This window comes from Molothrus ater, chromosome 1 (assembly GCF_012460135.2).
Source record: "Molothrus ater isolate BHLD 08-10-18 breed brown headed cowbird chromosome 1, BPBGC_Mater_1.1, whole genome shotgun sequence".
Taxonomy (NCBI): domain Eukaryota; kingdom Metazoa; phylum Chordata; class Aves; order Passeriformes; family Icteridae; genus Molothrus; species Molothrus ater.
This window is the reverse complement of record NC_050478.2, coordinates 25,857,236-25,929,324: the sequence shown is the minus strand read 5'-3', so window position 1 is coordinate 25,929,324 and position 72,089 is coordinate 25,857,236. Positions and strand designations below refer to the sequence as shown.

Below are 72,089 nucleotides of genomic sequence, written 5' to 3'. Positions count from 1 at the left end.
TTAGCAGTTTGTTGCTGCCAAAGCTTGAATAGACAAGACTGAGACCTGATATTTCCTTACAAAAGAGTAAGAGAAAGCCATGTTAATGTATTGGGCAGGTAATGTTGTTGGAAATACTGATTAAGAGATTAGTGCTTGTAAAGGGTTTTGAGGTCCAGAAACTGAGATGAAACCTTATATGCACACTGCCTCTACAAGATTGTGCTGAATAACAGCTCCTGTGGACTTGCTAACAATATTTTCTGAATTTTTCCACTTTCAGTAGCTCGCATGCTTCTTCATATGTGCAGAAGGTACAATATATAAATTGGAATTTCTTCCAGAGATTTCAAGATGCCCAAGCTCAAACTAGCAAAGACAAACTTCTTTCACCCAGAACAGTGATGAATGATATCTTGTCTTGTCTCATTGACTTTGACATAGAGAAAGAAGTGCTTTACATTTGAGCTTGCTCTTTTTATAGAACTCTGGTCAGAAGAGAAGGACCTTTTCTAACACTGCGTAAAAGAAAATTACTTTAGAGGAAGAGGCATCATCTGACTGCCAACCAGGGATTTTGAGGGATAGATTTGTCTTTTGTACAGTATGAGATCGAAATGAACACCTAAAGACTCCTGAACTATGTAATTGAAAATGACCTGGATTTCAGACCTGCAGAATGTGAACACTTGGAAAAGAAATTAATGGGAGCTGCAGGAAATGTCACCTTTCTGGTTTGTGGAACTTTCAAAATTATTTAGAAACTAAATAATAGCTCTTAATAACTTAATGAAGCAACAATGCACTCTGTCTTTAAGTAACGCAATTTAGAGATTTTAGCTTGAATTGCAAATGTTCTTGCTAACCCATGTCCCAGAGACATCGCACTGTCTGTAGAGACAGACTCCATGTCCTGTGCAAGAGAAAATGGATCTATCACCATGCATTGGAACAGCTTTGGTGCACTGTAGGGAGAGCTTCCTTTCTAGTTTCAGAGATTTTTCTGGGAAGCACACACACAACTTTGTTTCACAGCTCTTCTTACCTCCTCGGAGCACAAACAGCAAGTTTTGAAGAAAACCTGTATTTTGTGCATGAATAAACACAGAAGAAGAGGCAGTGAGAGACACACCTTGATAATCCTCTTTGACAGCAGGATTTGGAAGATTTTTCTCCTGAAGTTCTCCCTGATGTTCAGGAGACAGCCCCAGATGGCAGTGTGGCTTATCAAACTGACAATAACCAGCACATGCCTTGGGAGGACTTGCCTGCAAGAGCTGTTCCTGCCTCAGCCTACTCTGCCTGGCCCTGGGCAGGCCACTGCCATTAATGTTTGTGAAACTGGTGTATTAACACATACTTTTCACTACTTGGGGTTATCTTTTCCAGCCATTAATCTCTTTGGCTTCCTAGGTTCTCAAGTCAAGGAGATCTGTGCCTCTCAAAACAACAAAAACATATAAGAAAAGGAAAAAAACCCACCAAGCCAACAACCCAAAAATAAAATTAAAATAATAATAAATAAATAAATAAATAAATAAATAAATAAATAGATTTGATGATTAAAACTGTTGCTTAGGAACAAAGCAACTTATCCCACCACATGTTACTTCAGTATGATCAAACAAAAATAAGAGCTTAAAGCCAAGCCTTTACTTATATTTTCCTCTGTCACTTTTGAGACCTCCAAATGCTGTGCATACCAGGGGGAAATGGTTTGTCCAATATGGGACAAACCTTCTTCAGACAGCATTCTTCTAGGGGACATTAATAATGGAAAAGATACAAACTCTGTCCTGTGCAGCTTTTTATTAAATACACATCTTAGAGCCAAACAAGCTGGAAACAGGTTGTGTTTGCTGGGAGCTGTGTTTAAGCCTTCAGTGCCCTGCCTTGCCATCCATGAGCAGTGCCAGCATCCAACTGCTCCAAATGGCTTAAATACAATGGCTAGGAATAAAATATGGGGGAGCTCTGAAAAAGAGATACAGACAGAAGGGTGTCATTGAAGGAATGCAGTAGTTATCAGAGAAGCACAACATGAAAAGCAGGTTAAGCAAGTTATTAAGCAGAAAAGCATTTTATTAATCCCAATCTGTGTCCTTGAATGTTGTTTAGAGATCTGCTCCTTCTGATAAAGTCTTCAGTGTACCAGGACTGAAGCTTATGAGGTGCTCAGATAAACTCAAAGATGAAATAGGATAAATGTTTCCATTTTTACATGGAAATAGTAACAGCAAACAAAATTGTTGTAACAACAGAATCTGTATATCTGTTTCAACAGATGTCCACAAACCCAGAAATGGACCTGATTCTATGCCAATCTTTACAGTGTATGATCACTAGAGAGTTTCAGTCTGTGGGCATATGTTAAAATTTCTTGAATTTTAGTGTAATTGGGAAGATGCATCCTAGTCACACTCTTTTGTGGGCTGCTCCCTATTCACTCACCTAAGGGATCTGCTGAAGTCCCAGGAAGGTTTATTAGACCAGGAGTTGGACTCAATTATCCTTGGCGGTCCCTTCCAACTCAGCATTTCTGTGATTCTGCAATTCTGTGATTTTTCCTTTTTTCCTAATGTAGCGCCCAGCCCATATTAAGAAAGAGAGAGAAGGCATTAGCACAGCTTTCATTATGCTCTTCAATGTTTTTCCTCCAACTGTCTCCTTTGCCACTTGTTCTCTGTCTGGTACACTATCTGGTGATCAGGCTGTAGTTCAGACCAAAGCCAAAAGAAGACTCACTGTACAGAACTCTTGGCTCTCTCTTTGCTCTGGAGCTCCTTTCTGAAGGGATGCCTGCAGGATAATTTCATGGCTGCATCAGTCCTGAAGTGGCTGTCCATCCTTTGATATGTGCAACTGCAAATATTGTTCTGAATGTGTGGCAGTCCCAGTTGTGGGTTTCTCTGGGTCTGGACTGAAGGCACTTGAGACAGTAATTCGTGTTTGGACTCAGGTGTTTATTATTTCTTATCAGTAAAACAGTCTCACAACTGTGAGTTTGACAGCTTTTCATTAGAAGGCACAAAATAGGCCAACAATCTCTTGTTACAAGATTAGTCTTTTAAGACTAAACTATCCAATTGAGAACTGACACCTGGATTATTTCCCTTTTAACCCAATAACTGATCCCACAGAGCCCGCAATGCAGATTTTTATGCCCAATTACAAAATGCCACCAAACCCATGAAGAAGGAGGAAGAAGAAGCACGAAGAAGAAACCCAGGATGACATCTGTGCCCTCCATCTTGCTTCCATCCACAACATACTAAAAATCCCAAAACCTAAACTTCTCACCAAGAGATACACCTACACTACTCTCTATAATCTGTTTCACACTTTAGTGGATTCTAATCTATCTTGAAGTTTAGGAAACTTTCTCCATGAATGAGGGTCCAAGTCAATGCTCCTCTGGGGGTCAGGGCATCCCAGAGCAGAGAGAGAAATATTCCCAGGGCCCTGGGTTTCCACATAAATGCCCTTTAAGTGTTTCAGTGAGAACACTGAAGTAGCACACACTTATAGCTGAAGTTTCAGGGTTTGTTATTATTTTTCTCACTGCTGATATAAATATTTTTCAGTGAAACATAACTGAATATTGAGTGAACACTGAATTTGAATGAACCTCAGGCAACCTTGGAAGCGCAAAAACTGGCACAAATGTTAGGTATACCCCCCTAGTAGCTGTGCAGAAGTGTTATTTATAGTGCTCCTTTTCTGTCCATAAAGACACAGCACGTGGCAAACATGAGCTCTTTGCAAACCCCTTCTCTAAACCACAGCTACTTTTTTCTAGAAGAGGCCCACAAAGAAGCCAGCTCTCAAAGAAGCTGGCCATACTAATCTCTGAAAAACAAAACCAATTTAAATAGCCAGGTAGAAAGAGATCTACTGATTTCACTAGCTGGGAGAAGCCAAATCTGTTTCAATATTTTATAATTTGAAAGGCATTTTTATAATGGGTCTTCTAAAAACACACTACAGTGGAATAGATTTACAGACTGAGTGTGCATTTGCCACACAATTAAGTCACAAGATGATGAAGAAAATGTTAAAATGAAATGGTGAAGAGAAGAGAATTGTAATATGACTGTGATTTCAGCTCTGTAAGAAGAAATTTACAGATGACATAATGTTGTGGTTTTGCCTTGGTTGAATGCCAGGCACCCATAAAAGCCACTTGCTCACTCCTCTGCTGCAGCTGGACAGAGGAGAGAAAATTTAATGAATGGTTCATTGGTTGAGATAGGACTGGAGAGAGATCCCTCATTAAATACCATCAAGGGCAAAACAGGCTCAACTTAGAGATACGAAGTGAATTTATTACAAAGCGAATTGATTAACAAAATCAGAGCAGGATAATGAAAAGTAAAAAAAGCCCCCAAAAACACCTTCCCCCCACCCCTCCCTCCTTCCAGCTCTACCCCCTACCCCAGAGGCACAAGGAGACAGGGGAGGGGTTATGGTCAGTTCATCACCTGTGGCTTCTCCTGCTGTTAAGGGAGAGGAGTTGTTCCCCTGCTGCTCTGTGGGGTCCCTCTCACAGAGGACAGTTCTCTGGGAACCTCTCCAGTGTGAGCTCATCTCACGAGCAGCAGCTCCCTGTGACTGCTGCAGTGTGAGTCCATCCCATGGGGAACAACCCTCCCCAGGCTGCTGCAGTGTGAGTCCATCCCATGGGAACAGCCCTCCCCAGGCTGCTGCAGTGTGAGTCCATCCCATGGGGAACAGTCCATCCCATGGGGAACAGCCCTCCCCAGGCTGCTGCAGTGTGGGTCCATCCCATGGGGAACAGTCCATCCCATGGGGAACAGCCCTCCCCAGGCTGCTGCAGTGTGGGTCGCTCCTCCACGGGGTGCATCCCTCCAAGGACAGGCTGCTCCAGCCTGGGAGCAGGGTCCCTTTCTCCACAGGTCTCCCACAGGGTCACAGCCTCCTCCCAAGCACTCACCCAGCCAGTGTGGGCTCCTCCTCCAGGGGCTGTGGGTGGATCTCTGCATCCCCCATGGCTCTCCATGGGTTGCAGGGACACATCTGCCTCACCATGGGCTGCAGAGGAATCCCAGCTCTGGCACCTGGAGCACCTCCCGCTCCTTGTTCTGCCCTGACCTTGGTGTCTGCATGTTGTTCTTCTCATATGTTCTCACCTCCTCCTCTTTGCTGGCTGGAGTTAAAACTGCACCATGACCTTTGTTTTGATTTCTTCTTAAATGTGTTACCACAGAGGCATTACCACCATTTCTAATCAGCACAGCCTTGGCCAGCAGCATGTCCTTCTTCAGAGCCACCGGGGATTGGCTCTGCCAGGTGTTTTGGAAGCTTCCAGCAGCTTCTCACAGAAGCCACCTCTGTGGCCATAAAACAGGTGGTGCAACACCAATACACATAAAAATGTGTTTAAGGTACTTCACTAACTCTGTTCCTTGAATTCAAAGGAGCAACAGAATGTCAGAAGGTATCGAGCAATCCTGCTTAATGTTCCTCACTTTTTTCCCAGACTGTTTTTTTCTCTAGACAATGTAAACAATTTTTCCAGCCACTATCCCATTGAGACTTCCTGCTGTGCTAAAAGTGTCTCACCCTGAGATTCACACTTTGGTACTACGTAGGGAAGTAATGCCACCACTCCACTAAATAAAAAGTCATCAAAAGGGTTGACACATCTTCGACAAAATGTCAAAATTAACTGCTTCACAGCAGGGAAGGTCTTAGAAATACTGAAAGTTCCTACTATCACTTAAGTATAAGCAAGATAACAGGCATTTACGACATGGAACTCTTAATACCTTTTTATGAGAATTTTCACCCATAAGAAAGGAAAAGACACAAAAATTACAGCTGGGGGAGCAAATGTTCTTCAAAAATTTTCTGCTCTTTCTTCTTAATGTGTTTAGCCTATAGTATTTCAACTGTAATGTCTCTGATATTAGGAGTTACCTCCTTCCTGCACATTGGGGTCCAGCAGGACCCACATGCCAGAGGACTGCACAGTAAAAGGTGATTGAGCTGTTACAAGCTATGGCCTCTGACCAAAGAAAGGAGCTCTTTCATGTTGTGAAAACTAGTTTGGATGTGTACATAGCCAATGAGCCAGCAACCACACTTCCACTATCTTCTGTAAAGTAAATTTAGTTTGAAAACTAAACTTTTTTCCCTGCAAAATTCAGACTTTTTTTTACGTGTGGCATCTAATGTAGTGATGTTTCGATTATGAAAGGAAATGGGACAGAAATAGAAGAGAAAATAGGAACACCTTGAACCACGGGGCATTAGGGGTTTGTTCTGCTAGGAAAAGCAACAGATACATTACTGTGGTGTTGCTAACAGTTTAAACCACTTAAACTGGCACAATTTAAACCATTCTCTGTGTTCTGTATACTCAGTGAGTGCCAAACAAAAAGGCATCTCTTCTGCAAACAGCATTGAGCAAAGTCAGCACCAGGTAACACACTCCTACTAGGATAAAATGGGTTGTTTTCAGAAATACACAGTAAAAAGGACTCTCAAGACACCAGCAAAAATCAGAAGAATATTTGGATCCCCTTTTCCATTTTCAGAACTCTTTTTTATGGTTTTGCACTGCAGAAATCTGATGTTCTCTGGATAATGACTGTTTTTGCAGGGCATGTATACTTGTGTTCTGTCATGGGCTCTGGCTGCTGCAGTGCTTTCACTGACAGAAGAGCTTCAGCTGCTTTGAAAGCCAAGCCTCTGGCCCCCATCTGAACACACTCACCTCTTCAGTTTTGTCCCAGCATTTCCACATCCCTAGCATAAAAAATACAAAAGGACAACAGTTCCAAATAGATTATTCTAGCCCTGTGTATGTATCTACATACAAAATAGAGATACACATAGATATTTACTAGATATTTATTTGGGCTACCATTTTTTAATGCTTCAGGTTCACTTACTGTATTTCTAAAAAAATTAATTTAACATGAAAGCCAAGAAGAGCAGGAGCAGCAATATAAAGCTGTTGGGTTTTTTCAAAAGATTAGTGGTGAAAAGCAGCCTGACATTTGCTCTGAGATCTTGACTGAAAAGGACAGTGGTGCCTGGACAAAGAAATCAATCTGTCAACACTGATGCTTGCCAGGAGATCTGGGGATGTTTCAGGGGAGTCACCCTAATGGTACCTGTGGGTGCTACCCATCTGTCTGCTCAGAAATTACTAACAGGTCTGAGGAGAAAAATCCAAATTTTTTGGGTGCTGATCAGTTTTTTTATATCACCCAGAAAAAACTAAATTGTGCTGTAGGCTTACTAATCAGGTAACCTTAAAGAGCAGGATGAAATAATTATATAGTCTTTTATGGTGACATAAGACACTATTCCTGTGATCAGTCAGAGGGAATCACAGGGAGAAAAATGTAAGGAGGAACCAGTCACTACCTTTGGCAGGGGGCACAGCCCACCAGTCAGATGAGATGTTTAGTACAACCATGAGAACACATTTTGCTGTTTTATGTTTTCCTATCTCTGCAAATCTGTGCTGACAACTGAGCACAGGTCTCACCTGATGAGAAACCCGTGAGCTGTGTGTGGTGTGTCTGTGTGATGCTCCCTCCCTCGGGGAGGCAAAGTCCATTCATTTACATGTGCCCCTTTGCAGTGTCTGTATCACACAGGATTTGTGTCAGGGAGACTCCTGCGAGCCTTGGCAAAGAGCAGAGGAGACAGGAGCTCCCAGGGGAGCAGCAGCAAGGTCAGTGCTGGCACTCAGCAGAGCGAGAGTTCACCCTGCATCACCCCTGAGCAGCATGGGGGATGCACATTGCCATATCCCCCTCAGTGGCACTGATTAAAAAGGCATGTTGCTTGTAATCCTGATCTGTTTACAGTTTCATGCTAGTCATTCAGGTCAGGGGTTGTAATTAAAAAATTAAGGAACAATAAACCTACCACTTTCCAGAACAAAGCTGCTCTTCTAATGCTCATTAGGCTCATTTGTGCAGCAAAACATCCCCAGGGGACAATTCTGCACTTATAAAATAAACATTTTCCACGCGTGTGATTAAGGACCCTCATAAAATATGTAGTCAAGGCATTTCTGCTCCATGTATGCCTGGCTTCCTGGCATGACAGTACTTGCAGTGGATTGAATGCAACAGTGGAAAGAGAAGAGAGTGAGATTAAAAAAAAAAATCTATGGATTAAAGACAGAGATTGGCAGGGAACACGACAACCCATTACTCTTCTATTAGTATGTATTTCCACTGGGATCCAGGTTCTGAGAAGGATACAGGTTGTTCTCTCCAATTTGTAAGTCAGAGGAGAGCAAATCTCAGCAGACCATTACTTAAATTTCTCTTTCTTTTGACTCTCTATAGAAATCAGAATAGAAACAGTTTATTATCTTTTTTAGTTTCTCCCCACAAGCACTGCCTCTCCTGCAAGTTCTGAGGAATTTTCCCTAGAGCAAAACTCCCTCAGCACACATCACTTTCCTCAGTTTTGGAATACCTTCTCCTGACCTGTTCTGTGGGTTGCATTTTGTGGGAGAACAAAGCCAAAGCAGTCAGGAGTCAGCCTGCTGGCATTTTAGAAAAATCAATGCCACCTGTCAACAGAACTGTCTTGGACTGACAGCAGGAATATCAGTGAGAAGAGCTCACAGCTCCACCAAATCTAAAGTGCTGCTTCTTCAGGACTGCAGGGAAGAACTCTCCTGATTTATCATACAGCACTTCTAATTACTCATACCCTCCTTTACAGATCTATGGAACACCAATTTCTTAGACAATTACATTTATTATGAGATCAAATGTGATGAACCTGTATTGTCCTTCAAAGAATTTGGGTTTTTCTGCACTTTTGCTGTGTGAGTAATGTGAAATTGAAACAACAGGGTGATGTTAAATAATAGATACATCATATTTAGGCTGCATGAATAATTTATTTTTATGTCTTGTAAGAGGCAGCCTCCTCCCTATCTCTATAATGCATGTCTAGATCGAAGAAACAGTTTGTTCAACCTCAGATTTTTTTTTTCAATTTTAAGGTGGAATTTTCAAACTTAGTTTAGATATCTTAGGAAGAAAAAAAAATCAAATGGCCTTATTTGAAAATGATGAAATAAATGTTCTGACTTTTATAGCACTTCTGCTCATACTTTAATGTACAGTTTGATATGAATTCAGAAACACATTTAAAACTTAAGTAGGTCTGAAATTGAAATTTTTACTGACTTGTGAAGAATATTTTTCCAAAACACTGCTCTCACTTCAGCATTACTGTTTGCCCCTTTCTGAGCCACGGCATACCTGATATAAAAGTCCTGGCCACACCAGTATTTTATCTTATGGTACAACTTAAATTTGCTCCAAACAGTGGCAAAGACTATGTGTTCCACCACAGAGTGCTGCCTGTAAGAGGCTTCCACAGCCAGGTGAAACCATTACCTTTTACAGTAAAAGAAAATGCATTGTTGACCTTATAATCTGTACCAATTTTTATTATTAACTATAGGGGAGTGTTATACAGTCCATGGCAAAATATATTACCAGCATAGAGATGGTGTCTTCCTTTATGAAAGATGCATTTTTTTTTGTTAATCAAAAAGTTCTAAAGCAACAGCAAGGTTGCAGAGGCATATTGCCACTTACAAGATTTCCAGCTGAGACATTAGCTGAAGAAGATTTTTGTTTTCCAGTGATTGCTTCCTTAAGCACATAAATAAGTAAATAACTTGGGTTTTTTGTTTGTTTTTAACATAATTCAAAACACTTTGGTTTTGCCTATCTTTTCCTACTTTTATTCTTTCTTTTGAAATGACACAACATGAGAAATACCAGCTGAATTTGCAGTTTAACCTATCTGAATTTCCATTTTTGGTTAATAGATGCTCAGTCAAAACAAATTTAAACAGTCATCCTCTTCTGTCAGAAAGGATTGTTTGGGGCCTCTTTCCTCTTTATTTTTATTTTCTTTCTAAACTGAAACACGGATGACTATTTAGCCATATCTCCTTGCTAATGCTCACATTGGAGGGGCTGATGCAATGGCCTGCTCAGAGCACTTTGAGCCAGGCTTTCTGCTCTGCTTTCTGAGACATTCCTAGAAGATCCTTTGGAACAAGGATCGATGTATTTAGATGTGTTGGGATCAATGTATTTAGATCAATACATTAGATCATTGATCTAAATTAGATCAATTAGATGAATACATTGATCTAAATACATTGATCCCAACACAGCTCTACCATTCCAGTTGTACAGCCAATCACACAGAGAACACCAGCTAAGGATGCCAATGTAACTTAAAGCCATTTGGACACATCATGATAAAACTTTTAGTTACCTGAGCACAACACACTTTCTGCAAACTCCTCTCCATCAGCTCTGCTGTGCACTGCCCATGGTGGCAGCGACTGCACTTTGTGGAAAAGCCATGTGTGCTCCCTGGCTTGCAGCCTGCACACCTCCCAACACAGGGCTCCACTGCAGCCTTGCTGCTCTGCCTCAGAGAGGGTGCAAGGACTCAAGCCACTGAAGCACAATGAAACAGAAGGGTCAGTTTGTGCACCTGCCCAAATCTTTTAGCAGAACTCTCTCCATAATACCTGAATGTCTTGTGGGCAAAATCTGGATTTGGTTATAGTGAGGATCCAAGAGTGGAAAAGATGGTGCTATTCAAAGCTATATATATATATATACATATATATATATATATATATGTATGTATATGTGTTGAAAGCATTTATGCAGTGCGTGGGTTTCTAAGTGCTTCTAAAAGCTGATATTCCTCTGTCAGTTTTTGTTTCACAAAAACCCTTTAAAGTCATTTAATAAGTAATTAAAATATGTTTTAAAGGAGGAGTTTGCTTTTGATCAAGCTGACACAAAATGCAGCACTCGCCCATGGCAGGCATTTCACCCTCTCACTTTTATTACTAACTGTCTCTGCTGCTGAGTGGAGCAGATGGAGTTCAAGATTCCAGTTCACAGAAACAATAAAGCTGTCTGAGTAAGAAAGAGATAAAGAAGGAGGAATCAGGACCATGGGACTACAACACACCTGCTGTAGCTGAACTAATATTGAGGAAAGCTGAACATATCCTTTAGTTCTTTCCTGTTGTGAATATTGCAGCTCTCATTTTGCATTGGCTTGTCTTTCTTTAGTTTCTCATTGCAGAATGCCTGTGATGCCAAGCAAAGCCTGCAGGGTTTGGCACTTTGCTGGGAAAAAAAGACAAAATAATGAGAGATGAAAAATACCTGTGTAAATGTGCTAGGTCCCTGATAGGGGCAGTGTTATGGTTGAAATAATTTCTATTCATCTAGTGCCTTGGTCTTCACTCACGTATACAACTTTCATATGCATGGACTGAAATTGCCTTAGCAGAGAAAAAGAGATAATGCAATATGTCATATCTGAATTCTTCTTATTCTGTACAGATGCAGCTTTGCCAACCCACCAAATGGAGTCCTTCAAAATGCCTGTCTTCTAGATAGATGGAACTGTTAGAATATCACCACTCTAAAATTGCTTGCTTATTAGATTCAAATAATGTTGCCAGTGCTTGGAGATCATATTCGGACAGAGGAAAACAGCACACCAATGCCAATGTCCTGCCTTTCTCAAGCTTTTACTGCAAGGAAGGCATCTCATTTGTTTACCTATGAAGGTTTAATCAATATTAGATCTGAAAAGCAAGATGAATATTAATAGGCAAGGAACAGAATAACATCCATGCAGCAGCTGCTTTGGGAAGCCCGCTGCTGTGGGAAGACCTCATTTTGCCTTTCCAATCCTAATTGCCAGAAGTGCTTTGGCTCACAGCCGGGTTTATAAACCAAAGCCAAAGTGATGTGATGTGGGCTAAAACTGGGGTGCCCCACGACATCCCAGCCTCTCCTAGTCTGCCCTGGCTTGTATTGCCAAAACCCAAGTAGCTGTGTGGGCTTGCACAGCCTCAGAAATCTGTGTACTGCTGAAGACACTCCTGAGAGGACCCTTTAAAGAGGAATCCCATGAATAAGCCAAGTCCCAGCCCCTGAGAGCCTTGCCAAGCACACTGGACAGGATGCACCACTGAGTAGCAAGACAAAAAAATTCTCCTTTGGGCTCAGGAACTGGGGACAACTCCCTGAATCCCAGCAAGGAGGGAGAAGAGAGTCCTACCATGGCATCTCTGTCCATGGGTCTGCAGGCTCCTGCCTCCATAGGTCCCTGCAAAGAGCCTGCTCCAGCATGGGATACCTGGATATCTGCTCCAACATGGGTCTCCGTGGGCTGCAGTTGCCTCACCATGGTCTTTACCACAGGATGCAGGGGAATCTCAGCTCCAGCACCTGGAGCACCTCCTTGGCCTCCTTCTCCTCTAACCTGGGTGTAAACAGGGCTGTTCCTTTCACATGCTCCTCCTCACACACTCCACTCTTCTCTGACCACAATTACATCTGTGCAATAACTTTTTTCTTTCTGAAATATGTTATCACCTATGTTATCACCAGGCATTACAACCATCACTGATGGGCTTGGCTTTGGTCAGCAGCAAGTCCGTCCTGGAGCTTCCAGGGATTGGCTCTGTTGGACATGGGGGAAGCTTCTGGGAAGTTGTCACAGAAGCCAGCCCTGCAGACCCCTCACTACAAGAACCTTGCCACATAAACCAAATACACTGGATTCAGAGCTCCTAAAGTTCCAGAAACATCATCTCAGTTGCAGCAGAGTAGTGGCTGTCTGTAGCTAATGGCTGAAAGAGCTTTAGAAATGCAGCACTTTTTTTGAATTCTTAATTTTTGGAAATGTGGGCTGGGGTGGGGGGCAAGAAAATTAAAAGAGAGAAAATTCTATTAAACAAGTGAGCAGTTTGGTGCTCCATAGTAAAAGATGTTGACATATTGGAGAAAGTCACAAAATCACAGAACATGCTGAGTTGGAAGAGCCCCATTCATTGAATCCAACTCCTGGCCCTGCACAGGACACACCAAGAATCCCACCATGTGTCTGGGAGTTATGGCCACCCAAACCATCAGGGTCCTGGGACACACACATAAACACTGAGAGATTTGAGTCTGCTTTAAAAGGGAATTCTAAATAGAGATTTTGCTGCTGTCTTCAGCTGTTTAAGGGGAAATCATACAGAAGAATAATTCATACTGCTCTCAGACCTGCACAGTAAAAAAGGAAAAAAGCTCAAATTGAAGAAAGGGAAAGGCCAACTTCATTCAAGACAAAAGGTTTCACCACAGCAGTGGTCAAGAGCAGGAAAAGGTGTCCAGATGTTGTGGAATCTTCATCCTTGGAAGCATCCAAGGACAGACTGAACACCCTCACCCTTGGTCTTGCTAGGAGCAGGGGCTTGGAGAAGATGGCATCCCATCCAACCTACATGATTCTGTGATTCTAAAAGAAAATAATAAAAGGTTCGCTTTTTGCCCAATGTATCCCCATTCCCAGCAAAATACCTCTAAAATATAAAACCAACATTAGGTAAATAGATCTTCCCAGTTTCTCTACTGCTTATTCAACAACAATAGATCTGTTAAATGCTATTTTTCTCTGGAAAACCTTGAATCAGTGTCCTTGAAATAACCTATCCATTTTGTCAACAAACCTTAGTCCATCTTGTTTATGCTAGATACACTTATTTTATTAAAGTTTAGACATGCTATCTATCCAGCAACAGAGAAAAACATTGCTGAAGACAATTGGTCCAGTCTGATCTCTCTTTGCTGTGTAAGGGCAGGCACTTCACTGAAGTCAAATAAATTTAGGTTGGCATAATAGTAGTTCCTGGGGGAGTAGAACGGATCTTGGCTGCCCAAGGCTGTTTGACAATAGAAGAGAGCAGTTCAGCAAAAGCTAATGGGTTTATAGTGCTTACTCCTATAGTCCCTGGGAAGGCAGAATACTTCTGCAATTAAAAATTTCATGCCTAGCTACATTGGGTCAACAGCACAAAATCACCTCTGGCAGAAGAAAGACCTGTTCACAGGTGCTGATGGGAATTGCTGTCATATATGGGCAAAGCATTCTGTGTGTTTGGTGTAGGGTTATGGCAGCAAACAAAGGCTCAGAAACAATCTAGAATTCATCTGTCTTTATTTTATTTTTGTTTCTATGTGTCTACTAGTGTGAATTAGCTCTACTACTATCTGAGCCCATGGAAATGGCAAAACACCACCTGCAACCACCACATTGATCTTTGAGGAGGCCAGACAGAATGAAAACTGGGGGGCTTGTTCCCTTTTGTGGATGAAGTTTAATAAAGAATCTGCATACAGTCTACTGATGAATTGCTTTGCTCAATGTGAAGAGAAGGATTGCTTGTGTTTTTTCTGGGGACCAGCAAGAGGAGATAAGAACATCAGCATGTGTCATTCTTCTGGATTGGTTTGTGTTTTCTGCAAACATTAAGTCTGATCTTAGTCTGTGCACTAGTTATAGTCATTATAAATCTAATCAGCACACTAGAATCAATGAGAGGGAAGGCAATTTAAGGAGATTAGAAGAAAATTCTGGTAAACAAGAGCTAAAGAAGTTCTCTTCCAAGATGATACAGACAAAAAAATTTAAGATGACAGCATTGGTAGTATGCATACAACCTCAAGAAAGCAGCAGAAAATGTTTTTATTGTAGCAAATAAAAGAACTTTACCATTTATTAAGATTTCACCTCAAGTTTAAAGCCTTCTATCAATTTATGTTCCAGCAATACACTGCTTTAAAATTTCTGTAAGTCTTCATAAGGAAGACATGAATAATGACTTCAGAAAATACAGATGCAAATAGCCAATCTGAAGATTTGTAAAAGCTTATTTGAAGAGGGAAGAGAGCTACAGAAGATTGCCCCCATGAAAATTAGCCTTAGAAAAAAATTTGCATTTCTTAAACTAAATCAGCTGAAGTTTTGTGTGCCTTTAAGAAAATAATCTAAGCTGAGTCTTTTTATATGCTTTTTCAAGCATATTGAGACTAATTTAAATTACAGAAAGTCCTTTCTGGTTGAGCAACAGCTTTCAGTCTGAATATCACTTTTGGTACAATAGACCTTCAATACAGTTCAAGGTGGGTTTTTGTTATGTCCAAAAATAACTCAAGTCATTACTGGGTGCTGCACATTGAATCATTACAGTATTTAGAAAATACACATAAATGTATACATATATGTTTGTTCTACTTCTGGTGGAAGTTTCTTTCTTTGTTTAAACTGAGTTTTCTGCTATTGCCTCACATCACACCTGATATTTTTTCTGAGTCTGTGGTCCTTCAACTTTCAGTCTCTGAGAAGAGATAAATCACCACCATGGGTGAGAGAGAGGCAAATGGAGGGCATCAGGCCCATGTAATTATGCCTCCTTTTTGCCCCATATCCCACAAGAGGCTGGTTTCAGGGCAAGAGCAAGGGTAGGAGGGGCTTTAGATCCCTTTCTGCATTCCAGATGTTAGTCTGTTGAGTGGATACAGACAGGGGACATGACTTATATTTCTTTGCCAATGGCACTCCATCCCTCACAACAGCATTCCGAGGCAGCTGGAGCTGGCAGGATGTGTGGCAGGGACACTGCCTCTGCTGCTGGTGGTCTGCTTGCTGCTATGCTCTTCAGATTAAATCACCTACTGTCCCCTTAAATTTTGGTTTGATCTACACACGAACAGTAGCTAAGTTATTAAAGCTCTAGCTAACCATGCTCAAAACAATCCAGCTAAAAGTAAAAGATGAATGGCAGCATTTGCATAGAACACATCAGAAATGCTGCATAGAAGACGTCAGATCTTTTTATCAATAAGATACGTTTTAGAAAAACAATAGCACCTTTGAAGTAATTCCTGAGTGCTATAACAATGCAGAGGAAAGTGCAAGAGCAATTAAAGTAGGGATTGATTTGAGACTGAGTAATGCAACAATGTGTGCTGCTGATGATGCCAGAGAGCCATGGAGAGCTCAGAAATTGTCACGTTTTCTGTCTCCATGAAAAAGGAACCAAGATAGCTCTTATTTCCAATCATACAAGGAAATTTATTGACATCAAGAGCTAATATGGGATTAGTGACCAACATGTGACCAATATACACCAAAGTTCCTCTCCATACCAAGTGATGTAGCAGGTGGGAACCTGCCTTTGAGGTTATCCAGAGCCCTCCATTGCAACAGTCTGGTATCAGCCACCAGGATCTTAGCTGGCCATTTCATCTAAAAGGTCACAAGGTTTTTACAGGCAGGAGAGCAGAAATTGTAATGAAAACTATATGGCCATTCCTGACAGCTGGTTTGCCCTTCTGAGAATGGAGACAACTTTTCCCATGGGATTTGACTAGGGACTGAACGTGGCAAGGCTATCCCTTCTCTCACCCCAAAAATTACCTGCCTGGCTTCACCAGAGCTGAGCAGCTCCAGTCAACAGAAGTTATGCCATATGAAGTGTGACATTGCAACTTAAAATTAGATATGGTGCACAACCAAATGGAGCCAATTGCAGCTGTATGGCATTCTCTAGCTGGGTGTCTGGTTCTCTGCACCTCACAGGGGGCACCTGAGGACACGGAGTGGCTGCAGCAGCTAAGGCAGCAGCTTTGCCTTCCTGCATCCTAACTTGCTGTCCCTGCCTCCCAGCACCTGTTCTGACAGACAGCCCAGAGGAAGCTGATCTCCATCCTGTGGCACAGCAGGAAAAGGCACATCCAGCTGCAGTGGGAAAGCCCTTCAGCTGCATCCATGGGGTGCAGTGCTCTGCTGTGCACCCCCTGACTCCAGCGCAGCCCAGTCACTTGAGCTCATGGTTATCAGTGTCTGGGCTGGAGCTCAGGCTTGGAGCCCAAAGTTTCCTCCATCAACTGTCCTCAATTTTCTAAAAAGCAAAGATGGCCTCCGAGCTTGCATCAGTCCAGAAAAAGTTTCTGCTTCATAGTAGGTTTTATTCTTCCCAAGTTACACAGTCCTGGGATTTGAGAGGAGCTAGCGTTTTCCATTCAGCTGATGTATTGTATTAGCCTGCTCTGTGAGTGCCATTATAATTAGAAACAAACCTATACAATTGATAAAATAAGACACCTAATTGTTGTATTTATTCCCCTGTGAAGGCACACTCTGGCACTATTAATTGTACTTAGTCACAATCTGTTCATCATCTAATTGTTTTCTACATAGCTGAAGAGAACCAAATATTTACCCACATGAATTTATAAATATCTACTCATGAATCATAGAGTTCTTCTTAAAGGCAAGAAAAAAATGCAGAAAATGATACGTACAAGACTGAACAGACTTTGGGTGTCAGGGCTCTCTGGGGACCAGGAGCTATGGAGCCTCTCTGGAAGCCCAGGGCTCATCCCACCACCCTGTCCAGGACTGGGACAGCTCCATCCCTGGGCATCCCTGTGGGTGCTGCATCCCTGTGGCCACCACAGCAGCTGTGGGGGCCTCTCAGCCTGTGGGTCCAAGAAATTCTCTGAGGATACAGTCCTGGCCTCAGCTGGCATCTCTTCCAGACCTTGCTTTGGCTTGTCTGTGCTCTCAGGGTGATATTTCTGCTGCATTTAAGTTTAAGGCAGATTAATCTTTTAACTGCTGTAGCGACAGTCTCTGAACCCAGCGTGAATTAAACACATGAGCTGGCACTGCACTGATCAACCAGTGGGACTGATTGACTTTCCCAGCATGTCATAGAAGAAATGTACCAAAAATACTTCTCTGATAATATACCAGGTATTCTCAAACTCTAAAAGCAGAGTCCTCAAGTCCCCCAGAGAATTACCTTTGCTGCAGAGGTGTGAGGTGGGCTGTTGGCTCACATTAACTCTTGGGTTTTTCCAGATAGATTCTCCCCTTTACAAGGTATATGTATTCTGATCATAGATGTGGTGAATTATTTGATCAACTTGTAGGCAGAAAAACGACAGACATTTCTTTAAATGGCAAGGGACATTTTCCTTTTGACACATTGTAAAATATGTAAAAACAATATGTGCTTGGTCAAGCACTATTTTTCAAAGGGTTGTAAGAGTCAATTTCTTATTAAGAATTACTGGGAGTTTTATAACTTTTATGTTGAAAATAATGCAACTCTCTACCTGAACAGCAGTCAAATTTAAAGACAGAAAATTGGTACAACAGGTAACTGTAGTACAAACTGAGCCTTATCAAAGCACACACAGGAACTGGGGCTCTACTGCACGTTTCATAGGAGAATATAAATGTCCTCTGTGATCTTAAATTTCGTAATTTGAGGTCTCCCTTTTCCCCTTGGAAGTTATGCAGCTGTGAAAGCTCTAGAATATATAGCATGGATAGATATGTAAATATTCTCTGCAGGAAACATCTTCCCCTTTGTTCTGGGGTTTGATAGCCAAAATTACAGATCCAAACATGCCTAGGAATATTCTTTCTGTAAGTCAAAGTGAAATTTATGTTGTTAAATTACTTAAAAGACAAAGTATTAGAAAGTTGAATGTGCATATTTGAGAAGTCCAGTAGATGAAGTGCCTTGATTGGGAAGCTTGAAAATATGAAGAATTGTAGCTCTAAGTCTGATGAAACTCTGATACTCACTGATAGTGACTGCCTCCCCAGAATCAGATTAAATCCAGAACACAAATTTATATTTTTAAAGACTGTGGACCTCATTAACATCCTCCCCAAGACACTACCTCAAAGTAACACTAAATATACTGAAATACTGTTTTCTTTCACCAGTGGCTGTGGCTCACTGTGTAGGATGCCTGGATAGAATTGCTACCATAGTACACTTGATGACAGGAATGTATCACCAAACTAAAATCTCCTGGCAGTAAAAGCTCACTGTAACAATAAAAATCCCCTTTAAAAAGTGATCGAAAGAAAGAAAGAAAGAAAGAAAGAAAGAAAGAAAGAAAGAAAGAAAGAAAGAAAGAAAGAAAGAAAGAAAGAAAGAAAGAAAGAAAAGTACACAGATAACTTTGAGGATAATTTGGAAGATACTATTAAATCAGTGTACTGGCATATCCAAGTGATTAGATAACCAGTCCACATATTTTTGTTGTATATTCTTTGCCATGATGTAAGAATATAAATCAGAGTGTCCACAACTGGTATCCCTCCAGGGAAAGGTTGAACCACTCTGAATGAAGATTGAAAGAAATAATTAATGGCCAAAATCCAGTATCTTTTCTCTGGGCCCCACTTTCCCAGCCACAGGAGATGAGTACAGAAACCAAAATCACTTCAAGGCTCCTTCTGCCCTTGTTTCTCCAGGCTGGGATTTTTACACCTACAGCATGCTTGCATGGAGGTGTTATATCCTGGTGACCAAAGTTTGCACTGAAGTAATTCTGGTCAGAAAAAGAGGGAGCAGAAATAAATTATCTGAATGTTTCTATGTTTCTATTTCTTAAAAAAAGGAAGCATTCTACCACAATAACAGCATTCCTTCCAAAATCCTTGTATATCTGGATTATAAGGGGAGACCCAAACTTGCCTGGTAGCTCAGTGAGTTGTTCCCACCAGGCAAGCCTCATACAATTCCATAATCCATATTACAGTAGCTGCAGTAATTTCAAGGCACAAGCAATGGCAGAAAAGCCATGAGTATCTCTACTGCCATCAGCAACCTCACTGTTTTCTGCAGCTTCACTTCATTGAGAGCTTCATTAACAGGGGAATTGCCATCTTTGAAGGCATTTTGTGCAAATTTAGTTAGCTTTATGCTTTTTTTGTGAAAAAGAAAGCCAGAACTTTTGCAATAAACATCAGATTTTTCAGCAAAATGCTGATAAACTCTTCTATAACAGAACAGAAAACATTTAAAGTGCAAAATTCAGGAACAAATTAAAAGAGATGGGGAAAACTGAGCTAAACCCTGGTTCCACCATAGTCCAAAGGAGACCTGACTCGTCCATTTCAGCCTAATCATGCTCACCAAACACCACATCAGAAATGTCAAACCTGACTGTGTAATGCACACTGTAAAGAGTTTTGTGTTACCTTTTAAAACAGTGCGTGATTCTGTCTTCCAGCTCTTTTTAATTTCCTTTTTCCCTCATTGCTAACCCTCCATAATAATCTTTGATGCTGGGAGAGCGTGAAGTTATTTCCATAAAGCAACAAACACCCCCAGTTCATAACCTGCACAATTCTCCTCTGCAAACCTTTAGCCTATGTTCTGCTTCTGCTCTTGTACTTTTCACAAAGCTGCCCCTCTACTCTGCTCTTCTGAGACCCCACCTGGAGTGCTGCATCCAGGTCTGGGGCTGCCCGAATGAGAAAGACATGGACCTGCTGGAAGGAGCCCAGGGAGGCCCCCAAGCTGGTCACAGGGCTGGAGACCTCTCCTGTGAAGGAGACTCAGAGAGCTGGAGCTGTTCAGCCTGGAGAAGAGAAGGCTTTGGGGAACCTTCCAGTCCTTCATGAGGGCCTATAAGAAAGCTGGAGAGGGACTTTTACAAGGGCATGTAGTGATGGGACAAGAGGGAATGGCTGCAAACTGGAGCCAAAGAGAGATGGTTTACACGGATAGAAAGAAGGAATTCCTTGCTGGCAGATGAGGTCCCTCAATATCAAACTTTGCTTTGAGCAAGTTCCACTGTGTACATTTATCTTTCAGCTTTATTTCATGCTGCTGATTTTAGAGTAACTGTGCCCCTTTTCTCCAGACCCAGGTACCCCACAGTACCTCTCATCTCACTGCCTCTGCATCCCCCTGAATGCTCAGCAGACTTCCCCCTTTCACCCACCTATATCCCCAGCTACAAAATGCAGCGTGGTGAGCCTGCTGCCTTGCTATGTCAGGACAAGGAGGAGAAGAGAAGCACACCAGCAGTGTCACAAGGACTGTGGCAACACCGTGTGTGAGTCACTCTGATCCTGCTTTCTGCCAGCCCACCAGGAGAGAGACCTGTGCCTGCACCCTGAGAACCTGGAACCTTGCACAGCCCTCTGGGGACCCCTAGGGTCACTTGCTGTGACAACAGAGACAGCGTGAAGGTCTCCCCTCGCCGGGGAAGTGCTTGGGCATTCCCACACATACCCGAGCCATATTAATCCATGGAACTCTGTTTTGTGGGACTCCCATCATGAGCTGTCTGAGCCACAGAAGCAGTGACGTGGTGAGCTTGGGGCTCCTTCTGTCTGTCCAAGGCTCCCTCCAAGCTCTAGGTGCTCACCCTGGCACTGCCAGCAGCTTCCCTGGCACACCTTCAGTCCCAGGACATGGCTGTCCCTCAGCACTTCTCTGTGCAAGCTAATCTTCAAGGCTGAGTTTACACAGGGTAATTTAATGATGAAAGAATAGAGGGGAGGATGACAGGACAGGTATTTCAGCTTTTTTTCCAAATTATTTATGGGATTTACAGCTGGTTTAGAGAGAACATATGCTGATGGATATTGAAGAGCTACAGTAACCACAAATATGGCACCTACTTAACCAACAGATTTCCAGAATTTCTGAGGCATAGGTTGAAATTCTTAGTGTTATGACAGCCAGCATCCTTCAGAGCTGCTCTTGAACCAAGCATGAGTCAACACAGTGGTTTCAGGCATGAAAAACTGGAATGTTTATAAGAAACTGATTAACAAAACACAACACATACATTCATCTGTCTGAGCAATTCATGTGAAATTTGGGGAGGAAATTAATCAATAATTCCGCATTTTTATACATCTCAGTATCCTGCCAACACCAGGTTCCCCATGGAGCAAGTCACTCCCCCCAAGCTGACAGATAGGGGCACACAGTGGCCTAGAGCAGCAGTGAGAACACTTCCCAAAAGAAATGAAATTGCAATGAATCACTGTGATGAATAGCCTGGGGCAACAGCTCATCCTGTGAAGGACCACGTTAAAAATGTTTTTCTTTTCTGTCAATGAAATATTGTCCCATCAGAAAGCACTGATGAATGAGTTGTGCTGGACCCATCTCCATAGCAAGATGAATCTGCCTATTCCCTGGGAATGCAACGTGAGGTTTAGCGAGGCCATCCATGAACCAGGACACTTCTGCAGCACTTTGGTGCAGACAAGGATGCAAACCAGCAGCCTTGAGCCAGCACTTCCTGTGCAGTGTGCTCCAACAGCCATCAGGTGCAACAAAGACTTGCTCGTATATGAAAAACCAAAGGGAGCTTGGGGCTGTAAAACAAAGCAAAGGGCTGAAAACCTGTTTCTAAGTGAGCCAATCATTACAAAATCAGGATCATGTTTTTCAGGAGCATAACAAGGTTTCACAAAGGAAATTAGGTCAAATCTGTGTTCCTCATCTTAAACAGAGGTTACCAGGGAGCTATTCAGAGCATATGTGCCATTGTCATATATTTAATGAGTAAAGCAGATTTGCAAAATGAGATTGAAATAGGGAAAACACCATGCTTTTATAGACTGGTGAATGTTTCATAAAGATCATGTGCCATTAAACTCACAGCAAGAAAAACAGGATGAAATATAACCCACTCAAGCCTGCACCTATGGAGAACATCCTCTAGGTAATTTGAGCCAGAGTGGATGCTGTAAATCTAGAACAGTTTGAGATAATCATTCTCATCTCTCTGAGAAACTCAGGTTTCAAAAAAAATCAGAGGAAATTGCTAAGAAATGGGAAAGGACGGAGTCTGTATCTGTCTCAGGACAACAAATTGGAAAAGCCCTTGCCACTAACATCTGTACCCCATCTAAACCTGTGATTAACAGTCAGACACTACTGACTTTGGGTACAATTTCACAGCACAAGGTCCTCTTCTGCTCCTTTTGTAAATTAACAAAATGTTAGCACTTCATTAATGTTCACTGCATTTCCCAGCAGACTTCTAATATTCATTCACTTCTGATGACAGCCCACATTTGGGTGTTTCTGGGTGTCTTGGCCAGGATCCCTGAGCTAAGAAGTAAATAGTGTTTTCCATGTCTGGAAAGACTGACATTTGGAAATCTTAGCATCCTTCTCACTGGAGCTTTGGCAGAGGAGAAGGAGGTAAGACACCTGCCCACTCTTCAAGCACCTATCCCAGCACCTTCTGTTCTTCACATCCTAACAGCACAGTAGCACCCACAGTGGCATCCCTAAAATTCACTGGATGGGGCAGAAAATATCCAGCCTGTTTTTTCTAGTGATGCAGCAGAATTTTTAGATCCATTTGAAAATTATTATTTTCTTTCTTTTCAGAGACAAGAAAGACTCAGTTTTACAGTGACAGTTAATTGCACCTCCATGATAGCCTCATAAAAAATTCTTTTTTTAGTTTGGTTGCTAGCAAAGGGATTTGGATGTAAATTTGAACTCTGAAAGGGTTAGGATTACTAGGGATATATAAAATGTATATGCAGGTGAGCTGCTTTTGCAGTGCTACCTACAAGAAGCTGGCATCAAACATTACAAATATTTTCAAATTTTGCTGCTAAAAAGAGCCTTCCTCATATGTTCTACCAAGAGGTGACAACAAAGTTTCTTCCCTAACAAGACAGGCTTGGGAGCCCAAGCATCCTGCACTGAAGGAGCTCACCTGGACAGGTGAGCAAGGCTCAGTGCTCCAGCCCAGCTTCTGGGGAAGCTGTGCCAACAACAAGGAGCTGTGGAAATGAGTGTTGGCAAGGCAGAGGCATTTGCAACATCTGTGTGATTAATGCAAGCCATGCTTGCAAAAACACACAGCAAACCTTGACCTGCATTAATCACATTTAAAAGGGGAAATATTTTCACTGTCACTGTGATTAGGCTGTGTCAGAAGGAAACTTTTTCCATATTGGTAGTTACTAATTCTTATTGAAGTGCTTTAAGGCATTATTTAACTAACTTCATTTCACTGTGAGTATGGCCTTCTCTCTTGTTCTTTTCACCCAATTGCCTTCATCATGCTGGTGAGGGGGCTTTTGTCCCCATTTTTATGTGGGGCTTGGGATTTTGAGGTTTTTTTCTAGTTATAGAATTTTGAGTGACTTTTTGATTAAACTGAATACTGAGCCTTTCTAGTTTCTGAATTGTTTACTTTGCTGTAGAAACAGCAGTAGGTAACAATAGTATGCAAGGAATTTTTCACAGTGTCTGTGTTTCTCCTGCCTACTTGGGAGGACCACAGAACTCTCCAGGATATAAAAATTCTCTTTCACTCAGACAAAAAAAAAATCACATAAGATCTGGTTCCATGCAGACATGACAAAGTTTTTTCGGGAAATGGAAAAGTTAAAAAAAAAAAAGAAAAAAGAAAAAAAAAAAGACACATTAGATAGTCTGTAGACAAGCCAGTTAAGATTAACATTTGCAGCATCAGCAGGAGCTTGAATCTGGGTCTGCTGCATTTCCATGTTCAGCCCACTCCCTCCCTCTGTCTGACTCACCACAATTACAGCCAAAGATTCAATCTCAAGGGATGTCCTTCCGTAGGGATCTTCATCTTCAGCCAATCTACATTTTGTAATGGAATGTTTCATATATCATACCATCAGTTAATTGTAGTATTTCCAGGAATTTTTTTTAAAACCAAAACTACTCTGGATATTGGAGACTTTGCATCCAAAGATTCTCTCTAATTTCTTTTTTTGAATTTCAGCACTGATCCATTAACTTATCAGGGATAATGGAGAGCATGTTGCTTCTTCTGTAACAGTGCTAATGTATTACATTTATCAGATTTGGTAATTTTCTGTTTACAGGAAGCCAACATTTACCAGTCATTAGTCTTTATCCTTTTCATCCTTTGCAGCAAGGAGTGATCTGTATTTTCTCCAGTGGAGCCACTGAGATTCGTAAGCCATACAGCCTTGAATCTGATATTATTCACAATGGGAGCATTCTCAAATTAACTTATTGCAGAGAAATGTAAATCAATTATGTTTACAGCTCTCAACAAACAGAATTAAAATGTTCCACCAGTCTGTTTTGAATTCCTAATCATTTTTGTGATTAACCCAGTGTCTGGGATTTGCAAGAGAGTAGGAGATGAATTGGCTTCTCTTCATTATCTGACACAGTTTGGTTATTCCTGAGGTGTCCTGAAAAAACAAGCAGCCAAGCAAATTCCCCTTAAATAGTGAGCCATCAAGAAATGGTTAACACCCACTGCCATTCCTCAGGACCACTGTGCAAGTCAGAAGGTCATGCTCTTGAGATGGCAAATGAAGCAAATCCAATCCCAGGCCAAGAATGAGCACACAAGGCAAGGCCAGCCTGCTCATGAACTGTGAGTGAAGGCAAGAGAATTGGGTGCATGATAGGCAGAAATGCAGCTTTGGAAAATAAAGAGCAACATGTAAAAATGTGAAGCTCAAAGCACCACTCATCCATCTCCCCACCACAACATTTTAACCCTGTTCTCTGCAGTAGCCATCTCCCACTGATTCCATTTCATTTGGACCACCACAATTAGGAGGTTTTGATGATTCCTGGGATCTGTCTGCTTTTGCAATCACATAAAAGCTAACACCTCCGTGTATGTTTGATTGTGTCCTGGCTCTGAAGAGCCTTTTGGAGCAGGAGAGGTCTGCCTTACACCACCCTAAAGATCCTGCTCCCTGCTGGCAGCCATCGGGGCTTGCATCCAGGCTCCCATCCCTCTGTCCTGGGGACAGCAGGGATGTCCTTGGGGACATCTTGTTGCTCTCTACAGCTACTTGAAAGAAGGTTGTAGTGAGGTGGAGGTCAGTCTGTTCTCTCGAGTAACAAGCAACAGGATGAGAGGAAATGGCCCCTAGGTTCCGCCAAGGGAGGTTTAGATGAGATATTATGAAAAATTTCTTCATGGAAAGTGTTAGGCACTGGAACAGCCTGACCAGGGAAGTGGTAGAGTTACCATCCCTGTAGGTATTTAATGGATGTACAGATGTGGTACTTACAGACGTGGTCTTTCATGTCCTAAACTATTCTATGGTCCTATTTCTGAAGGACATATGTCTTTCAGATATGCAAAAACAAAAACAAAAAACAGGGCTGGAGCATTTTACCTTTTAGTACAGTAAGACACCACCATTTTTAACATAATCACTTTTGTCTTCCCAGCACACATGTGAAGCAGAAGCTGCCCCATCAGACAGATGGGAGGCTCTGGCACTCTGAGCATGTGACAGCTCCCTATGTATGTGCATAATTCAGGAGAATCCAGTGTGTTCATACTGCCCAAGAGCCCAGACAACTTTTCTGAGATGCAATGGCTGGGTCAGCTCTGCACAAGACACCAGCCTGAGCTGCCAGGCAGATTGTGCTCACTCCACCTCATGAGGAATTTGGCCAGCTGGGAGGGAAAGGAGCAGCCTCCACCCAGAGAAGAGAGGAGCCTCCACATCTGCAGGAGCCCAGCTCCTCCTGCTCTCCAGATGTGCAGGCTCCCATGGGACAGGCACTGCACCAAAGCACAGTTGCATGCAGCAGGAGCACTGCTCTTGCAAAGAGCTTGCTGTGCTCAGCAGCTTCAGCCATCCCTGAATTTCAGCAGCCCAGATCCTTCCCATCCTTATGTAAATCTCTGCTCAGTCTAGACTGACTTACGCAAAATCCTGCACTGATTTCTACAAATCCAGCATTTAGTGGCTTGACACACTGATGAAATATCACATTTTTTATTCCAACCTTATAATCAGAAAGTCAGAATTACAGTAAATGGAATCTTTTCTATCCTCTGTTTTAAAAGGTCTAATTATTTTATTATTCAGTGTATGTACACGCAGATAAGTAATAATTATTCAGAGTATTATCCTGCATAATAGAGCCAGTTAGTGCTCAGAGATAATAGCACAGAGACAGCTCATTATACCAATTTGTACAAAAATAACATAATTATTTTCTTCTTCTGAACAAACTTGTTCTGGTGTGATAAGAGCAAGTTTCAATCACTTCTTTATTTGCTGAAAGATTAAACACTATGCAGCCAGTAAAGTGATTATTATTTTCATGATGAATCATCATGTGCAACGAGGAATTAGCCATCCAAAGGACTTGAAGACAAATTCGTATAAATTAAAATATTACTACATTAAAATAAGGATGCTCCTGAAATTATTGCACATCTGTTTCTAAACAGCCTTCTTACTAGAAATATCACTTAGGGGTTCATCCTTGCTACCAGCTGAGAAAACTCAGAAGAGTATGGAGAGGCAGAAATGGTGATGTTTCCCAGACTGCAAGTTTGAGATGCAGAAAACCAGTTCAGCCAGTGAGTGTTTCGTTTCACCAAGGCTGAACTTACACTCCAAAGCAGGACAATGGCAACAGAGAAGATGGCTTTCCTGCAAAAAGACAGCTTTGCTCCCTGATAACCCAGTGGCCTGGAGTATCGTGGTCTCTGCTGGATCTAGCAGCCTGCTGTCCCCAAAGTAGGTGTGGAAGTCCTGTGACAAAGTATGTGTTTTATTTTTCCAGCCCTTTTTTCCTTCATCACCACTGATCCAAGCTCTCTTCATTCAGTACTTCTTTATCTAATCTCTTACTCCACTTTTACCCTGAAATAAAAAAACTCAGGGAAAAAAACCAGAAAATATAAAACAAATTAAACCAATGCTTGCCACTCTTGGCTCCTGTCTCTCTTACTCCAGTATCTCCCCCGAAGTCAGCTGTGCCCCAGAGCTGTGTCCTGGGAGCAGGGCATGGCAGGGCTGAGCAGCAGGAAGGAGATTGACCTGCCACCACCTCTTTTGCTTGTGGGATGGGGCTGCCAGGGCCTGAGACTCTGGTGAGACAACTTACTTTCAAGTAGGAAACCAAGGGAGGACAAAGGAAGAACTAGAATAAAATCTCCATGGAAAAGGAAGACTTTATTTCAAGGTTTTCTGTCTTGCATACCTTGGAGTCTGTCCTGCAGTGGAAAAAGAAAATCACCACTGTATTGAACACAATTTCATAACTCACTTCTGCTTTTGATGAAAACTCATTCACGGTGGGTTTTATTCTGCACCAGCATTTATGCTTGTGCTCAGGGAATGGGGAGGTTCCCCTTAACCAAATGAAATACTGTTCTTGCCTCTAGACAGACATTATGGATCATTGCAATTTCTATCTCCCAGCAGAGGACCTGAGACTGTGAATTTGTCTGCAGCTGTGGGTTTTTTCTACACCAGCTGTGTGAGGGTGAGCAATGAGCAATGCTGCTCCTTAATCACAGCCTGTGCTGCTCTGACTGGAAATCAGGCTGGTTCTCAGGCCAAGATGCTGACAAATCTCCTTCTCTAACACAAGCAGCAGGAGCCTGGCTCCACAGACAGAGGTGAACCTTGCCACCTTCTCCCCTGTATCTGGGGCTTACTGGAGGAATGGGGCTTGTCCTTGTTCTGGATTCCAGTTACTCAGTGATGCTGCCTGTAAATATTATTCCTACAGTGCTGGCGGATTTATTTTCTGTGGATTAGAATGGGCATTTTTATCATCTGAATTGCATGAGCCAGTGATGAAATTCACTGGAATATAGTGCTTCTATAAATATTTCATAGAGATATGCCAAGTACTATAAATAGTTTCATACCCTGCTCCCAAGCACCCTGAAAGCACAGTGCACACCAAAGGCCTAGGAAGGCCTGTGGTCCAAAGTCGAGGAGGAACTGCCTCTCCCACCTGTTGGGAAGAAAATACACTAAAATCTTGCTTGGACAAGGTGTTCACCAGCATGTCAAGTCTCCATGACAGCTCTGAATTTTCACAGCATGTAATCTGGGCAGAATGTCAGAAAGAGTAGAAAAACCCCTTCATATTTATGGCAGAGAGTGAGTTTAGCAATCAGCCACACTCCTGGGGCTTGGGAAGCCTTCTTGTCCATGCTCAATGAGGCTGAGCAGGGGTGGCACAGGTCAGGGCAATGGTACATGCAGCACAAGGCTCAGAGAGCAGCTGTACCAAGAGCTGCTCCACAGCCTCTTACATCTGCTCATCCCCACCCCTCACCACACCCTCCAAAAGGGACCTCTGGGGATGCCCCCTCTCCCCCTGCTCACCAGATGTGCTTTTTATGCAGCAGATGTTGCTGCATACTTGGTACTTGGCACAGTGAGAATAATTTCTAAAAAAAAAATACAAGCAGCCTATTTTGGGGCTTATTGCAAATGTTTATATGAAAGTTCATTTTTTATTTAGGAATTTTAAGGCCATGCTCTTCAAATGTTGGTGTTCCAGGTGCTATGCAGTGACCTGAGGCTAAAATTCACATCTAAGCAGCCTGTCCACACCAAAGCATCTGAGTCATTTCTAGAAAGTCCACTTGCAGTCCACAACAGATGGTACAAAGGTTCCCTCCTAATCCCCTCTGTGGTATGTTGAAATTAATTCAGAAAATCCACACAGATCCCTTGGAGTGATGACAGAAGCCCCTGCACATTTGCACAGAGGAGACCTCTATTGCAGAGGCCAGTGCAGTGGGCCCTGAGCTCCCCAGAGCTTCTGGTGTTCAGTAAAAAGCATCCATTTCAATAATCTTAGCCAGGTTTGCAAACCTCGAGCAGATTTTCTTACCGGCAAAGGGGAAGAGATAAGATGTCTTTTTCCCAAGCCAGGCTTTCCATTTTCTGAGCTTAAAAGCAAACAGTTCTGGTCAAGAAATGCCTCCTTGGGACTGGAAAAAAACAGTAAGAACAAACACAGCTGGGACCAGATTTGGTTTGATGCAATTTTCACTTTCTTCCATTCTGTTTCCCCACAAGGGAAGAAGTGTGGACTTTGCAGTCCAAAACTCAGCCTGCTGAGAGCAGTGTGCAGCATAATGTCAGGATTTCCCTCAGAGGTTTGCTGAGCTGTGTCAGAAGAGCCCATGCTCAGCTTGTCACACTGCCTGAGGAGGAGGCAGGAGTGGGGACCATGGGGAATGGGTGCCCCCCTTTCCATCGGAGGACATTCCCTGGCTCCCACCAGCACAAATACTCCTTTGCACACCAGAGGAGGTAACACCCAGTGTTTACCTGGTTTAAAGGGTAGCCAAATGAAAGACAGAGTGTGGTTTAACTTAACCATGGCTGTATATCAAGCCTCACATTTCTCAAACAGCTACAGCAACAAGCTGTTACAGATTGCAGTTATTGGGAAACAGCAATTTAATCCACAGGTAGCATTGATATTTCATGTTTATTGCTTTTCCCCAGCTACCTTTGTGCAGGGAACAAACTTTTGCTCTTATAAATGACTATTCCATCACTAATTACAGTGATCAGTTAGTTATAAGAGAAGGGGTTTTGTGATAAAGATGAGACCCAGAAGTGATTATAAATAATACATAAGGTTTATGTGATATGAAGAGTTTCACAGGTATCTCATTACACATATTTTGTTCAGGAGTAATTAATAACATTATTAATTTTCTAAGCCTTTTTCATTGTTTTGTGCAGGAGAGACCAGGCATTTTCAAATTTCTCTAGTCTTAGTTACTTATAGGAACTCTTTATACTGGTGTTAAGAACCCTTGCCATCAGTTTTTGTGTTTATTTCTGAACTCGAAAAGAAATAGCTCTAAATTTTAACTCATCAAGTAGTTCTTATGGTAATAAAGAAATGAATTAACCTGAGCAAAATAAAGAACAGAATCATAGAATCATTAAGGTTGGAAAAGACCTCCAATGTCATCAAGTCCAACCAGACAAGAACTGTCTTCAAGCTAGAATCAGCTTCTTAACTTGCACTTAGCATTTGAAGACACTCTTGAATTAAAACAATCCCCTAGATCCCCGTTCCAGTTCTCTAGATGTTTTCTCAGGAGCTAATTTACTCTCCCTTTGAGGCTGATTTTACATCAACTTTTAAATTTATCCAGTTTTTGAGATGAGCAGAATCATATTGTGGCCTGTAAACTTGCTGAAAATTGGTTTCAAAATAACGATACACATTGTAGGATGTCAATAACATTGGAATAGCTTTTACAGGGTTGTCTCTAGCTCCAAGTACCCCTGATGCCTTAAGTTTTAGCTTTCATATTTTCCAGATTCTGTACTGCATTAGTATATAACTCTGAAGTTCGTATAATATGTTAAAAAATTCTCTTCACAGTTTAGTTAGACAAAACAATCCTTTTCCAGCCTGAGAACCAAGGACACTGTTGCACCTTCAGACTTAAAAAAGTATAAACAACAGCAAATTGAGGAGAGCAATCTAGGAGGATGGGACTTCTTAACTTGAAGCTGTAACTGGACAATTAACCCCAATATATAAGTGGACCAAAACGTACAAAAGTGTGAAAACGTGTGATCCATTGTCCATCTTGGGTGTAGCCTTTGGCCAGGCTCTTGTACTGCCCAAGGTGTATCCTTTGAAGGCCTTTTTAACAAATACCTACTTTATTCCTTTAACACTGTCTAGCCTCTGTTCTCCATAGCCTCTCAAGGCATCACCCCCTTGGCATTCAGGTCAATATTCCTTGCTTGTTTTGACTTGCTATATAGATTTTGGTGAGCTTTTGGTTTGATATCCCCTAAAATTCCTACAACAGTTCAACATAAGTGACCAAACTAGTAAATTCCTACAGGTCCCCTGTCATCTCATTTCTGGGAGTTTTCTTAACACTGAAAGCCATTATCCAGTCTTTCAATAACTGTCAGTCAGCACAGACATCTGTACACCCTCTGCCTGGCTGCTGTTAACTAGAGGCATTACAGATGCTTAGGAACAGCCAGGAGAAACACTTCTTGCTCTGGGAGCCAGCTGCAGCTTTGCAGAGCTCAGCAGTGAAAAAGAAGAGAAAATGGAGAAGCTAATTCCACCTGATTTACTTGCTCTGCAGCATTTCCACTTGTTGGGTGCTGTTTCAGAACTGACACATGCATCACTGTGGAGAAGCACATGGATTCAGTTATGTCCCCAGTCATGACAACCAGAAGAGGCTGCTGATGGGCCTGAGGTCAGGGATCAGGCCATATGGCCACCCTCTTTGCTCCTTCAGCACAGGACTTCAGTGGTCATAAACCAAAAAGGTATTTCTCCACAATGCTCTGAAACCTGTCTGATCACAGTGTCAGGGATGCATTTGGTCTCCTGCAAGATCAAAATGCCTTTAGTCTGGCAGAGCCCCACTTCTTTTGTAGGGGTCTTTTAAGGGCAATCTATTATGCTTAGGACGTGTCATTTTTTTGAAACTTCAGAGCTGCTTTCAAATACTGGAAATAATTTATTTACTGCATCAATGTGATCAGACACACTTCATGCTTTGATCTGCAATAGAGCCTGGTACAGACTTCATGTATTGTACCCTTCATACCCTTACTGATCATGTGCTCACAAGGAACAGGTACATGTCTGTTCTTTACCATGCTGCCATACACTTGCTACAGCAGATTTTCCTTCAGGTGATGGACTAGCAAGGGAAGACCACATCCACAGCCATTTAGGAGGAGGTAAAGTCCCAGATTCCATACCCCTGTTGTTGAAAGATGCATATTACAGATAAAATATGGGTCTATCTTACTGTTAAAAGTGTTATGTTGCTCTCTTAACATCTGGCCATGACCAGGCTCCATGAACTGCAGGGCTGGAGCAGTGGCTCTGGATAGGGAACACTGGATCCTCCAAAGAATCTGCAACCAGTGGTTGTTCTTATGTTCCTTTTCTGCAGAAAGAGACTGTCTTGACACACAAAGACTTTTTTCTCCTTGTTCCTGTCATCTTTGTTTTTCTTTGCAATACTGCTGAGAGGTCATCCAAATTGTAATCTTATGTCCCAGAGGTTTTGTCCGTGATATTTTCATGTTCTTTTTCCCTATTTTTTTTTTTTTTGCCTAAGATAAAGGAGAGAGAAAACAGGACAAGTCACTGCTGCATAAACTCCAGTCTCCATAGCAACAATGAAAAATGTTTCCCTTCCTCAGTTTTACAATTCCAATCCTATAGTCTCACCTGAGGCTTGGGAGAGCAGCAAGAGAATAAAATATTTTCTAACTTACTTGTTCATTGCAGTTTTGAAAGCAGGCTACTGGGGTGAGTAGCGTGGGCCAAATTAGACCCAAAAGCTTTCCTGAGATCTGGGGTGTGAGACAGGGCTTGGGAAGGGCAGGTAGGAAGTACTGGATTTACCTCTGTAGGACTTGTATGCAGTAAAGCACACTGCTGTAACACAAACTGCCGACAACAAAGAAAGCAATGGAGAAGGCAAAATGTTAACACTAAGCAGTGCTGGTCTTCCTCTGACCATTCCACCACTGTGGGATCAGGAAGGCAACACTGTACTAAATCTCTAGAAAACAGGGGCTGCATTGCTGTATTTGCACCAAAATCACAGTAATTGTCCCAGGTTACTGCCATGAACCTGCCACAGCCATGCAGAATGCAAGAGGCACACAGGCAATGCTGCACTCCTGAGCACAGGGGAGCTGACAGACATCCATGACCCCTCTCTCCTGCAGTGGACAGACTGCATTTTCCAGGACAAACTGGGGAATTTTGAGCCTGAGGAAGACTGGACCCCACAGTCTGAGTCAGTGTCTGGCACCAAGACCTTGGCTGTGGCTTTGGAGTTCTGTGTGATGGATCAGCACTCGGCAGTGGCTCTCCAGAGGAAAGTACCTTAAAGTAACAAGAGATGCTTGGAAGACTTAAGTTTTAACAAAGCCAGTTCTTCCTAAACTCTTTCTTCCCTGTCTGCCAGTCTCCTGGGCAGGGGCTGCAGATGTGCAGCTGTGTGTGTGCCACATTCCTGTCCACCCCACAGCAATGTGTCTGTCACACAGCATTAGGCATCCCAGTTGTTTGTGGAGGAGGTGTTGATTTCCCCTCTCTCAGTCTGAGCTAAGTTCCCCCATGTGAAATCAGCAACCAACAGCATGACTGGTGCTGTGCTGGCCAGTCTCTCTGGTGACCAGTGAGAGGACCTAAGGGATTGGCATGAAACTGTGCCATGGAGATTTAGGTTGGGTATTAGAAAAAGGTTCTTCACCCAGAGGGTGGCTGGGCACTGGAATAGACTCCCCAGGGAAGTGGTCACAGCACCAAGCCTGACAGACTTCAAGAAGCGTTTGGACAACACTCTTGGGCACATGGTGTGATTTTTGGGGCTGTCCTGTATGGGGCCAGGAGCTAGACTTGATGATCCTTATGAGTCACTTCCAACAGAGGTTATTCTGTGATTCTGTGACTAGAAGGACAAAAGCAGGCTGAAATACAGATGCATCTAAACAAACCTCATTGCACATTAAAATGCCCTTAATTTCTTTTCCAAGCTCATCTTTCAATTGACAGTGTTAATTTGGAATAGCTGAACTGGACAGGAATGGTGTAATTTAACTAAGAAGGAAAAAATGAATCAGAGTAGTTCAGTTTCATCATTTGTAAAGAAAAGCCACAAAGGAGTTTTCCTTTTTAGTGTACCTGAGGGGACATTCTGGGAGCACTGTACAATACCAAGCTGATACTTAGGACAGGTCCATTTTCCCACTACCCAGTAGTATGTGCTCACATTATTAAATTGAATAGGATGGAGCTCTTAAATCAGTTTTAACTGAGTATTTGATTAACTTGAGATTTTTTTCAGCTCTGAAAAGTTCTCTTCATTTATAATCAAAGGTGACTGATAACAGCATGATATTTTTAATATGTACTCAAGTAGTCTGCTCTGGCAGACTTTTTGTGCTACAGATTCTGTATATTATTCCACCAGAGTAAAGCAAAGTGAAATCCTGCCTTGATACAACCCCAACAGGGAATTTCCATCTTAGATTCCTCTGCATGTTGTATTGGTTTTGCTGTTAATGTCACAGGATAAACACATATCAGTGTTTCAGATTCTGTACTCATGTTTTCTCCAGTCAAAACCAGAAATAGGAACCTCTGGGGAAAAAACTGGTAAATAGGTTCATTTGTTTAACACAAATTTCACCTCAACCCTCAAGGAATGTAACTGCCATAAACCAGAAGGATCATCAGTGATAGAAGTTGTGTTGCAAGTGGTGGTGTTTCAACAAAGTACTTATTAAGGGCTTTACAGTGGTAATAAGCACTTAAAACAAGCTGATAAATACTCAATGACTAAAGGTCATTTTATTTAAAAAAGGATTCCTCCTTGTTTATACTTCAAGTAATAGCTTTGAAATGGTTACAGAGATTAAACACTGCACTCCCCAGAGACACATTCAGTTGTGCAGGATCACGTGTCCCATAAATGAGCTTGTTGAAACAGCTGGTATTTCCTCATAACACACCGCTACAAGTAGCAAAGACATTTCATTGTAATGCACTGAATTGATGCACTCACTTATAGCTCTCAACTTCAATGAACAAAGAATACTTTGTATATACATATGTAAAGGCTGCATCTAAATGAAATTTGGTTCTGTGAGCTATATGTACCCTACCTGGTAGACAGAGCACTGGAAAAGCTGGAAGGACTCAGCACTGTCATTGCTCCCAGAGCAGAACTGTGGCCACTGAAACTGCTGAAAATGTTCCTACCAAAGCCAGTGGTTTTGCAGCAGATGCATAACCTCCATGAACAAACACAGATCATTTACAAGTGCAAATGTTATAATTTCTAACACCTTTTAATTTGCATCAGTCTTTGCAGCCAAATTCCTGATGTGGCTCCACAGGGAAGACCCCTCCATACACCACTGTCTTAGGTTACATTGAAAGATGTAACCAAAATAATGTATTCTATTGCCATCTTCATAAGCTGCTAAAATAGGTGGGGCAGTATTCCTTATCTTTTCCATGACTCATCCCTGACAACTCCCTCGGGGGGGGGGTTATCTCTGCTAATGGGAAAATGGAGTCTCACTGCATGACTCATAAAATTACATCATCCCATTGTGAGATGCCCTGCCCAGGGGGAGGAACCAGACATTCCTACCTGGATACAATCTGAGGCTTGGAACACAACGGGGACACTACCACTGGATTCCCAGCGAACAAGAGCTCAACACTCACTCCTGGACCTCAAGAGAGAAAGACCAGATTGTTCTACAGGATCACTGTTTTGACAAAACCACATCCATCACTCCAACAGGACTGCAGCCACCGTTTAATCAGACTGTTACCACCACCCTGACTGACAGGCTGTCAGGTTGTATTCTGACTGTCAGTTTAAGCCAGTGTTTCTGTACTATTGCCTTTATTTTAATTTTCCTATGAAATTGTAGTTCTGCCTTGGAATGTTCCACTGGTTTGTTTTCAAACTAGTCCAACCAATGCTCACTGTGAGGTGGGCACACCCAGCCTGGTCCAGCACTAGGACATGGAACAGTAGGAGATGGGTCAGGCAGTTCTGTTTATCAAACAATCCCAGCAACACCTGTGCTGCTGCATCTACACTATCTAACAGGAAGGATTTACCTTGAAACTCTTTCCAAGAGGTCTGAAAATCAACAGTTAAGCAGGATAGCACATAGAGACTTATTCTGCCCTAGAATGTGAGCTGTTTTTCACAGTGATTCAGCTTTCACAATACATCAAAGGTACACAGATCCTCTGTGGTCCCACTTGGGTAAATCAGTCTGCTGGAAGATTCAGCCTTCCCTCTGCTATTAATTTAGCCAGAGAAAGTAGAAGATAAAATAGCTTATGACAGGCAGGGAAAGCCATGTTTCCTTCATTAATTCTCCAATATTTTTACCTAGAAGCCAATGAAAATTTGGCCACTGACTCATCCATGCATAGTCCAGACCTAGTCTCACAAATACGTATTCAAGAAGAAGAAACAGAATGTCCACTAATAATTCTAAAATATTAAAGTCCAAATAGCTAAGGAATAAAACTCTTCATAAATCCGACCTTCAAGATGTTACATTATTAATTTACTTTTAAGAAATAAATACATCCTAATAGCTCTTGTCAGGCATTCAGTTAAAACAGCATAAACCCACAACACAGGCCTAACAAAACACTAAAAGAAGGACATTTCATTTGTTCTTTTTAAGATATGTAACTTTGCATATCAAAACTGGTCATTTTTAACGACAGAGATTTCTGAAAATTCTTGTTTAGAAGACTTCAGCTTGTGCCTTTTCCAGCTACTTAAAACTTCAGCTCACTCCAACTGATTGTTTTCAACTTAACTGTCAGTAACCACACTTGTAAATCAAAGAATTTTATTAATGCGTGGCAGTGCTGGCATCACAAAGCTTCTGTGGGGCCCCACCACCCACATAAGCCCCGCTCAGACCAGAGCACACCTTACTATTAGCACTGCCTGTCTTAAAGCCAGCAATCTCAAAAGATGCTTCATTCCTGTAATGGAATTTTGGCTTTTGTGGGAGTTGTTTAAAACAAGAATACAAATACTGTACCAAATGCAAACTACTATTGGGAATAAAAGAAAAAATTGTTGGCTTTACTAGACAAGGGGTTGTGCATACAAAGATGTTTACCCTCACCTCCAACTCCCTTTAGGTCTCATTACAAGCTTAAGGTTTTCATACCAAATAGAAACTTTTCATTATTAATTAATTTAACCTCTAAAACCTAGATGCATACATGAGTAGACAGAGCTAAAACAAGTATTTTACCTAGTTCCATTGAACTAACAAGTTCCATTTAATGGAGTTGATAAAAATAAGTTGCTTTAAACTGCAGTATTTGAAATAAATTTGAAGTAACTTGGATACTGACTGGAAAGCAGGCACAGGTCTACTACCAATCAAGGACTGGAAACAAATTCTGTTGTCAACACCCAAAAATTACTTTTAGTAAGAAAACCAAAGAGATTTAGTGATGGAATTATTGATTACTCTTCATCTGATGGAAGAGCAACAGAATCAATCTTACTGCCCTAAACTTTAGAGCTGGATTAGATTTTTACAAGCTTTAAACTGTAAAAAGAACAAGACTTTAGAAATGTGTGAATGGCAGTATCAGAGACAATTTTCAAACTTCCTCTATGCACATGCCATTTGCTTCCCACTTTGATGCTGGGGCATCCTAGGTATGGAGCAGGCCAGGAGGGAGCTGCCATTCTCTACAACCATGCGTCTGAAGCACCAGAATCAGGACCTGGGAACAGCTCTACAGCCTGGATGTCATCTCTGCCTTTCCATCCTGTTTGCACAGGGTGCCTGAGGCTACAGCATGTTCCTACTGCACACACAGAAAAGGCAGTGGGTGCCAGAGGAAGATGCAGCTGTCACCATCATATTTTCTGAAAAATCTCTTTGCCCAGGATTCTCCTCCTGGGAAGCTGAGAAGCCTCAGAGAAAAATGAAAACAATAATTATCTGATTTGCTTCTCTGTGTTTTGCTGCTTTGGAATGTGTTTGGACATTGTTTACCAACAGGTGATTGTTTCATTTGGGTTTCTGCTGTGAATTGTTTTGACTTAATGACCATCATGGTCAGGCTGTGTCGGAGCTCTGGAAAGGTGTCATGAGTTTTCATTAGTATCTTTTTTGCCTTCTGTCTGTATCCTTTCTGTATTCTTTAGTATAGTTTAGTATGGTATTCCTTAATATAATATAGATCATAAAATAATAAATTAGCCTTCTAAGAACATGGAGTCAGATTCATCACTCCTTCCTTCATGGGGGTTCTCAGAAAACACAACAAGGCAGCAAAGCAACCACATGTTCCTCACACACTATTCTGCAAGTGAACTTTTAATAGAAATGAGCAACCTGCAGCCTACAACCCCATCAAAGAACTGGGAAGAGAGGTACAGGAGAAGGAAAGAGGCAGCTCCCCAGATTGCTCCCCACTCCGCTAGGATCCTGGAGCACAGCTTTGGCAAACAGCATGTTATTACAAATTGAGACAGATGGAAATGTGCTTCCTTGTCAAAGCTGTTATTCCCCGAGAGCAAAGAAATTTTGTTGTCTTAAATGTGCTGTGAGTAGCAGACAGAGAAGGGTCCAGAAATAGAACAAAACTAATAATATAAAACTAGGTTTGGAAGATGAAATTAAAGCTGTCTTTTGCACAGAAATGTATGTGTTTTTCTTAACAGATAAAACCCCCTGTTTTCTTTAGTTCCAACAGTATGAGTTACAACAAGTGTTGCACACATTGTCTTACTGAAGACCTAACCTATTAGAAATAAATTACTAATGTTGGTCATACAGTATTATCAACAGGATAATTTCTGTGATCAAGCCATTTACAAACTCTGGTCTGTACAAAATATTGCATAATATGGGATCCCAAGTTTTTAAAGAACCTTTGAATTCAAACTACAGCACAACCCATGCATAAAAGGTTTTTAAAAATTTTAGATACTAACAATAATCTGAATTTAGCTTTGAAAAAAACACAGAATTTTCTGCATGAGTGATTCAAGATTAATTTAATAATGAGCTACATCTTTTATTTTAAAGTCCATTTCACAATAAAGCTCAAGACAAAAATCAACTTCCAATTTCACCAGCAGTATGCTTTTCTAATACTGCTCATTTCTTTCCATGAAAACAAACCCACTCTAGTACCATTCCTTTGTCTACTGAATCTTCACCAGAAAATAAATGCTAATAGCATCTTTTCCATTAAGGAAGAGGATGATAAGCAAACAGAAAGATGTTTTGCCCTGTAGGTGCCAAGATTACAAAACAACCCCAAAACTACAACTCCATATTTTAAAAACATCAATTTACTTTCCCCAAATTCTTTCAGTCTTCAACATCCATTAGGAAGGAAAAAACAAAAAGGAGAAAAATAATGCAATTAACATAAAAGTGTGATTATTCCATTTTTCCATTTGTTCTTGCACAGAAAGCCAAACACATCCACTTCAGACAAGTTATAGCATCAGCAGCATCCATTATCTCACGGAAACCACATTCAAGTACAACTGGAAAAAGCAGTTTCAAAATGCTTCCAATATGCATTAAAATATTTTTTAAAATCTTTTAGGTTTTGTATTCTGAGTCTTTAGAAATAGGGATTTTTTTATGAGGTTTGGTAGCCTCGTCCATCAGTTCCTTCAGCTGCCCAATCTGTTCATCACGGAAGTCATTAAGTTTTTCTTCTGTGAGTGGAATTCCATATACAGCCTTTTCTCTCAAGTTTTGTTTGTCCTCATTAATTTGTTGCTGGATCATCGCTGCATAGTTCTAATGAGAAAGAAATATAAAGGTCACAAAACTGAAAAAAGCAAGATTCAAGTCAACTTTTTTAATAGCATTATATGGTAATAACATACTCTTACACAATCTCCTACAACAGTCTATTAATCGACAACAAGTGACTAAAAAAATTAACACTTTTTATAGGAAAGATAACTTATTCAAGCATTTCTAGTATCTAAAGTAGTTTTATGTAGCTAGTTTAAAATGCATATATTTACAGATTAATGCCCTATCATATACTACTATTGAAAACAAAACCAAATTTAATTATAGATCTGATATAAATAATAAAATAATATTTCCTATATAGCAGGATATCAATAGGATACACTTCATAAACTGATACATCCAGAAAAGCATTATTCCCAATTTTCAGCTGAAAGAAACCTTGGCACGACATACTGAATTGTTAATCCAATTACCAGCAAAGTAACTAAAGCCACTACTTGAACTGTATGTCTAACAATTCCAGAGAAGTGGGCGAGAAGAAATAAAGATATTCATGAGCCTGTGATAAATTTCAAAATTACACCATTTACTAACATAAATACATTAGATTGTTAATGGACCATGTCAAGCCTCACTGAAGTCAGCAGGATCTTACCCCTGTTGCAAAGCTTAACTCATGGCTATTTAAAGAAAACTGACAGCTAAAACAAGCTGGGGCAAACAAAAGTAAATTATTATTAGTACAGAGACTGAATCAAACTGATTGTTCAAGGTTGTTCCCAACATCACCTCTCCTGCTTTTAAATTAAACAGGCATTCAGAAACAGTAACACTATAGTTAATTCCATGGTAAACCTACACCTCAGTGGTATTACCTCATGGTAGAGCTGCTGTAGAGTTTAAAACAAACTAAATAGGTTTTTTCCCAATGATTGAACAATCACATTGTAATGATAAGATAAAAAATTGTAATGGGTTAATTCTTCAACTTTGCAAATTACAGAACTTCTTGTCAAGGCAGATGGACAAATGTGATCTCTGAAGCTACCCAGCAGACCAGTAACACACATCAACCATTCCACCTCATTCTACTTTATTCTATCTTTGTATTTCTGCGCAGAACAATCCAGTCAGTACTGACTCTGGACTAGGAAAAACAAAACAACCAAAACCACACCAACAAAAACTAACAAACCCACATAAAAAAATACCAAAACAACAACCAAAAACCCCACACAAACAAACAAACAAACAAACAAACCTCACACTACTTTCACTATACCAACAACAACATTCACAGCATATAATTCAGACACAATACTGAAAGCAAGCAATGCAAAACTCTTCACATCTTCTCAAGAGATCTGACTGAACACACAAACCTCAAGAATCCTTCCATACAATGTCCCACCAGTGCAGGTTCCACCGAGGGAGAAAAGTCCTCCCCACTGCTAATAACATCCACCTGAGAGCAGCCTGCAGCTATTGCTGTAGGCATGACCTCTGGTACCTGGAAATAACTCAAGTCCATTTAAGAAACAGTTACAATTTTACAAACTGTTAACTGTTTTCCAAAAATATCAAATTAATTACGGGCAAATAGTCTGCAATTTTTTTTAATCTAACACCACAGCACCTCATCTCACAGTGCACCAACATTTCAGAACCCAGATCTTGGTAGTGGCGGTCCCCAACAAAGCTGCAGCACCCACTCCCACAGGTGCCCTGCACCCAGACACATGGTCATGGGACTGCACATCCCCTGCTCCTCACACCAGGTGTTCTGCTTCACAGCACTCCAGTGGGCTCCCATCTGGCTCTTTTCCCCCACTCATTTTCTAGCTGAACAAATGTTTTGTACATACCAGAAAGCCTCAGTGGCTGCAGTTTCACATTGATCTGCAAGGTGAACAGAAATTCAATACTGGACAGTGGAAACATGCTGGGCTCTGGTTGACTCCTAACAGAAAATGGAGCTTTCTCACCTCATTTTACCAAAAGTCAGTGATGCATCAAATAAAATATGCTTTAGCCTTTATAAAAGTGCTGAAAATAAGATGAAATAGTGGCATATCTCATTTTTTCTCTCGGTGTTACCAGATAAGGAACAAAGCCTGGAATATTTAACTGTTTAATACATTACTGTTCCCTCAGAAATTAATACTATTATTATGTGATCAGTGATTTGTGGAGAGGTACTGCATGATTTGATGGTACATAATAATTTAATATTCAGCTTCTATCTAGAAAATGTGCCATTTTCCTAACAGCACATGAACTTAATGTGCTGAACTCCAAGGTTTTGTAACAGGTTTAAAAGCATAATGAAAAAATAAAAAGGGGAGAAGCTAACATTTGCTCATTCAATAATATAACTTTCATCATAAAATACAATGATCACAGTCCCTCTCAGGCAATAGGAGCAGTATGGTCATGTAAGGTCTAGTTTTCATTAGAACTTAATAAATACAGAATTTAACTATTTTCCACCAGCAGAACTGAAACTAACTCTTGCTTAGCTTCCTCAAACAAGGAAAATTACTTCACTTCTGCCTTTTATTTGATGTTGTATTTAACTGCATCATTCAAATATAACAAAACTCCTTTGTCATCAATCATGACACAAATCCTTAGCAGATTTTTCAAGGGCATCTTATTTCAATTATGGATCACACTGTGCTCACAAACACAGAGACAGAAGACACAAAATGGAACACAAGTATCCTGCACCCTCACAGAGCCAGGCTCAACATACACAAGGATGGCAGAGGGACACAGGAGCCCTCCTCCCTGGTGGTTTTCAGGTTGGTTAGTTATTTCTTTGGAAGGAGTTCTTACTACAATGATCCTCTGCCTGTTCCAGCTGTAAACTTTCTGTGCTTTGACATGAAAAAAGCAAGCAAAACCCAAACCACTTGCTGAATGGCAAAAGCCTTTCCCCCTTGAATGTGACTGCCACTAGAAACAGAGGATCAGAATCAAGTTCAAGTTACAATCACCTCTCCTGACCATTTACCATCAGAAGATGGCTGATTTATTCCATATTAAATCCCAGCCTGCTGCCCATCCATATCACAGGCACCCTCCTCACCTTCAAGGAAGCCCAAGGTAACAGTCCAAGGTGCAGACTGGCCATGTCACAGCACTGCCATCAGTGTGTGCAACCACAGGGACACCCCAAAACCCTCGTATGGGCAGTGTGGAGGCAGATGCCTCCCCTGGAAGGTCTGACGCACTCCTCACACACAGGTCATGGTTCTGCCTCAGATCACTGGCATCTACAGTATGCATGCTGAACCCAAGCATCAGGCTCTCTTAAAACCCTATATGAGTAAATGCTTGAACCTCTAAATTATTTATACAAAAAACCAGAAGGTGAGTGTTTGCTATAATAGGGGTTTTTTTATTTAAATTCACTAACTGAAGCAAATACAGAGTTCCCCTCTGCTCTCTGACTCATGGGCATTCATAGAATGCACAAATTCATTAAAGGGCAAGGGCATGGGTGACATTTGAGGTTTAAAATACCACACACTAGGAAGAGCATCAGCTTTCTTGTCTTCCAAGTTGAGAAAGGATTAAATAGAAAAATAAAAGCAAAAATCCCACAACCAAAAGCCCCACTTCCCTGACTGCCAGATATACAGACTCATACCAGATCTAGTCCACAATGACGCACATTTATCTCATATGCTACTATAAAGTGCTGATAAGCATTTATTATTTAATCATAAAATTAAATTAATTAAGAGCCCATTAGTTCATTTTCACTGAAAAGAACAATAATCATAATTTTTATTTTCTCTGGCATCCTCCTAAACATGTACAATGCTGCATTTTAAGACAACTGCTCCAAAAAATCTCCATATGTCTGTTCATAGTAACTACCTGTACAATTCACTTTCTAGTCAGATTTTCTCTTTTAAAAAGTTCTAAAAATTTTATTTCCTTTAAGCAGTTGAAGTATAAAGCTGAAGTATTCATCCATTCAAAAAGACTATCTCCACTTGCAGCCAAATGACAGCACTGATAAAAAACATTACTGTGGCCAGATCAGAAAATGCTACTCTGAGATGTGTTCAGCAGGGCACGGTCAGGCACTAGAAAAATGCTATCAATTTATTTTAAATTTATTTTATTCAGGGTGACATAAAAAAAAGGAAAAAGCATGGCCTGACAAGCCACTGTCATCACTCCCTGGAAGCTAATTTCAAATTGCAGCATTTCAAGTGTTTCTGCTGCTACTCAGAGCAAAATCAAACACATGCTGCGAAGGGTGGCAGCATGAAGAAACAGCTGTGAATGAACAGCACAGCAAGGAGCGCCTTGTTCTTATTGTTGTGCAGAGATATGTTGAATTAATCATTTCATATTCATTCAGATAGAATTCTGCAAATTATTTACTATATTTTTTACTGCAAAGCTGTTTTGATGTTAAACTGAGAATCAGAAAAAGATACAGTATTACAGAAGGTGTTTTTTAATGGGCGCTACACCCCATGAAAATCCAGAGTATCTTCTTCATACATTTTACCTGAAGCTGTAGGTATAGTTGTAGTAGAAATGCAGTAATAAACCCAGGAAAATTCTACCACATTTAAGTTCAGCTTAATACACCACTACAGTGAACATTTTCACACACTCACAAACACATTAACCCATAACAATCTATATTCCACGAGATAAGACCATTAAAATAGCCCTAAACATTTTAAAAATTGCATAAAATACAATTACTGCCAAAGTAATTAATCGATGTGAATAAAAACCTATGTAAAGTCCCACATCCTCTAACAGGAGCAATGTTATTATCAATTTCAAAATTTAAACTATAAATCACTTTTGGTTTTGTAAAGGTCACAGCATTAACAAGTGAAAAAAGAAAAATCAATATACTACAAAGAGTTCTGAGTAAACCTTCTCCCCGCTTTTGAAAATACCTATCAAATGGTATTTGAGTGATACCAAGTAATGACATATGGCAGCATTAGAAGAGTTTCTTATGTGAATAATTAAAACAGTAATTGCTGGGGAAAGGGCAACAGAATGAAGAATCAAGACTTTCACTCCGAGGTACCTAGCACAGCAGAGGACCTCTAGGGAATAAACATGTCCAGCTCCTACTGCAAGTCTTGACAGAAGGTGAAAAGGCAACTTTTTCTTGTGGCATTTGAATCACCTGAGCATCCACCATATGTATAATGACACACCAAGCATATACAGGAAAGAAATAGCAACAAGATCCTGTTATTCATGAGAAGCTCTAAAACAAGTTGTGTAAAGAGCAGCTTGGATAAGCTATTTTGTATTTCAGTCCATTATTAGATGGGAAGATTTGCAGAGATCATTTCAAGCCACGTCATGCACCTGCAATGGGACTGCCTACACCTAAATATCATATGCCTAAAGTGAAGCTAGAGATGTAGCTTGCCTTTGTGCTGGGCACTGGAGAGAGAAACTTCTGTCTTAAACACACTGTGATGAGTGGATACACAGTCCTCCAGAGATGTGGTTCTCATCACTGAGAAAGCTACTACATGTCTCTGTCTCTGGCTGTAGATGACTATCTGATCAACTTCCTTGCTTATGCTAAAAGAAAAATGTTCATTAGTCATTTTGTTTTGTGCTTTTTTAATTACAAAAGGCAACAAAAATACCATTTCTCCTTGAATGACTCTGCAATCCCTCCCCTGAAGTTTGTTTTATCTTTTCCTAATGCTGCTGATATCAGACTTGGCAACATCCTGAAGTGAAACACGTGAGAGAAAAAAACTGTACTTCCTCTTTATCTTTAGAACTAACTTGGAATTATGCATAATTTCATTTCTGGGGATGAAAGACAATGTCTTACAATGCACAGAGGTAAAACAGATTTCTCCAGGACAACATCTCTGCATCATAAAGAACAGGAACAAGAAAACATCAAAGTTTACTAAAAGTTAATCTGAAAGGAAAAGCCATGAGAACTTTAACAACATCAGGTTTTCCCAGGATATTCAAGAAGGATGCTAGTGTGTGACTATCAACCAATTTCAGGGAACTGACCACATTCACACAATGATGCACATACTGTAACTACACACAACTGTTACCATAAGAGTTTAGTTGTTTTTTTTGGGGTTTTTTTCAGTTGCTTGCTTGTTTGCAGTTTAGGAGCAAAGGATGAAAAAATCTTCAGCTAAAATGGAGACAGGGAATATAATTATGTAATACTTAGTAATCAGCATGAAGAATTATTATTTGATCAGGAAGGTATAAAATGGACTGCTTTTTCTGAACACAGTTAACTAATATTGTTAAACTCAAAGAAATGACATTTATTTAGAGGAATATGAAAAAAGCTCAAGGACTAAATCAGCTTTGTTTGTAGCTTAAATAACATGTTATTTTAATGTCCTTTTTTAATGTAAGATTTATGAGATCATAATCTGAGGTGAAAGTGGGAAGTTTACGGCCTGGCCATCAAGGTAAACACATATAAATGCTATTGCATCCAAAATGGAACACAGCACTATTTGTGGAAAAACAAGCTGTGATTATTGCTTTCTGGGTGCAGAATACTTATGTCACTGTTGTACATTGGGGCCAAAATACAGGTCACTAAAAGCTTTTTGCATCATCTGGTAACAACCATAGTCTTTAAGTGTTCAAGATTCTCTCCACTTAGGTCAATAAGCTTCATCTCGGGCCTCACACAGAAAGCCTGATCTTATTCTAGGGAATAAGGAAGTTAAAAAATTTGGAACACACCTGAACATTTAAGCAAAAATAAAATGGTCAATTAAGTTCGGGAAAAAGAGATCAATCTGAAATGTGGGTGCAGCACAAGAAATGAAGCAGGAGGAAGAGTTGGGAGGATGAATGAAAGAAGTGGTCACACAATTGGGTTCCGATGGCTAAACAAGATCTTGCCATGGTTCTCTATCCTTGTTTCATTCAAAGTGTGAGTTTTGCTGCAAAAAACAGTTATTTTATGAGAGGCTTATAAAAATATTCTTCTCTGATGTACATATCCAAATTTAAAAGCCTTTTAAATTGGTACTGGAGACAAAAATATCGGGAAGAGAAATATATTAAAACCTCCATTAGAAAACTTATTAAACTTAAAAATTTAAGAAACAAAACGTGGACAATTATTCTGTCTGGACCTTCATCTGTAAAAATCAGGATGAAAATACTCTGTTACTAATAGCAAACTATGAGACTGCTGACAAATAAGGACAAATAAGCTACAGATCAGAAAAATTAAATTTCGAGAACATTATTTCATATTTGCATACAAATCCTAAGAAAAACCCAACAATTTGAAAGATGGTAATTTCTTGACTCAGTTTCTATTTTACTTTGACATTTTATGTTGTGCATAGCCAGGCAGCTCTCTGGCTAATAAAAAAGCGAAGTTTTACCGGGCAAATATTATGCTATAATCTCACAGAATACCCAAGGATTTATTGCATGCTGTTAATTTAAAACAAGGCAAGGGAAAAGACTGTAAGTCACAGTATCAGTTTGGTTTTAGGAATTTCATTTCTAATGCATCAGTTACACTGTAATATTTCTATTTAAACATTAAGCTAGGAAATCTTGGCAAAGTGTTTCATTGCGGATAATTCCCAGACAAATATCAACACTAAGGACAGGCATTTTACCTAAAAAAACCACTAAAGACTGTTTTATCAACATAAGCACACAACTATAATTAAAACTCACAATGCAATCACTTGCAGACTTCTGTTTCAATTCTTTAAATAGATGACAAGCATCTTAAATCTGCAGTTATTTCTTTCAGAAGTATTATTTATAGATTTTTAAGGAAGATAATCATTTCACATCTAGATATTCACAAAAGGAAAATAAAGCCTGTTTCCAAGACAACCATGTTAGTTGCCAGACTGCTAGATGCTAAGAACATGCAAAAGATTATATATCCTAGATGATAATATTTCAATGACTTCCATGCATGTTCTTCTACTCAATTTATACCTAATGATGCATTTAAAGTGTACATATACATCCAAAAAAAATTTGGTATTGTTATTTTTCCATTGCACGCATTTCTACATGCTCATTAGAAACAAAACCTTAAACTAATAAAGCAACAAAGAAAACCTCAAGTATAAACAAAAAATTAATCCACTAATAGGCATCTTGTATTGATTTCCATGACACCAAAAATAACCCTTCTGCTGAGGGTGCACTGAATTTTTTACTTTAATGGACCTGTAGAAGAAATATATGTGCTTGAATGAATTTAGTAAAAAGTCATGGGCAATATTTTATAAACATACAAGATCATTAGTGTAGAAGTCAGATTCACCCCTTGGGACAAAAAGACAGAAAGCTCCCCATTTTTAAATTAACATAGTCAATGTTACCTGTTCCAATGCAATACATGCAAATACTAATTTAGCAATGCAAACTTTGTGTCAGAAAACACTGAATCAGAGGCTGATTTCTTTGGCCAGTATTCCCATATCCAGTAACAGGGGACAGAGACAAGCCCTACCTCAGCACTTGTGGAGGAATTTAAAGCGGACAAACAAGGAGGCATGGAAGTTTATCTACCTGCTTCTTCAACAAGACACAAACATTCTGAGGTGTGCTCTTCCCAGAGCACTGCCTGGGAGACTGGCCATCAATAAAAGAAAGCCTACACACAGGCAGACACATGAATTTTTTTTCATTAAAAAATGAAAAAAATACTGCCAGTGGGAAACACAGGTGAATTCTAATAAGGGTGTTACTTATCTAAGTATGACATTTAGTCTGGAACTTCTGAAAGTCTTACTCTGTAAAAATAAATCAGTGTACTTAGCCACAATCATTTGGTTGCAATTCAGTCCTTACTTTTAAACAGCAGCAATAGGACATCTCTATGAAAAGAAATGCAAATTGATTAATTGACATCTTCCTTATAACAACATACAACACACTGGTTTATATTTGTAAATTCACTCTATGGAAAAAAAGCTTGTTACTGCAATTAACATCTACTTCACAGTACTTAATAAAAGACACAAAAGGTTAACTTATTACTCGCTGTGCAAATTTTTAAAATGCAAATTTTTTAAGTTCATGTTGCTGCAGCAAAATATGTTAAATGGCATCCAAGTTTAGACCAGACAAATGCTTTGTATACACATACACCTACCTCTGTCAAATGAAATTAATAACATAAATTGTTTAAAAAGTCTTCCATATCCTCCAAGCAATAGAATAAATCATGTCATTTCCTTCATCTTTAGTTTTATTGCTCTCAAAATGACAACATAAAGTTCCTTAACATATGTAGCCAGAGAGTCCTCCGGTGTAACTGCAGATAAAGATGCTCAGAGAAACTAAAAGTTCCCATTCTAAACTGGGCTTATTTTTTCAGCGGTTTCTTAATATAAAAAAACTCTAAAGCCTACAAATTTATGTATCTTACCAAGGGTTTTTAACTTGCAGATTTTTATTGAATTTCTGAATTACTTCAGAACTGGCCACACAAGTTAACTGAAGAAAACAAATGTGTTGTCAGTACAGTCAAGAGCTGCTAAAAGGGAGCATGAATCTTTATTGACTACATGAGAACCCTCCAATCTGAGATACCAAAAACTTTCTGTAATCACCTGCAAGTCATTATCTGTTTATCCAACACCTCTGACATTTAAGAGGATTTTTATAGTGTCTGTCACAATACAGCAAGTGACAGCCTCACCATCAAAGACTGGAGGGATTAAGCAGGAAATGAAAAAGGAAAATCAGTCATCTGCCAAACAAGTTTCAAAATTCAATAAAGTACTGTAGAGACAGTTAATCTGAAAGTACTTCTGAAAAAAAAATCCATCAAATATTCTGTACTGTATGACAGGGAAAACAGGAAAAATAAAGGAATGGAAATCAAGTATGTCAAATAGCTTAGAGCTGTATGTACTTCAGTTTTAAGTGAACATTCAGTTAAACAAAGCTCTAAGATTTCACAACAAAAATCCAGACCGCCTATATATTCCTAAAAATTCTCACTCACCTAGAACCTCTCCTTTTTCTCTGTGCAAAACCAGGCTGATCCCAAGCAAACAGGTACATGTTGAACTGGCATAGAAGTTAATTTACCTCAATACTTTAAAAAGCTTGTGAAAATACCAGAGCCATGAAAATATCAGGGCAACCATGCAGAAACAGGGATGCACCACATAAAGATTGGTCAGGCAAGCTCAGTTCTGTGCTCTGGCACTCTTGCAGGTGCTTCTACAGCCACATTCTTCACTTAGAGGTAAAGTAAACATTAACATTTGGAGCAGAAGCAGCCTGCCTGTGGCAAAGAGCACAAATGGGAAGTGTCACATACTAGTTGTATTTGTATGTCCAAAACTCCCATGATAAACTACCTCTGCTCTAAGTGGTACCATATAATCACTTTGGTATGGTGACCCACATCTGCTCAGCTGCCCTCTGCACACTAATACAATGATACTCCTATCACCAGCATCAATGTCAAACCACTGCACTGTTTGCTTACACTGGATTAAAAACACCAAGTTCTTTTCCTACTGTATATGATCAGGAAGGGTTTTAAATTGAGTATATAATAAGTTTAGAAAATTCTCTGCCTGCCAGCCACTGATGATGCAATAAGTATGGCTCCTACCAGTCAGAGAATACCAAAGCTATTAATGAAGTTTCATTTGTGTTTCAGGACTTTCAACACTAAGGAATTATCTCAGGTTATATTTGCATGGCTTTAAAATTACTCTGGACTTATTTTAAAAATGCAATGCTATTTGAGTAATAAAAACTTGAACTATTTTTCAGTTCTTTATATGTCTTAATGAATTTTACTTGCTAGCCAATACAAATATGGAAAAGAAAGTCTTGTGGACATCTGCTCACAAGCAGAGCAAAACCTCATGGATCACATTGACTGGCAATTTATGGGGTCTTTGTGAGCAGGGTTTATTTCAGTCTTAAAGGGATGGATGAGTATTCTTAGCATGATTTGCTGTCCTGCAGTACGTTTCATGTACCTTTGAAAAAAAAGTAATTTCTGAAGGCACCAGTTGAGAGGGAAGCCTAGACCAGTCCCACTACATCTGTTTAGTGATGCAGGGGAAAGCCCTTCCCCTCCCCTGTATTCTGAGATGCAGCAGGGGAGCACAGCATACCTTTGCTGCAGGTCACAGCTGTGAGCATGGCCATGCACAGGAAGGCACTGGATTGCAGGGGCCCCTCTGCCATCATTGCTATCACAGAAGACACAGGTGAACCAGAATAAACACTTCTTCCAAAAGCCACCTGTGGGCTGCTTGGGAAATGTCCCTATGGGCTAGCCACTGAAAGCTCCCCATGGACCTCTGAGCCAGAGGCAGAGCACTTCAGCAAAGTCAGCCTGGAGCGCAGCTGCTGCTATAGTGAAGGTCTAGCCTTGCCGAGTGACCGCTGCCCTAGAAAACTGGAACAAAATGTAACATCTCTGTGTCAAAGCATAACACTTTAACATCCATTTTTAATGCCTCAATAGGGGAAAACACTGAAACAAGACTGTACAGCGTTGGGGAAAAGTGATGGGATCGTTTGTATTCTACTATATTTATGACAAAAAGCAGATTTCCTCATCTTCACTGAACTCTTTGCTATATCCACTACAGCAGTGAATTTACAAATAACAACTTTGCAAAACATCTTCCTTTACAGAACCTCTCAGTAATGCTTTATTTCGTCAGGTAGGTAGAGAATTTCCCTGGGAAAGTTCTGCTACAGCTGCTGTCAAAATTTTCATACCTATTTGAAATGTTTTTCAGAATCTGTCTTCCCTCAAAAATGCTCCTACAAGCTACCTAATCACAAATGAAAACAAAAAAGTTCCATTACCCAGGAGAAAGGAAACCTTTGGCAGGTAACTTGGTAAGTACTCAGTGATAGGGGCATTACTGTGCCAAAAGCTTAATCAGCAAATGGGATATGCTAAATAGTACAAGGGGCCATGAGAATTTCATCTCACATAACAGAACTGAACATCTGAAGGTTAAGAAAAAAAGGACAATGCCAAATAAATTCAAAGTGAATTTCAATTTCACAATTAAATCCACTGCACACTGCTGTATGCTTTCTGCTAGACTACTAAATAAATTCAACTGAAACTGTTAGATATCAATCAAATGCCATGAAAGACTAGAAATAAATCTTTTAGATACCATGGCATTAATATTAAAAAATGCACAAACTCATACACTTCATTTATTCTTATACTTGCTACTGTGCATTAAAAGTGTGCATTTGTGCAAATAATTACACAACCAATCTATCAAAACCAATACAATAAAAACTAATAATGATGTAGACAGCAGTCACAGGTTTCCAGACTCTTGCTAATTACCATAAAAGTTGTTCCATCACAGTTACATTCCACCCTGTATAGCACATTAATCCTCATTTCAACAACATATGCAATTTATAGGGCTGACTTGTGTCTCTGTATAAAAACAGATAAACTAAACTAAAACATACTAAACATACTGTGGAAGCATAAACACATCTCTAACTATATCACACCTACACAGTTACATTTCTATGTAAACTTAACTAATTATTAGGCAAAACCCAATATAGTATGATTAAAAATTTTTCAGGTTTTCAATCCTTACTACTTTTGGATTGAAACCAAGCAATTAAAAGTGCCACAAAGGATACCAATGTGTGTCAGTAAACATATTCCTTCAGAGTGCTGAGTCAGCACTTGTACTTCAGCACCATTCACCTGTGAATACATCTTAGGTTACAACTGACTTTTAGAATTGTAGTTAGTCTTGCTTGAATATAAGAAATTTTGGGAATCTTCTCAGCTAACATTTGAAAATTATACATAAGTCAAATCTTTTCTGCACATCCTCTACCAGCAAAATCCAAAAGGGTTTGTGTAAAGGACTGGATGAGGTCACAACCAACCTGATCTAAAATGGCCCAGCCAGTAAAGATCTTCCAGGCTACCTCTGCTTTATTACTCCATTCATTAAAAACCCAAGATTAGTTCAAGTTGTATTTTAATGGCTAATCCCAAGATAAAAATATTTAAATTACAAATCTCGGGTTATTGTTAAGATCTGACATTATGTTTTGAGGACTATCAGATTTCAGATTTTTTAAAAATGTTTCAGTACTGAAGATATCATACTATATCAAACAGTTCTCTTCTTCCCCCAAGGCAATTGTTTCAAAACAATTTAATCAACTACATAGTTCACTAAGACAGACAAGTTCACACACCTAAAAGATCAGTAATATAATACTGACATTATTCAATAATCAGCTGATATATTCAAACTCTTTTAGTATACAAGCTATTACTAGCACACACACAAGCTAGTTTCCATCCTACTCTTTCATAATCAACACAAAACTTTATTAACAGCTATTTTTCAGATAAGAAACAGACTGTACTTATGATTTTCCTCTCTATACCAAAGTCACTGAAGCTTTACTTGTACAATATGCAAGTGAAAACCTCATTTCTACTGGAAATGACACACACTATGCAACAGCACTCAAAAAAAAAATCTGATCAAAATTTACAAGCAGTACATCTTAACAGTTCACCAAATAAGGTTCTGTGACAACAAAACACAATTAGAAATGCTCTAATACACAAATTGGCATTACTCAAAGGTTTATTTTCTGCCTGCTTGTCCTTGAGGTCTTGTGTAAGATGATAGTAGCTCTAGTTTTTTGAGGGAACTCAGGAGCTCCTCTATACCCATCATCACCCAAACAAGTTAACAGCATGTTAACTCGCCCATGCAGCTTGTTCTTCACACAGCTTTTCCTTCACCCAAACCCACAATACCCTCCCAAAGTCACCACACCAAACAATCTTCCCAAACTCAGTCTCATCTCTGTGGCCCATGAGAGTGTAAACCTGGCCCATGACATTTCAGAAGCAGGTCAGTAAAAGGGAATGATGAAAAAGTCTGTGCTTACTTGTCTTATCAACACAAAGCATAACCATGAACAGCAGATAGACTATGTTCTCCAGAGGCCTCTGAAATAGCAGTGAATGCTGTCTTTGAATTGAATCACAAATGAAATTTTCTTAATATGCTAGTTTTCAAATAATATTTGAATGGTACTGAATATTACCAATCTAGGATGCAGAATAATGAGACATGTCTGTCAATCCCTGCTGGTTAGAAAGACAGCAAAGGTGGGTTTTTTCATTTTCTTTTCCTTCCAGGAATGTACTTTCCACTAGAGCTGAACATTCACAAATGTGTGCCCAGCACACAGTGGACACACAGTGCCCAGCACTGCAATTTCATTTTGGCCTAGAGAGTCTCCTCTCGTTTCACCAAACCAGCAGCAGAACAGCACCAGAGAGCTCAGAGCTTGTTTCTTAGACAGCTCAACCTCCACACAGATTTCAGATATGACAACTCTTGATTTGGAGAAAGGTAGATAAATCCAACAGCTGTTGAGGATCTGCTAATATGTGACAGAGAGAATTCCGAACAAAAGCAGACCTTACACTTGACAGCAAAGGAGCCAGCACTCTGTGTGCAGTTACAGCTTATAGCAGTGCCAGGGAATGCTTTGAGAAGGTACCAGAACTCAAGCACCCACCCTGGGACCTTGGTGCCACAGTCCCTGGCACAGGTTTTGATCAAGGATAATCATCTTTATGTGAAACAACTCCCAAATTCAGCCAGTGAGCTGGCACAGATCAGGGACTGCTCCCAGCAGGCAGTTTGGATATGGCCACCCTTCTTTGGAGCACAGGAGTTTAACAGCATGGAAATGGGCTGTTCCACTGCCAGCTGCAAAGTTGGCAAAGTTTGTTTCCTGCTGATCACATCAGTTCAGCAGTACAGACCCACCTTTAGCTGAACAATGCTGTGCCAAACAGTCCCCAGAAAACTCTGCAAGAAGTGTGTTATCTCTATTCCCAAGCCAAAAGCTTATTTCATACACTGCTTGCTTTTTGTCTCGTCCTCTGCACTGTGCAGTTTTTGTATTGGGGTAACTTCTTCAAAACCCCACCACTGGGAAGCTCCAAAGGCTCTGCATGGCAGAGTACAACATTTGGAAGGCTGTCAAGCAGAATTAATACAAAGGTTTGCTTGCATGCAAACAGGAAGTGTTTCAGTTCTCTAACTGCAAAATTCCAACTATTTTCTCTCAACCAAACACTGTGATACATGAATGGCTTTACCTTCATACTTCAGTAAAAGAGCTGAAAGGAACTTCAACTTCACCTACAGCTACTGTCCACTGAGGAGACTGTCCAGCACACTTGCCATTTCAGAAGAAGCCACTGAAATCACCCTGTGATTTCAATATGCTTTGCTTCAAGTCAAAGCTATTAAACACTCAATGAAGTAGATGGTGCCAAACCCCTGAAATACACCATGCATGTATACTGCACAGCTGTAGGTATATGAATACAGAAAAAAAAATTCAAAAAGGTTGGAAATAGTTAACATCTAGAAAATTAAGTCTGTGAAACACTTAAGTCTGTTAACACTGGATACTTGACACTAATCAATGCTTCAGTAAACATCCTTAGGAGAAGCAAGTTTGTTCTAACATCAAATGAAATCAGAAACACTTTTCCCTGAAAGCGATGGGAATAAAACAAAATGCAGAATACACAATTTCCAAAGAAGAGCTGATGAAACCCAAACTACAGAACACAAACTAGAAGTTAAAGGAGAACTTTCCCAGGAAACATATGGGAATGCAATAAAACTGGCACGTATGGCTTTTTTCACAGTTTTTTATCCAGGGCTCAAATGGCATCCCCAGATCTTCACAGGTTTCCCACCAGCCACAAGAAAGTAGTCTGCACTATTTTTAAAGTTGAGGAGGCGTAATATGTGTATATGTGTGTGTATATATATATATATATATATACACACACACACACACACATATATATATATAGATATATATAGATATAGATATATATACACATATATATATATATACATATATAAAATATATCTTCTCTCACCAGGAATATAAATCAAAACCCTTTAGAATGAAACAACACACAGAGGTGATTCTGTGTGAAAAGTCAAAAACTTGTCTGCTATATCAAGAGTATTTCCATTTCTGGCAGACAGATGGAAGGGGTTGAGGCTGTAAAGCTGACACCCATCATCTCAATTCAAGGTCTGGTGGTCCAACCATATTTGACAATTATCAAAATAGTCTTCTACTGCAGATGCCTACAGAGGCCAAGGCAGGCCTTGCCCATATCCAAAACACCAGCTGCTAAAAACGCTGGCTGTTGAAGTTTAGAGATAGCAGTATGTCATTATTCATGTCCCAGGACACATAAGCACAGTATCTTTTCAAAATTTAGAAATTAAAAACAGAATATTCTTACCAGGATTTCCTTGTCTATTTTCACTTCTTAGTTCCTTCTTACACTTACAACTGGGCCATCTGCTTTTCCATATGCTTAAAGGTTTTACAAGGACTTGGCCTATTGCAAGCCATTGAGACTTCAGTTTCCAAGGCTTTCTCATTACATCTTTTCAGCAATTCCAACACAGACACCTTTACACCTTCTGTAATGAAGCTCCCTGAGCCCCAAAGGATTTCTGGGTCATCCTCTGTTCAATTAAAATACTTTGAAGAACAAAGGCATCTTATCTCACACACTACCATTTTTGCAGCCTTGGGGTTTAATGCATCAGCAGGAAACAAACCCTTAAACAGCTCCATTGTAAAATATAAATATTTAATTGTTTATACATATTTATAGCAATATAAATATTTAATTGTTTTATATCTAAAAGGCAAGGGTCTACCACAATTATTTTCTTCTATTTGGTGAAGTCTGGGAAACACTCCGCTGCTGAGGAGTGGCATCTGCTGGCAGACAAGGACTCCACAAAAATCAGATTCACCAGTAAAACAAATAATAAAATTTTTTTAAAAGACAAATCAGAGTTGACATAATTCACAAAGCAACTCTCACTTCCCTCTTGACAGGATGATAATGTTTTTCCCAACAGTGTAAATCCTTTCGGTTACACTGATGGTACTGAACTGTCCATGAACCAGAACAACATTTGCTAGTGCTACCAATGAAATTTCTTTTCACTTCTCAATCAGCAGCTGAACTGAAGAACAAAAGACATGTTTGCTATTTAATTAAAACCCTTCACATCATGGATCTCTTAAATAAATTCCTAAAATGACTCACTGTAATAACAGATGTTAAATAGCTCACCAGGGTACTTCACTGTGAACAATAAACCAAATTTAAGAGGCCCAGAAAACAACAGAATATCATGATTTCCCAAACACTTTAAAATTAATTCTAAGCATAAAATCAAGTTTAAACTACTGCAAATAAAGTATGTAGACAGAACAAGTAATTGAACATGAACCAAAATATCCTTAATTTTAGAGCAGCCTGCTTGTACCACTGCCAAAAGCTGACCTACACCTTCCACAAGGTTTTATTATTGGAACTGTGGCAACCTGTAACTTCCTGGCTTAAAATATCATGGTGGATGACTGACATATGCCATGTTCATTTTGAAAGGGGCAAAGAAAGAGAAAGAGATTCACTTTAAATGTTTCACTGGCATCCAGGAATAAAAGCAGGTAAATAATATTTTATACTATATTTTCATTTTTATAGAAAACTTCCTACTCTAAACAGTTCTATGCAATACCAACATACTTTGTAACAGCATCTAAAATGTGACATTACTAACAATTAAACTTTTATTTGGTAGAGAAAACATTTGTATTTGGGCTATTACAGTACACTTCCAAAAATATAATTGCTTTAAAACTCAACAGATACATTATGACAAAAATAAAATTTTAAAAGAGTTTTGCATCTACATACTGAGGCTCCATCTGCTCTGGGCTTACCCTCCTGGGGACTCCCACAGCTGATCTGAATTTTATAATCAAAGAATATGCCAAATTGGAAGGGACTCACAAGGACCAGTCCAACCCCTGGCCCTGCCCAGCACCATCCACAAGAGTCACACCCTGTGCCCAAGAGTGTTGTTTACCAATGCAAATCCAAACCAGAAAGCACATTATGACTAAACCAGGTGGAAAGCCCAGGAAGGTTTTCTAATTGAAAAGCCTTCTCAACATTTGTAGCAGTAAGTTAACAATTCTCAATATGTATTTCAATAAATAATTTAACAATAATTGAATCTGTAGAATTCTAGTTTGTATTAGAAAATTCAGCAGTCTCTTTTTTCTAGCATAGGAACAAGGCTTCTCTAGCTAAGTATTTGCTGCCATCATGTGTACACTTTAAAAACTGCAAACTTGTGAACAACACTTCCTTCATCAGGTCAAAAATCAGCCATGAGATTACACATAAGGGTATTACAGACTTCAGTCAGAAGGTGATGGAAGTCTCAAGGATTGCTAATGTAATATGAATTCTTACCTCAATACAGACTGCCTATTATAATCCAAATTCTACAACAAAGACCACATGCTTTCACTATGCAATCATAAGAAGCCAGAAACTGGTTATAAATAAATGGTATTTGATGGCCCACAAAAAAATAAACCAGCTTCTCTGGCTTATTCCAATAAGCCAGAGAAATAATAAGCAAAAAATAAGCAAATATCAATACTTCCAACACCACCCAACACCTTCAGCCATGACATCTCCAAAGAAGCAATGGTGACAGGGACTTAAACCCTTCCACCACATTTCTTCTGGTTCAGGAAGAAAAAAAAAAGAAAATTAAAAAAAAAAGGTTTCAGTGACCTAATGCTCATTTCCTCTAGATTACTGAATACAATAGTTCATCAAGAAGGAAAAAATACCATAAAGTTGCATAAAACCAGTTTATCAAGTGTACATCATTCAGTAATTCCCACAGAGAAAGGGAAGATGCATCTACCTTGTGTCTCTTGTTAGCTAGTTTTGAAATATGGCTGCAAGATCAATTTAGAAGGTATTTTACAAATTTACCTAGTTACTGCAGTGAAGAAAAAAGTGCATCATGCTCTTTTTCATCTTAGACTGCTCTGTCTCTCACTAATACCCCTGAAACAATAAAAACCAGGACATTAACAGGACTCAACCCTCCCACATTTCAATAAGCCTAAAATCCAACACTCAGTAACTATGCTTCTAGTAGGATTTCTAACTTGTTCATTAGAAATACCTCATTACTATACATTACTTCTGGAAACGACCTTTAAAAGCTAGAAGCTCAAACATTTTATCAGACACTATGATTAAATATATTTTCTAAATTATATCCTTAAAAAATACAGCTTGAAATTAGCAGCTTTGAGAGAAAGAAACAAAATATATTTCATCAGAAATTTTCTGCTTGATGGATTCCCAGGAGTGAGCTGCACAAAAAGCAGGACATCACCAAGAAGAAAGAAGATGTATGGTTGTAAGTACAGTCAGCTTCAAAACAGCCAAAGGTCTCAGCATACAAAAGACTGCTAAAGCAACATGAATGGTGATAAAGATGCCACTAAATACAAGATTATCAGGTCAAAATCTGAGGTTCAACTTCTTGCAAAAAACAATATTCAATTAAATTACTTTAATATCAGTGAACTGTGTAAAAAAACCCTTTCATTCTTCAATGGGTACACATCAGTATGCCTTAAGTATAGCTCTCTATATAAAAAATCTGGGGCTTTAAAATCCTCCAATATGCATAACACTATTTGTGCAACCTCACATTACACTGAAAGAAGAAGAAAAAAAAAAACAGTTTCTAAACAATTATTCTGATGTGCTCCAGATGCAATTTTAACTTGAAGAAAATATCAATTTTCTATCTACACAGGACAGAAAGGCACATCTATACAGTATATGCAATTACAGCACTCATAATATTATTGCAGTAATTACAAAATATGGTACTTGACAGCACTTGTAGAAAGTTGGCAGTGTTTACAGTGTTGATAGTGGAAATGCACTGACAAGGCGGTAAAAAAACCTACCATGCTTACAAAACACTACATGCTGACAATATTCACACAAGTGCCAAACAAATGCTAGAAGGAAGGTGCCAATAAAATACAAACAAGCAGAAATCCTCATAACTTTGCAACTGCAATTCATACTCAGTTTGTTTGTCTGACCCATGTAGTGTTTAAGATACTACATTGTCTTAAAATGCAACAAAGTTCAGACCTCGATACCTTGTGTTGCAGAGCAGAATGAGCTAAAGGACATGAACAATACTCTTGAGTTGCTGAAGATTGTACAGCAAGAGCTGTGAGAAAAAGCTGTGAGAAAGAACTGCAGAAACTGAGAAAGATACATAAAGAAGGACCTGCAGAAACTGTGTCCCCCTCCCAAAGAACAGAACAGCCTGCTGTGATAAATAATTGTGCAAAAGAAAAAAATATACATTATGGCCTGCTATGTACTAAATCACACATAGACTGAACAACTGGAAATTTTTAGGCAGAAGCTGAAACAATTTAAATATCTGTGCCTTTTGTCAATGAACATCCTTGCAGCATCACACTGCTTGGTCCATCTTTCAATCACTGTTAACTCTCATCTCAAAACATAACCTGGTAGGTTTTCTAAATTCTACTGCAAAATACTTTAAAGACTAAAAATAGGGCTAAAACACTGGGGCAGAAGAATCAGAATACTCATCTGTTCCTGTTTCCTTTTTTTTTTCTGTTTTGTTTAGATTTAAGAGAAAGCAAGAAATTGAACAAAATTCATACTTGCACAGATACAACTTGGAGAAAACCTTTTAAGAAACCCATTTGCTCTCAATAACCTGTGTCAAGTTAAACGTTTTTAAATGGCTGTCATGGAATAATGAAAAAGAGGAATCAGCCTCATTCACAACAAATAAGATAAATGTACATTCGAAGAGTATTTGGATATCTGAATGCACAAAATTACAGACTGCTGGTCATTGCAGCTCTGACTTAAAAAAATCTGGAGGTCTTGAGAATTATGTGCTATTACATATATAATTTATACAAAATAAAGGCTTTTGATTCCCTAAGTTTCACACATATGCACCAGTACAATAGTATGCTAGGAACATGGCTATGCACATGCTGCCTCATATGGCTTGGACAGAATTTTATACCACCACTAGATGGAAACCTGAATTACCTTTTAAATTGACAATTCTGTAAATGCTCCATTACTGGTTCTGCTTCTACTGTGTCTGGCTCTTTTCTTATTTAGAGACCTATTCTCACACTGCCTGTCACTAACCTGTACTCATTAGGAAGGTGCAGGTCTCTGCTCATGGAGCAGACATTCACAAAACTTCTAGAGTATCTTCAACCCTGAGAAATGTGGCCTCTCAGGGCTATTCCATGTAAGGAGTAAACTGTTAACACTCATTAGAGATGCATCCCGCTTCTCCAGCAATTTAAACTTCTCAACCTAAGTTGTAACTAATAAAATTGCTATATTCTGCCAAGAATTTTCAGTTCAGGGATTCAATTCATGCCACATTTTAAATATCCAAGGCATGCTATGAAACCATCTGAAATTTATAAACCTATTTGCACATCATGTATTTATACTTGCATTGTACCAGAGGTGACTGGCAGAAGCAAGTGACTGACATTACTGTTGGATGTCACCCCTCTGACTTCCATGTGATTTCCTGCTGGGTCAAAGCAGTTGTAAATAAAAACTTCAACTAGCAGATAAGCAGTTATCAAAAGAGCCATCTACAGACTAGCTACATGCAATCATAGATATGATAGCATACAGATAATGGGCATAGTAACATGACAGAAGCATTGAGAATGCTGATGCTACAATTTATAAAATTTTGAAGTTAGAAAATACGGTAAAGGTCTAAAACCAGCATGTACACAGGGGGGAAAAATAAACAAAACAACCAACCCAGCAAAAAAAAATCACTGGTCTCAGCAGTGGCCAGGTGAACCTGAAGGACAATGATGCTGCTTTCCAGGTGAGAAGTAACAAATTCCCCTTCCTGCAATGGGTGTGCATCATGCACAAGGCAGTGGGTATCCACCAGGCTACCCCAAGTCTCACCACTTCAGAAAGCTCCCAGACTGTCTGAGCTCTCTACAGAAGAGAAGCAGACACCAGCTCCTGCTTCTAAACCCAAAACTGAAAGAGCACTGAAAGAATGGAATTGATGGCATAATATCAAAGAGTTTCATTTGCATGAAACTTCACAACAAACAGGATTCACAACAGATGTTGGGATTCACAACAAATGTCAACCTTTGCAATTGCACATAAATACTAATTCAGGACACTCACCAAATCATGGGGGTGCATCCAGGCAAAATTTCATCAGAGGTAGACTTCAAATCCTACAACCAAGCAGGCTACCAGGAACACCAGGTCAGAGCAGCAGCCTGATTTCCTGCAGCCATTCATGCCCTAATCCCAAATGCTCTTCAGTTTATCAGACACAACTCCCTGGCTCTCAGAAAAGTGCAAAATTCCTTCCTACCTTTTGAGAAATATAAAAGAAAATACAGGAAATTGACTACAGTTTAGTTCTTACAGATTAATAACTAGTGAACACCCTAAGTGGGGGATAAAAACATAGGACTCAGTAGGAATTTACTCTTAATAAGGTTTTCATCCAGATAGCCATAAAAATCACTAAAAGCAAATTCCGATGTACCCAGTAATGTTAAAATGAAATACTACTCTAAAATCCTATTTCACAACTTTAATAGAAGTAATAAAATGGCAAAAAACCTAAGGACATATTTTACTTCCAAAAAAAAAAGTATTTCTTTGTCAGGCAAAGAAAACATCTCTTATATAATGCACTTCACTGAAACTGAGAGCAGAATTCAGAATGCCAGCAGCTGTTTTATACTTGTACTACCTACATTATTTGCTGAAAGACAGCACAAAGGGGAACTCACACATCCCATTCCCATTTCAGTCTGACTCCAGTACTGGCCACAATTTCCTCTTCCACCCTCTTTGACTATTTGCTCTTCAAATTCTCCACTCAACATTTCAACATATTTTTGAGTGCTAGTAGTTTAAAAATAAATCAAGAAGGGGAGGGAGAAGATTACACTTGCCCAGAAAATTAAGAAGCAAAAAGTTCTGTAAGTGTATCTGCTCATGAGCAGAAAAAGACATATCAGAACAACTTTATTCTCTGAGATATGACAGCATCCCACAACCTTCCCAGCAAAGTAAATACTGCAAGTGACACAGGCAACTGAAAATAAATTTGATGAATGACAATTATTTGTATTGCATCAAATGCACTGATTCAAAAATTTAGTCATTCCTGCGAGGCTACGTGACAGTTCATTTGAAAGCTTGGAAAAAGATTCCAAAGGTCAAGAGTGGCCAAAGAATTTCAAAGGCAATTTATTCAATCTATTAAATTGAGAAAATGTTGTGTAATTCTGCAGAATGATTCTGCTTGTCATAGTGACAGTCCAGGCCCTCTCATCTACAGGGTCAGGCTTTTTAAAAAAGCCAAGTACAAAATGGTCATTTTCAAAATTAATGCTTAAATGCGAAACAAATTGTTACTGAAATTATTTAGCTGAATATTGAACCTATTGCAATCTGAAATTAAGTAATCAATACTATCTTAATATTACTTATCTTATGTAAGCATTTTCATCAGCTACCGTGATTTAGAAGACTGCTGAACTGACTTATCATACCTGTCAACATTAATTCAATACCATTCCAAGATAATAATCAGTATCAATCTAATTATATCAGCAGTCTCCTGTAAATGAGTACCAATTATTTTAATTAAAATATTAACTATTTAGAAAATAGATAGGAACATATATTAATAATTTATATGCTTAATTTGAATCTACCTGAAGAAGCATAATTCCTGAACAACAAAGCTCACCTTCTTTGTATCATCCCTCTTTAATATTTTCCAGCAGGTTTCCAGACACAAACTAGGAATCCAATACCAATGATAGGAAAACCACAATATTTATATTCTTCTACTTTGACATGAGCACATATGGACTTGCAGTCGACTATTGGTGGTACCCACTTAAAAACTCTTCCAAGAATATTCAATGGATAGTTTCCCTATTTTATAAGTGCAAATAGGTCAGCTTAGGTTTCCTACAAAACTTCATTAGCCATCTGCATGGCTGGCTCTAACATTAAATCCCTCAATTCCTGTGCATTCTAAACAAGATGAGGTCCCTTCTCATCTCCTTTACAGGAAAACAACACGAACCACTCACATCCTACAATAATATAATCTCGGAGCTTTTTACTTCTTGTTTCTCCTCCTTTTATTTTTAAAGCTGATCTTAGAAATCTCCCTATAGGTTTTCCACTGTGTTTCATAAGAAATAAAGGAAATTTATTCCATTTGTGAGACACAATCACAGAATCATTCAGACTGCAAAAGACCTCTAAGGTCATGGAGCCCAAACTCTGATCAAACACAATTTGTCAACTAAAACATGGCACTAAGTGCTACATCCAGTCATCTCCTGAACACTTCCAGGGACAGTGACTCCACCCCTCCCTGGGCAGTCTGTTCTTAACAACCATTTTTGCTAAGAAATTCCTTCTGATGTCCAACCTGAACCTCCCCATGGCACAGCCTCCCTGAGGCTGGGACAGCAACCACAGCCTGGGACAAGAGGCTGACTTCCACCTGGCTACAAACTTGAATTAATATGCCCAGCTCCCTTGAATCAACATAATTTAAATAGCAAGGGGGGCAGGGGCATCATGTGAGGCAACCACAATGTGATTGAAATGCCAGGCCTGTTTTCTAAATGTTCAGCTAGTATGAATCAAATTGGAGGACAAGAAAGCACACCACAGGCTATGAACTAGTATATTCAGGCTCACCCAGAAGGTCTGACTACCCAAAGAGAGCCTGAAGAGATTTAGCAATAGTCAAGGAGTTTCATGTTAAAATATGACATCTTGGAAATTTTCATTCAAAAAGCACTTCAGATGACTTACTAAGATTACACTTCATACTGGAATCCTCATTCAAAGTCAAGAAACATCACTGCAATCATCATATCCATAATCTTTATCCTCTGATAAATATACATCAAGACATATTACTTTAACATAAAGTTAAGAATGCTAATTCTCTGTAACATGAGACATCATGCCATTCTGTACCAGATGCCCTGCCCTGCATTCTACAGAAGGTATGAGGAAAGAACATTTCCAGATGGAAGCTGAATATTGACAACACCAATGTGCATACAGCAAGGTATACGCTTAGCCTAATGAACAAGCAAATTGGGAAGAAAAAAGTTGGAAATGCAACATGCCATAACACTGTTATCAGAGCTGTAAGCATGCATTTTTCCAAAAAAAAGAAGAAACTTAACAGGACAACCAGTTTGTATTAATGTTGTAGTGATTTGTTTAGGTGGATTTTTTTGTTCGGTTTGATTGTTTTTTGTTTCATTTAATAAAATTAGAGGCAAGAAGCACAGTTATGGTACAAGCTACATGAACAGCAGCATTATCTCAGCTTCCCTCGTGGCTAACTGGGTGACTCTTAGGCAAGAATCTAAGCACTCCACAGCTATGCTGGTGTGTCCTGCAAGACCTGTCCTGGAGCTTCCTACCTGTTTCAAGAGTGTCCTGCTGCCCAGGAAGGGTGCAAAAAATAAAATACAAGAGAAACAAGTGGTGCACAGTACAACTGCTCACCACCTGCTGACTGATGCCCTGCCCACGCCTGAGCAGTGATCAACCCTCATGGCCAACTTCCCCCAGTTTATATATTGAACATCCTACAGGTTGTATAGTATAGAATATCCACTTGGCCACTTTGGGTCAGCTGTCCTGGCCATTCTCCTTCCCAGCTTCTTGTGCATCTCCTTACTGGCAGAGCATGGGCATCTGAAAAATACTTGATTTAGAGTAAGCACGCTCAAAAACAGCTACAACAGTGCATTACCACATTATTCTCACACTAAATCCAAAGTACAGCAGTGAACAAGCTACTACAAAGAAAATTAACTATATCTTAGCCAAAAACAGGCCAGAGGACTGACTCCAACATGAATTAATTAGTATGTAATTAGAGCCCAGATTTACCTAATCCCAGTTTGTCCACAGTCCACTTTCCTCGATTACCTCATTCAAGTCTTCATGGGGCTGGGAACCACAGCATAACATAAGATGCAAAGCAAGTCTCACACGCCAAAAATGTGAAAGTCTGATTTAAATTTCACACTCAAAATAAATTATTATTTGGGTGAAAAAAAGACCCCAGAACAAAACAAAAATTAAATATGAGAAGAGACACATTAACTACGTGCTAATATCTCCCAGCATCTTGTTAGAAGACAGACATATTTGCAAAGTTCTTTATATTCACACACTCAAAACAGTTATTAAATTAGTTTCCTTTCCTTGAACATATCATAGCTAATAGCACTAAATGTCAGGTTTCAAAATTCAATTTGTTAGTTGTAGTCTAATTTTTGTCACCATTTTCCCTATAATCTACCTTTAAAACATTTCAGAACTGAGAAACATTTTCACTATTTGTATACTTCACTTTAAAAATGGCTAAAGATATTTCAATGTAAACATTTCCTTCCTTTTCTAAAACTATTTTAAGGAAGATTTTAGCACTGGAAATAGTAACTTGTAACTTGTCTCTTTAGCTCATGTTAAAATTGAAAGCAGTGATGTGGAAACATTTCAGCAGTATTAAGTAAACGGCAATTGAAAATTACAATAGCATTAGGCATTTGAGAAGTTGATACAAATTCCTCTGATTTGAGGATCTATCAGTTGGCAAGAGGCAATTAAAATACATTTATTCCTTTCCTCTGTAGAGAACACCAGGCAGTCTTCTCCCTGCTTATTCCTGATGCCCCAGTTACTTTAAGCCCTAAGATTTCAGCTACTGCAGGTAGAAGGGATGGGGCAGTTCTCCCCCAGGACCCTTCTTCTGGTAAGCTGGGAGGCAATGGATGCTGCCTTTGCTAACCACCTTCCACTGCAAAGCAGAACAGAGTTTCCTTCCACAGAAAGGAAACCAGTTTTGAGATTCAAAAGTACTACCAAGCCAGTAGTTGAAGGAGCATGAAAATTATTGGGAAGCTTGTCAATACATCTGTCTCTTGCAGCTGTGCTCATGCTTTAACTGAAGCTTCTCCTCTGTGAAGTGCCTATACATTTGCCACGTGGACTCCTGGTGACTCCTGTTAATATGCTGATACCTACTGGGGTCCAGGCATGTGGGGAAAGCACCTTACAGGTCTCCTTCCTCTGCTGCTTGTGAAACTTGTTACAATCTCGTCACTTGGGAGTGATCTGCTTTTCTCTCCTTGGAGAAATCAGGCAGGAAGTTCAGGGGAAGGGGTGTTAAGCAGAGAAGCAATGTTCACATAAGACTTATTTCCTTAAGAAACAATGAAAAAATGCTACTCCAAAATCAAATGCAAGTTCACAGGGAAGCTATTTACACCCATACTTAGCTAATTATAATTATACAATTAGTTATGTATGTCATTATAAATATTTATATATACTTATACAATGCATTATTATAGATCATACAGATAATTGTGCGTATACTTTTATTTATATATTTATACATAGCTAATTATATAACTGAGGCCACTCTGTTACATATACCTGTGTGTGCTCACACACATTCGAGGCAAGGCACTGAGAACCATAGAAAATAACCTGCCTAGAGACATGGAGTCACAAGGCATCTGCAGCTCTGCAAGGAGCTCGCCCTTCACGGGAGCATGCCCGAGCAGAGAGAATCAGCTGGGCTGGAAAAGACCTCTGAGACCACCGAGCCCGACACCCGAGCAGCTGCGACCGCCCGGCGCCCCTGACCTTGCCGGGGCCTGCCCTGCCGGGCCCCGCCGGGCCCCGCCGCGTCCCTGCCCCGCGGGGCGGCGGGCACTTGCCTCCCATTCCCGCAGGAAGCGCTGGGCCTCGGCGGGCCCGGCCGCCCTGTGCCTCCGGAACTCCTCCTTCACGTAGCGGTCGCCCAGGTCGCGCAGGGCGGGCGGCAGAGCGCGGTGCAGCTGCAGGATGCGGCGGTACAGGCGCCGCGCTCCGCCCGCCATGGCGGCCCTGGGGCGGCCCTCGGGGCCGGGCCGGCCGGGCCGCGCCTCCCCCGCCGCAGCCAAAGCAGCGCCCAGCGGCCCGTGTGGGGCGGCGCTGCCCGCAAACGCGGAGCCTGCGTCTCGCCGGTGGCGTTTAGGGCGATACCGAGCAATGGGGTTGCAAATAGTACTTGTAAGAATGCATGGAGGATGTTGTTTCACAAAGACGGGTGCGGGTGGCAGAGATCGCGATGTTCACATAAGACTTATTTCCTTAGATAAAGAAATCATTTTTGGCTCCAGGTTCACCACCAGAAGAATGAAATGTGTACTTTATAGCAGATTAGAATGTGGCACAAATTAATTAGGCCACTAAGCCCCAAGCATCATACGCTTAATCAAAGTAATTTGATTTACTTGCATTTTCCCTATGAGACGAGAGGAGTCATAGCAAGAAGCCTTGACTGCCCCCGTGGGACTTTGTGCCACCGCATTGTCACTACCGAGAACGCTCCTGCGTTCTCCTACCTCCCACTGACAGCTCAAACTCCAACTCCTTAGCTCTCCATAAAGCTTTTTCAGCAGCTTAACATCACTTCCAACTCACCCATGTGGAAAAACCCTCAAATGTCAGCAGCCATAGATATAATGGAAAAAGCAGAGTCAGGCAGTGGCAGGCAGTGGCAAAAGTCCTGCCTCATTGCGGGTGAGTGTTAAGCTCCTTCCAGCCAGTGAAATTACTCATGATTCAAAACAAAAAGGAAACATTTCCATAGGGCCAGGGAGCATTAAGTTTTACTAAAATACTAGGAAATGACAAAAATGTACTGCCTCATTGAATGCACAAGTCATTATATGAGAGCAACAGAGTAAAAAGCAAAGTACAGGCTATTTTACTGATTATTATTTCTTTATTTATTGTCCTAAGCACTTCATTGATGGAAAACTGAAGTTCCCAGTAACACAAAGTTACTGAAATAAAAGGAAATACTTATAGGTTCGCTATTCTCAATGACAGTCTCCTGTCCTTTTCCTGCCAGTGGTGCTGTCAGAGTGAGCAGTTGGGCCCTGGCAGAGGTGGCCTGATCCTCAAATTGATTGGTACAGTTTCATATTTTCAAACTGTATTTTCTGCAGACATTTCTTTCAGGGAAGATTTCTGGACCTAAAGTATTTTGTCTAGCATATGTCTTTCAATATGTTCACAGTTTAAAAGGATTGAGGTTCGAAAACTGATTTGCTGTATCACTTATTTGCAGTGATGCAATTCCTCTGAATCATCTCAGGGTGCATTCATTTAGAGAACTTATTTAAGTATTTTATTATATCTTGAGCACCATATCATATTGCACATTGAGAGCTTTTTTTGCTACATCCACCCTGTGTGGTTTTTAGGAGTCCTCTTCTTCCATGGCCTGCCTAAGCCCTCTGCTGGGCACACACTTTGCCTCTCAGATACTCACCAGGCTCAAATACCAACTGAGGCAGATCTGTGACCTTCAACATTTCTTACATCTCATCTTTCTGTCCACAGAGACCAAAGCAGGTGGTTCCTGCCCAGGAGGGTTCCTGCAGCATCTCTGCACCTCCAGGCTGCTTCAGCTGCAGCTCTTGAGCCTCATCCTTGCACCTTCCCTAGGTGCTGCAAGAGGAGTGAGGATTTATCAATGAATTCCCCCTGGAGCAGAAGATAGAGCTGTAAGTTCATCAAGATGCTGATAGCAGTCTAAGTTGTCAGTCTTTGTCTAATAACAATTTTTATATGCCTAAGTCCTTGGAGGTCTCTGCACTATCAGGCAATGTGGTGAGGCAGCAGAGGCAATTGAGTGCCTTATTCTTTGTGTACAGGCACAAAGAGACTCACCATCAGAACTCCTTAAGACATGATGCAATATTAGAGGTATTCTTTCCATATAATGACTTCTCAGTCATCAGTACTCAAAATGTCTGTGCCACACTTTGAATCCAGATACAATTTTAATTAACACACAAGTGCAACTCCTTTGCTTGCTTCTTGGTGGTGCCTGCCTCTGCTTCCAGGCAGCACTGCTTCTGTGCAGGGCACTGGGGCATCTGTCCTGCTGCTCCTGGTGCTCCACAGCCCATGAGCACTTCTTAGCTTGCATCAAAGAAAGAGGCACCTCAGGAGAGTGTTCACCCCACTCCTTTTTCGGCAGGTGGAGGCAATTTAGCACTACTTCCTTTCAAGTGTCAATAGAAGGCTGTACTACTGTGGGGCCTATTAGACAACCCATAATGGATTATTCTGTATCTGACTGTGCTTTAGAGCACTGGGTCAGTGTTTGTTTTGCTAGAAGTGTGGACTCCTACCAGAGTGTCTTTGTGCCATGCTCCATCATAGTGCCTTTGGGACTGGGGAGGCAATGTCAGCCCTGCAATAGGTCGGCACAAAGGCAGGTGGAGTGACTTAGCCAATATATTAAATCTCTATTTCCATGACTAGTGACTGTGTGAGTAGCATCTCAGCCTTTTCCAAAGGATATACAAGAAATCTGTGGTAAAGCATGGATGCAAAGTGGTTTCTTAGCCATCCTTCTGAGCTTTTGACCCTGTGAATCTGTCAGAGTGGCCATGTTGTTTGCTACAGTCCTAATTCCAAATATAGAAGGACTGGAGGAACACTTCCATGTTTATTTTTTCCTTTTAGCAGTAATATGTTGACTGTAGAAGATGAAGCTGAAGTATTTATTGAGCTGGTATAATTGCTGTAATTTTTTAAATTATCAAGAGCATCCTGAGAGAAGTTCTTTTTGTGAATCAAAATAAATGATTAAATATAGAATGCAATGAAGTGGTATTTCTTTCCAGAACTGTTGGTACTCCTGATGAAGCTAAATTGTATTGTCATATTTAAAATATACCCCCCAGAATAATATGCAATTTTTTCTCTAAATTGTGGATTAATGTTAAAGTACAGTCTAATTTCCTGCTATTAAAAAAAAAGTATAGCCCTGTTCCATGTTTCCTTTTTTTGCATTGTGCAGATCACAATAAAATTGCATCTCTCATTTCAGAAGTATTATGTTTTTAATAAACTCTCTAAGTATTTGAATATATTCAAGACAGTTTCTTTTTGCATGCTATTCCAGACCAAGGCAGATTCAAAAACCAAGCGAAAGATCTGTTATGACAGCACAAGTTGTCTACTAAACATTCTGTGGCACCTTCCAATGTGCCTCATAGCTAAAAAGACACTGAATTACCCCTGCTCTGTAGGAAACATAAACATAAAATTAATACTTTCATAAATGACTTAGAAAAAAGTCATTTTTTGGGTACTTAGAGATTCTGAGGATGCTTCTGCCTCTGTCAGAGTGGAGTGGAGTTTCATCCTTGATTCAACAGAAGCAAAATCAGTCTTAGAATGGGACTGTCTGCTTCAAAACCCATGCAGAAGTTGGACATGCAACCTACTATAGGTGGATGCTGCTAAAACTGGACCAGCTCTTTCCCCAGGCTTGGGGAAGTAGAGCTGATGAAGGCACCAGTGGTGTTTGCTGTTGGCTGCAGAGGCTGGACACTGCCTGTCCATGTCTGTCCCAGAGTTCTGCACACAGCCTGTGCTTGGTATGCTCCAGCCTGGTCAGCAGAGCATGGTAGGGAGAGCCAGACAGGTGATTTTTCTTCCAAAAGCTCCATTTCAGTGAGGAAAAAAGATGCCATAATAAATGTAATTTGGTGCAGCTCATCAGGATTGCTTCAGGTACTCACTCACACATGCATCTGATAGTAGGATAAAAACAAATAGAACACAATTCTGATGAAATAAATATAGCACATGACAATTTTGGAAGGGAGAGGCAGTCAGCTGGTTTTGGACTACAGTCAATTACATGCTTGGCATGCTGGTAGCTTTTGGACATTCAAAGGAAGTTCTGCTTTGCTTCAGCTTATGCTTGAGCTGCTCATTCATTGCAGGATTTCTTGTACTTTCATCTGAAACATATGATCCATATTATCCAAAACAAATTTTTGACAGTTCCTGAGGAAGCTCTGCTTGCCTTCTGCAGACATGAAAGATGCCAAGCATGCCAAAATATTCCAAGTATTTAGCTACCAAACTCTACCAAGTTTCTGCTTGAATATGTGAGAGCAGAGCTTTGCAGCAAGCCAAGTGTAGGCAACATCAGCCTGGAGGAATGCCAGGCTTGCACGTGGACCCTCCTGCTCACCATCTCCCCACCTTCATCTCCTCTCTCTAGTCCAGCACTGGATTTCAAAGCACACAGGCAGCAGCATGTCTCAGGGAAGTGTTGTGAAAGAAAAAGAGAAGGTTGCGATTAACCTTGTGAGGGTTTTCTTTAATC

The 72,089-nt window shown here is 40.1% G+C and overlaps 1 protein-coding gene across 1 annotated transcript; it reads right to left on the bottom strand.

The window, feature by feature from the left end:
• Nucleotides 1–39,022: 39,022 nt before the first annotated feature.
• SDHAF3 (succinate dehydrogenase complex assembly factor 3) lies at nt 39,023–67,818 on the bottom strand. Its single transcript, XM_036378994.2, has 2 exons — nt 67,621–67,818; nt 39,023–39,804 (listed from the first exon to the last, which is right to left on the bottom strand). Exons 1-2 carry the CDS (start codon nt 67,780–67,782, stop codon nt 39,601–39,603), a joined length of 366 nt encoding a protein of 121 aa, XP_036234887.1. The 5' UTR covers nt 67,783–67,818; the 3' UTR covers nt 39,023–39,600.
• Nucleotides 67,819–72,089: the final 4,271 nt, after the last annotated feature.

What these genes read in the sequence shown, in the direction of transcription:
- SDHAF3 (XM_036378994.2), bottom strand. Translation starts at nt 67,782, where the DNA reads ATGGCGGGCGGAGCGCGGCGCCTGTACCGCCGCATCCTGCAGCTGCAC. An exon ending in GCTTCCTGCGGGAATGGGAG is followed by an intron (nt 39,805 to 67,620) that starts GCAAGTGCCCGC and finishes CTTTCTCATTAG; the next exon opens with AACTATGCAGCGATGATCCA.